This window comes from Oncorhynchus keta, chromosome 5 (genome assembly GCF_023373465.1).
Source record: "Oncorhynchus keta strain PuntledgeMale-10-30-2019 chromosome 5, Oket_V2, whole genome shotgun sequence".
NCBI classification, from domain to species: domain Eukaryota; kingdom Metazoa; phylum Chordata; class Actinopteri; order Salmoniformes; family Salmonidae; genus Oncorhynchus; species Oncorhynchus keta.
In genome coordinates this window covers 22236783-22289427 of record NC_068425.1, presented here as the reverse complement: position 1 = coordinate 22289427, position 52645 = coordinate 22236783, and the positions used below count along the sequence as shown (strand labels likewise).

Sequence of the window (52645 nt, the reverse complement as noted above, 5' to 3'; positions counted from 1 at the left end):
AAGATGTCATGTACAGACAACCAGAATTTCATCTGTGCTGGGTTGAAGTGGGACATGAACTCTAAAGCACTTGTGTCCATCCTTAAAGACTGCATCAGCACATATATTTAACTCCTTTTATAGTATATGTGTAAATTTGTTAAGATAAATGTTTATTTTTTTATGTTTTATCCTCAAACATATTATCATAAAGAGAGGCTTCAAAATCTGACCGACTCAACATTTTGAATGACTCATTGACTCATGAAGTGCTTCGAGAGACTAGTCAAGGATCATATCACCTCCACCTTACCGGCCACCCTAGACCCACTTCAGTTTGCATACCGCCCCAACATGTCCACAGACGACGCAATTGTCATCACACTGCACACTGCCCTATCCCATCTGGACAAAAGGAATACCTATGTAAGAATGCTGTTCAACTACAGCTTAGCATTCAACACCATAGTACCCTCCAAGCTCATCATCAAGCTGGAGGCCCTGGGTCTCAACCCAGCCCTGTGCAATTGGGTCCTGGACTTTCTGATGGCCGCCCCCAGATGGTGAAGGTAGGAAACAACATTCCCACTTCACTGACCCTCAACACTGGGGCCCCACAAGGGTGCGTGCTCAGACCCCTCCTGTACTTCCTGTTCACCCACGACTGCGTGGCCATGCACGCCTCCAACTCAATCATCAAGTTTGCAGACGACACAACAGTAGTGGGCTTGATTACCAACAATGACGAGACAGCCTACAGGGAGGAGGTGAGGGCACTCTGAGTGTGGTGTCAGGAAAACAACCTCTCACTCAACGTCAACAAAACAAAGGAGATGATCGTGGACTTCAGGAAACAGCAGAGGGAGCACCCCCCTATCCACATCGAAGGGACAGCAGCGGAGAAGGTGGAAAGTTTTAAGTTCCTTTGCATACACATCACAGACAAACTGAAATGGTCCACTCACAGACAGTGTGGTGAAGAAGGCACAACAGTGCTTCTTCAACCTCAGGAGGCTGAAGCTATTTGGCTTGTCACCAAAAACCTGACAAACCTTTACAGATAAACAATCGAGAGCATCTTGTCGGGCTGTATCACAGCCTGGTACGGCAACTGCACTGCCATCAACCGCAAGCCTCTCCAGAGGGTGGTGTGGTCTGCACAATGCATCACTGGGGGTAAACTACCTGCCTTCCATGACACCTACAGCACCCAATGTCACAGGAAGGCCAAAAAGATCATCAAGGACATCCACCACCCGAGCCACTGCCTGTTCACACCACTACCATCCAGAAGGCGAGGTCAATACAAGGGCATCAAAGCTGGGACCGAGAGACTGAAAAACAGCTTCTATCTCAAGGCCGTCAGACTGCTAAACAGCAATCATTAACTCAGAGAGGCTGCTGCCTACATTGAGACTCACTCACTGGCCACTTTAATAAATGGATCACTAGTCACTTTATACAATGCACTCTAAATAATGCCACTTTGATAATGTTTACATATCTTACATTACTCATATCACATGTATATACTGTATTTTATTCCATCTACTGCTACTTGTCTATGCCACTCGGCCATCGCTCATCCATATACTTACATGTACATATTCTCTTCACCCCTTTAGATTTGTGTGTATTAGGTAGTTGTTGGGGAATTGTTAGATTACTTGTTAGATATTACTGCACTGTCAGAACTAGAAGCACAAGCATTTCACTACACTCACATTAACATCTGCTAACCATGTGTATGTGACAAATAACATTTGATTTGATTTTTATTTGATTTATTTGAAGAAAATGAGTGCTAAATGTACACCCTCCTACATATTTATTCATTGAAGTTAATACTTTTAGTTTGGCTTTATACTACAGCTTTTTGGATCAAATGTTTTATATGAGGAGACAGTATAGAATGTCATATTTTATTTGAGGATATTTTCATGCATAACTGTTTGACCATTTAGTAAATGAAAGCACTTTATGTATCTAGTTACCCCATTTGAAGGTTTCATAACTATTTGGACAAATCCACATGAATGTAAAAGTGTTTAAAAAACATATTATATTCTTATTTACAATGAAAGTGACTCCAAAATGACACAATACAATACATTACTTACCATTAATTTCTATAAGTCAATAAGTCAAGGGTAGACAACTAGATCTATAAGTCAAGGGTAGACAACTAGATTCAGCCGCAGGACAATTTTGGTCGGTCGGGGGGGGGGATTTCCTACTTTAAACACGTTTTTTTTTTACAAAAAACTTTGGGGGGCAAAATAAATCACTTGTGGGCCGGTTTTGGCACATGGGCCACCTGTTGCTATACATTTATTTGTCCAAGTACTAATGTCAACTCCTAATGGGGGACTAGACACATAAAGTGTTTTCATTTCTAATCGGTAAAACAGATATGTATGAAGATACACTAAGATAAAAGGTGACATTTTCTGTCGCCTCATATAAAACATTTGATCTCTAATCCAAAATGTTGGAGTATAGAATCAAATGAATAGTTTTAGCTTCACTGTCTAAATAAATACATACGGGAGTGTATTAGTAGTGAGGCTGCCTGAAACTAGTCTAACTAGCAATGTAGGATCTGCTTTAGGATGTGACAGTAGACGCACCCAACCAAGAGACAAACAAAAAGAGTAAACATCATTCTCCAGCAATGACTAAGGATTTCTAAAAGGACGGCGACAGAGACAAGTCTAGCTGAATAAAGCAGGGAGACTACAGAATCGTTTGACTGACATATCAACCCTAGTGTGCACTGTTTTTAGTGACATAAAATTATATTTATGTGACATGACAGAGAACACAAAATAGTGTTATAGTCAAACTTATTACCTCAAAATTATACTGAACAAAAATATAAACACAACATGGAACATTTCAACGGTTTTACTGAGTCACAGTTCATATAAGGAAATCAGTCAATTGAAATAATTTCATTAGGCCCTAATCTATGAATTTCATATGACTGGGCAGGGGTGCAGTCATGGGTGGGCCTGGGAGGGCATAGGCCCACTCACTGGGGAGCCAAGCCAAGCCAATCAGAAAGAGTTTTATTACATACAGAAATACTCCTCAGTTTCATCAACTGTCTGGGTGGCTGATCTCAGACAATCCCACAGGGGGAGAAGCTGGAATGGAGGTCCTGGGCTGGAGTGGTTAAATGTGGTTGTGAGGCCGGTTGGACGTTCTGCTAAATTCTCAAAAACTACTTTGTAGGCGGCTTATGGTAGAGAATTGAACATTAAATTATCTGGGAATAGCTCTGGTGGACATTCTTGCAGTCAGCATGCCAATTGCACGCTCCCTCAAAACTTGATACATCTTTGGCCTACTGATCATGCTGTTTAATCAGCTTCACACCTGTCAGGTGGATGGATTATCTTGGCAAAGGAGGAATGCTCACTAATAGGGATATAAACAAATGTGTGCACAAACTTTGAGCGAAATAAGCTTGTTGTGCACATGGAACATTTCTGGGATCTTTTATTTCAGCTCATGAAACATGGAAGGTACATGTTGCGTTTATATTTTTGTTCAGTATAGTAGCATCTATTGTAAGTACAGAATATTGCGCAACAGACGGTATACAAACATTCAGAATATTGATTCAGTCAAACTCAAACAAGTAACAATTAAATGTGTGTTTGTGTTAGTTGCTGTATGTGTGTATACAATGTGTGTTCCCTTTATTCACTCTGAGTTGAAGTTTGACTAAGGAGAGGAAGTTTTCATTGTGCCTATCCTCTGCTTCTCGCCCCCTGGGATTCCCCTTGCCCTAATCAGCACTCTGGGCAGCATTATCTCCCTCTGACGCCCTCATGGAGAGTATTATTAATGAGTCCATTTGGCTGTGGCCCCGGCCAGAGGAAATGGAGGAGAGGCATTTGAGCAGCTTCTCCCCAGGAGCAGTGGTATGGAAACCACGCTGCTCAGAGCCTCGCGGGACCCTGGATTTCCTGCTAATGCTCGGTTTCAGGTTGTCATGGTGGCGTGAGTCATAAACATCAGTAGCACATTATCACTTCACACTCCAGTGGCAGAATATTATAAGGCCTTGACATGTTGGAGAGGTGAGGCCTGTTTTACACATTGTTTACAATTATGGGCTTGTACATCAACCTACCACAAATATATATTGTAGCATATTCTCACACAGGTGAGGCAGTCTTAATAAACCTGCGTATCACTCTTTGGTATACAAGCAGTTTGTATACAAATAAGTACAATCTGTTACATAAGAACCATAACAAAACAGAATAATCCTTTTACAAATATTCGCTCTTGTACCATGAAATATCAAATAATTTTGATTGTATGATTGCCAAATCTATTGAAAGGGTCACTGCTTACTGTATGTTGCCAGCATGTAAGAGATCCATATAGGAAAAATAAACGTGTTGTAATGATCAACATTGTTCATACTGTATGGTTCATATGGCTTCTGACTCAAACACAAACAGTTCAAATGGAGAGTGCACGTCACATTCTATGTCCTGCTAAAACAAACTGGTTTTAGCGAAACACTAGCTGATGCAATACTATCGTGTTTTTCATGTTACAAAAACAGTAACATAAGTCTTCAAAGCATTTCATGTTCATAAATAATGTTATGAAATGACTGAACATGATTTATCAAATCAGTTATTATGCCAGGATATGCATTATTCCTGTAAACCTCTGGTACAGTTTACCAGCATTCTGCTGCGGTTCTCCCATCTTGTGAATATTGTTAAGGAAGGTGCATGCCTCCCTCCAGTGGTAGCTGGATATTCATATAGTTTATTGGTGCATGCATCTCGAAAGAATAGTTTCTGTGGTGGTCTGTCCAGAAACAACCACTCACCCCTACCCCTTGGCACTTGTGTAGCTCTTAAAGAATTTAGGCATTTGTAAAATAACAGACTTTCTCTGCATCTTGGAAAAACAGAATCCATCGGAGTAAAGATTTCAAGGTTCCCTGGTTTAAGTGTCAAAGGGGGCTACTCGTGGTCTGCTACCATGGGTGTGAATTGGAGAGGTACCTGACTGGTGATACTATAGCACTGAAAGCTTTAACAAAGATAAACCAAAAAAGTTAATTCCTAGCTCAGACCTAAAAAGGACTTTATAGTGACTCTGGCATGTACAGTGTCACCTTAATTATGCATGCACATAATGGTTCACCAGCATCCAGAAACATCTAAAGAATAAGCTACAGACCAGCCAAAACAAGCATGTAAGAATTGTTCTTAACCCAGAGCCTCTGATATTGATTGTTTAAAACGTAAGAGTCTATACGTAAGAATACCTTTTTATATATGGAGCTGTGGAGCGGAACAAACTACCACAAAAACTTAAAGCCATACCGACCGTAACTTCATTTAAAAAGAATCTCAAAGCTGGCTGATGATTGAACAATAGAACTATCTTATTGTCTGTACCTATGTAATAATGTATTTATGTCTGTACCTATGTAATAATGTATTTATGTCTGTACCTATGTAATAATGTATTTATGTCTGTACCTATGTAATAATGTATTTATGTCTGTACCTGTTGTATGTAATAATGTATTTATGTCTGTACCTGTTGTATGTAATAATGTATTTATGTCTGTACCTATGTAATAATGTATTTATGTCTGTACCTGTTGTATGTAATAATGTATTTATGTCTGTACCTGTTGTATGTAATAATGTATTTATGTCTGTACCTGTTGTATGTAATAATGTATTTATGTCTGTGCCTATTGTATGTAATAATGTATTTATGTCTGTACCTATGTAATAATGTATTTATGTCTGTACCTGTTGTATGTAATAATGTATTTATGTCTGTACCTGTTGTATGTAATAATGTATTTATGTCTGTACCTGTTGTATGTAATAATGTATTTATGTCTGTACCTGTTGTATGTAATAATGTATTTATGTCTGTACCTGCTGTATGTAATAATGTATTTATGTCTGTATCTATTGTATGTAATAATGTATTTATGTCTGTACCTATTGTATGCAATAATGTATTTATGTCTGTACCTATTGTATGTAATAATGTATTTATGTCTGTATCTATTGTATGTAATAATGTATTTATGTCTGTACCTGTTGTATGTAATAATGTATTTATGTCTGTACCTATGTAATAATGTATTTATGTCTGTACCTGTTGTATGTAATAATGTATTTATGTCTGTACCTGTTGTATGTAATAATGTATTTATGTCTGTACCTGTTGTATGTAATAATGTATTTATGTCTGTACCTATGTAATAATGTATTTATGTCTGTACCTATGTAATAATGTATTTATGTCTGTACCTTTTGTATGTAATAATGTATTTATGTCTGTACCTGTTGTATGTAATAATGTATTTATGTCTGTACCTGCTGTATGTAATAATGTATTTATGTCTGTATCTATTGTATGTAATAATGTATTTATGTCTGTACCTATTGTATGCAATAATGTATTTATGTCTGTACCTATTGTATGTAATAATGTATTTATGTCTGTATCTATTGTATGTAATAATGTATTTATGTCTGTATCTATTGTATGTAAGAATGTTTCTATGTCTGTATCTATTGTATGTAAGAATGTATTTATGTCTGTACCTATTGTATGTAAGAATGTTTCTATGTCTGTATCTATTGTATGTAAGAATGTTTCTATGTCTGTATCTATTGTATGTAAGAATGTATTTATGTCTGTACCTATTGTATGTAAGAATGTTTCTATGTCTGTATCTATTGTATGTAAGAATGTTTCTATGTCTGTATCTATTGTATGTAAGAATGTTTCTATGTCTGTATCTATTGTATGTAAGAATGTTTCTATGTCTGTATCTATTGTATGTAAGAATGTTTGTATGTCTGTATCTATTGTATGTAATGTTTTTGCACCATGCACTTTAGGGACCTCAATGGAAATAAGTCATTGACTTGTTTATTTTATTTAACCTTTTTTTAACCAGGCAAGTCAGTTAAGAACAAATTATGTGCCTAAGGTATGGGGCTAGGGATTGCTTTTGGACCAGACCTAAGCCTTATTCCTCACCTTTAGCAGAGAGGAAGAGGCAAATTATATTTGCCTTTAGAGCATTGACCTTGAAGAACCGCAGGGGAAAGCAAATCCCCTGGGTGGGTCTCTGCCATATTGCTTCCACTTATCCTATATTCTGAACAAGTGATGACCCGTCACTCAGGGCAGGTCACCTGTTTTGAGCCCCACCTGTTTAGCTGAAAATATATATTTAAAACATTTTAAAAATTTAGTTAATAAAGCCGCATTCAAACACTGTCTCTTTTTTGCTTTCTTGAGTAAGGCAGCTCCAAAATGCAGGTGTTTCAGCCTAACTCAGTGCTTCTGTGGTGACAGTCAGCAGAAAATACATGGCGCAGGGGTTGGTAATGTTCTCTAGTTGTGCCGTGATTGGCTCAGTCTTCTGTCACTTATGGAGACACTACGTAACCACAAAATCTACGGGGAGAGCTTGAAAATTCAAGCCCATTGTGTGCTGCCATAGAGTTACATATGATAAGTGCTCATCCAAGTAGGCTCAAGGTCATTGGCCACAGATAAAATTACGTCAAATCACGTTATATGTACCGTAGCTTTGATTGGACTTGATCATTTGTCACGCCCTGATCTGTTTCACCTGTCCTTGTGATTGTCTCCAACCCCCTCCAGGTGTCACCCGTCTTCTCCATTATCCCCTGTGTATTTATATCTGTGTTTTCTGTCTGTCTGTTGCCAGTTTGTCAAGCTTACCAGCGTTTGTCCTGTCAGCGCCTGTCTTTTTCACTGCTTCTTGACCTCCTGGTTTTTGACCTGTGCTTGTCCTGACCTTGTACTCGCCAGCCTGACCACTCTGCCTGTCCCTGAGCCTGCCTGCCGTCCTGCATCTTTGTCCCACCTCTGGATTATTGACCTCTGCCTGCCGTCCGGTACCTTTTCTCCACCTCTGGATTACTAAACTCTGTCTGACCCTGAGTCGGCCTGCCTTGACCTGTCATTGGCTGCCCCTGGTGTTACAATAAACATTGTTACTTCACACGGTCTGCACTTGGGTCTTACCATGATTCCTGATATCATGTCAACATCATACTTGCTAGCAAGCTATACAAGCAGTCATCATCATGAATCACGTTTACAATCTACCGGCAAATCCTTTTCAATCCTTGTTATATGAAGAGAAAGTATATATAAAATGTATTGGTGCTAATCGGCCATTGGACATAAACATTACACAACAAAAATATGTGGTTTGGAAGGAATCAGTTGTCACGCCTTGGTCTTGGTATTTTGTGTTTTCTTTAATTATTTGTTCAGGCCAGGGTGTGACATGGGTTTATTGTATTGTCGTATTGGGGATTTGTAGGCATTGGGATTGTGGTTGATTAGGGGTGTGTCTAGTATAGGCTTGGCTGCCTGAGGCGGTTCTCAATCAGAGTCAGGTGATTCTTGTTGTCTCTGATGGGGAACCGTATTTAGGTAGCCGGGGTTTCACTGTGTATTTCGTGGGTGATTGTTCCTGTCTCTGTGTAGTTTCACCAGATAGACTGTAATTAGGTTTCACGTTCCGTTTGTTGTTTTGCATTTGTAGAAGTTATTTCATGTATCACGATTGTTTCATTAAAGACATGAGTAACCACCACGCTGCATTTCGGTCCGACTCTCTTTCTACAAACGAAGAACGCCGTTACATCAGTGGCTAACTGCAAGCCCTGCAAAGCAATTAATAGCCTGCTATTTAGTGGAGCGGGTGAGTGGTCCAAGTATGGGTTTAAGGGCCTCGTTTCCAAGCTTAAAAGGATAAACATTGAACACCATGGGCCAGATAAGTTTGAATACATTGGCCATGTTGTCAATCCTGTCGCGTTCAAAATTGGAAACTCAGAACTGGGTAATCTCAGACTTCAGTGAGTTCAAGACAACTGGTAACTCTGGGGGGAACAAGCTCCGACTGGGAAAATAAGTTTTGAACGGCCATCCAACACAAAATTCCAAGTCGGGAACTCTGGCCTCTTTCTCGAGCTCTGACCTGAAGATCACTGACGTCATGATTCGACTTTGTTTTTTGTCAGTGTTCTCAGTTGTCTTGAAATCACCATAGATCCAGAGAATTCCTGTACGAAAGACGAAATATTAGTAGGACATAGGAGAATTGTAGCTCCGCCCACCAGTAATGTGGAGCAGAGTATGCTGGGCAATCTCTAACAAAGGAGAAGGAAGTAACTAGAGAAAGTACACAAGCCAAGTGATAAGTTCCAGCCATTTCCTCTGATTGCCTTTAGTGAGCATTCTTTGTTTTAGCCAAGGCCATTGTGTGTCTTTCAGAAATAACCACACACACACTTGGTTAACACAATTGTCAAGCCATACACTGTGCTGTGCCGTTCCTGCTCTATGTGAATCAGTGTCATTAAACTACCTCAACTGGAAGTTGGAAGTTGATGTCATCTGTGCCCTTACAAGCACCTGCCATAGTGCTAAGAAAACACTAAGAATAAACAGTCCAACAGGTCCTCCACTACAATGCCAGAATTTGATGACAAAATTTTCCCACAAGGACTGCAGCGCCACCTTCCTGTTCAAGTGAGCACAGCACAACAAGGTGAGTCCAAAAATGTATTGTATGCTGCTGCATAAATATGTTGTGTTGTAAGATGTTAGTAGCCCATGTGCCTCACTGTCATAATTTGGTCCCTTTCCCCCTCATAACTTAGCCTACGGTTCTGACTTGGTGTACAGGGAGAATACTGTAAGCACAGCCCATGTTCTGAATTCTGTCGCTGTACATTTCAAAAGTACTGAACAAATAGTACTTTTATATTATATTGACTACATCCACTCTAGCTCGCTCATTCATGTCTTAATCGAAATTAAGGATTGCCTCTTATCAACTCGTCGTCCCTTTGTTTGTATATATTAATTGTCAGTAGAAAGCACATTTGCTTAAGAAAGTCAGCCATATCAGCTATGTCTTTAAAAATGGCAGTAAATGAGGCTGAATGAACTGTTTTGCTGCCAGACAAGTCTCTGCTGATAGCCAGGTGTAGCAGTGGTAAGGATTCACCCCATGGTGCTGAAAAGAAAACAGTTTGTGGGAACCGTTTGTCACCGTTATAATGCAATTAATGTATTGTTTAGTGTAGTGTTGTGTAGTGGCTTTGCTGGCCTGTATCTAAAAACACATTTGGGAGTTTGCCCCACCAAGATTTACATGCTAAAATCGACACTGTTTTAAACAAGGAGAGGAGGGATAAGGAAAGCCACTATAGGATACTCCGATAGACCCCAGGAATGGTGTTCCAAGGTGATCATGTAACATGCCCGTTTAGAAAGATATATGTTACACAAGGTATAATTCAGTATAAAGCAGGGGTGGGCAATAATTTTGGCTCCAGGGCCACAATGGGAATTCAAAATTCAACGGAGGACCGCACATATTTTTTTTTTTACCCAATTTGTTTGTCAAAAGCAATTCGGGGGCCAGAAAAAAAGGCAGTTAGGCCTATTTGAAAATATATAAATCCATTACAATTCCTACATACTTTCTATCTAGTTTTACATGTTCTAGAGTGTGCAGGAGTGTTTAAAAAATATATATAAACAAATTATTATCCCCCTCCACTAATTTGTACAAAGAGCCAAGAAATTGTGTGTAGGGTTGTCTGACAAATCAAACATTATTTCTGATGTAAGCTGATGCTTCTTGAAAAATATATTTGTCTCTCGTTTGGACTGGTGAAGGACAAGGTAGATATGCAATCCAAAGCCACACTGGCATACCCTGTTCAAATTAATGCCACTAGAGGTGTGATCATGGTCTTCTTGCAAAGAGGTGTTGATGTCTTCACCCTCCCCTCCACCACCATCCTGTTTACAAACAACCCTGGACTGGGAGGGGCATTGATTCCAATTGGTGACGTCATCGTGAAACGCACATGTTTCCATGCTGCAAGGCCACAGCGAGTCCCAAAAGACGTTGGTTATTGCAGTAAAATAAACGAGTATTCGGTTCAGTCTCCGTACCTGGTGGTTGGGTCGAAATTATACATTGTCTTTTCGTAATTAATGTTTCTAAAATGATGTTAAAGCTCTTAAGACTACTATGGCCTCTATAATTTATGAGAGGGGTCTCAGGGCATTCTGGGTACCATAACACAAACCGGAAAGCTGCTGCAAACGGTGTCCTATCCAATACCAGGCATGGAATCCGTAGTAGTCCTGGTGGTGGATCATCATGTATAGGCGTTGGATGGTGACTATTGTGGAAATTGACTCAAGTCTTTATTCTCGGCCTATACCAGCCATTCTTCCGATTGGCAATGTGTTCATCGAAAATGTCAAGCTTGTTCATCATGTCGGTTATATGGGACATGTTGCTTTGAATATGTAAACATGCAGTGCAAAATCACAACGTCATCATCAACATAAATGTTTTACGAATAATACAATTCTATGGTAACAAAAATAACAAATCGTTGTCATCTTGGCAATGGCATCGTTTTATTTATTTTATTTTTTAAACGATAGTGCGGGGACTTACATCTCGCCATAATACGGGTCGTCACTACATACCACAGCCACAAAGTCATAAGCCCCGCCCATTTCAACAATTATCTTTTTTTAAATGTGATTTTAAACCTAACCACACTGTTAACCGTATGCCTAATCGTAACCTTAAATTAGGACCAAAAATCTAATTTTCTTTTTCATGATTTTTTAAGATATAGCCAATTTTGACTTTCTGTATGTGGTAAATATTGACAACACGATGCCCTTACGCTACAGTTCAACCAACCTTGAGTCAATAATCAGCTGTTTCTTGTGCCTGATTGGTCTTCTCTTTGAAGCGACAACTGCCTGTTCATTTTTTATTGGGTTATTGGATTGTCAATCGTGGTATATCCACATGTTGTGTAGTTTGGTTGGAGCCTTCTCCTATCCTTTCTCTCTGTGTCGCGGCGTTGGGTTGGAGCCGCTATCCCTGGTCTGGCACGTTCCCTTAATTTTTTTGTGTTAAATTTGATGCCCCCCTTTTTTTTTTAGATTCGACCATTTGCGACGGCATTTAAAATACATACACGGGCATCTCCGTACCGGTGTTTCTTTTTTATAAGCATTTGTCAAATATACCATTTATCCTGTAAAATGGCGGTGTTAAGCGGGTCGTCTGGGCCGGTTGCCCGGCTTGAGGGCCGTGAATTCGAATACTTGATGAAAAAGCGCTCGGTGACTATCGGTAGGAACTCGTCTCAGGGCTCCGTGGATGTGAGCATGGGTCATTCCAGTTTTATTTCTCGAAGACATCTCGAAATATTCACTGTTAGTGACGATAGCACTGGTGGTGGAGACTTCTACTTGCGATGCCTCGGCAAAAATGGGGTGTTCGTGGATGGAGTGTTCCTCAGACGGGGTGCCCCTCCTCTACAACTACCACGAATGTAAGTTCAACATGTATCTGTGTTTAGAATAAGAAGCTAGCTATCTTATCTTTGTTTTGAATTACCACAAAGCTTTCGCAGCAAGACTAAGGGGTGGTGTTTGCCATGTAGGTTAATCTTTGCTAGCTAATTAACGCCAGCTAGACAGTGTTTGTCAGATACTAGTAGCTACATGTTATGAACTGCCCTCCCATTGTCATAAAATATCTTCTGAATTAAGACAGACAAATGTAGATTCTTGATTCTACAGCACACTGTCTGTCGGACAGCTTTCAGTTGAATTGCTATCACATAGTGGGTTATTATTTTAACTAGCTGGCTGTGTACTTGGTCATACAGGTAAACAATGTCATATAGTTCTGTGCAAGTGTTTTGTTAGTCAGGTGGATATGATCGATGTTTTGTTTATATTTAAGTTTGTGAATGGCTACGTTGCGTGTAGGCCTGTATCTTTATAACGTGTGATGTGCATCATTAGGCCATCACTCAATTGAACATTTCTGATACGGGTCAGCTTTGCACAACTCGGAAGATAATGTTTTGGTTCAGTTTGCTCCATTCACAAAATTATAATGGCAGGTCACAAAGGCCAATGCTAACGTTACAATGTCAAAATATTCACTGACCATTATTGTCCTCTTGCCATCACGGCAACATTACTCTATTCTCCGATTTGAATTCCATAATACTAAAATGAGATTCTATTTATATGCCAAATTCCCGGTATGCATAGGTTGTTTTGTCAGATTTGCCTAATTTTATTCTAAAGAAACTTGCAAGAAACTTGCAACATACACTCTAATCCAACTCAACCATTATATCTGAAGACAACCCTGTATTTAATTAGGAAAAGTCACTATTGTGCCATAATCCACTTTTGAATGTTAATATTTGATGTATAATTCACAACAAAATTTAGTGGGCTGCTGGTGCTCATTCATTGATTGGTCAGTTGCCTCAGTGACAAACAAACACAAAGCCGCATTATTAAAGCAGCAGTCAGCAGTAGAAACAATAATAAAGCGGCCTCCCCAACCCTGTTTCGGTAAAAAGCTAAAGGATGGTGCTGGAGAAATGTAACCACCCTCAAATTCATATATAGAGCTATGGATGTAAGGACCATCCAAAATTATAGTTTTAAACATGTTTTGAGGCTATGGGTGTGTTCGTATGGAGTGCCAGAGTGCGCACAAGTTCAGAGCGTTGTCAGCGCACACTGGACGCTCTGCCCGAGGAGTAGGGTTGGTGACCGCAACCGCTGCTGGCAACAATTTAAATATTTTAAAATGACATGTTTACTGACATGTCATTTTCAACTGGTGTTGCACTGTTTGTAAATTCATTAGTTATTCTGCACTCTGTTACACTCAGATGAGCGTGCAAAACATGTTTATATTTTGGGTTGTGATGGGGTACGACATGAGACAAGTTATATTATTCAAGAATCAGTGAGGTACATATCATTAATTTATATGTCCAGAAATCGATGTAGCAACTGCTCATTGCCCCTATAACTGACCACCCAGTCTTCTTACCCATTCATTCACTGTATCACAGCACTTCAAATCAAATTTATTTGTCACATTACATGGTTAGCAGATGTTAATGCGAGTGTAGCGAAATTCTTGTACTTCTAGTTCCGACAATGCAGTACTAAAAACAAAATACTCCATAGTTTCCTAGGAACGCGAAGCGAGGCGGCCATCTCTGTCGGTGCCGGAAGTATGTTTAGACTGAAGGGATGTTGATTCCTAACTAAGAAACAGTGGGCTCAAATTCCCTTATCGATTAGGTTGACGTGACTAAAGAGATTTAAATCAGGGGTGTATTTTTATACGCTCACATCTACAGCTTCAAGAAAACCTTGTGATATCCTTATTTTCGAATTGAGCTTTAGCTTTACCCTACCTAAGGCAAAGAATGATCAGGGAAGTGGACAGACAGTCTTGGCTTGGAGAGCTCTGGACTGGGGTTCTTTATGTCTCCTTGATTCCAACAGAATGACACAAGTTGCCAGAATGAAGCAGTCACTGCTGCCCAGCCCTCCATGTTGTTGCTCTCACACGCCCATATAATTACTCCATGGCATAGTCTTGTCATGACTGCTTACATCCTAACTGAATCAGTGTAAAGCAGTTATATTAGTTTGATGCTAATTGTTTTGTGTCATTGGGATGTTGTGTTTTTAGGATAATCTGCAGGGATGATTATTTTGGGCAAAAAAAGTTAAATTAATGGAGAAGACTTCTTGTCTCTGCTGCCCTGAGCTTGGATACTTTTTGATATTTTGAGGGTCCATTGTGTTCTACCTCCTGGCATAACATAGCAACTGTGCATTTGCTTTAAAAAAAATGTTTGGTCTCATTGAGCGAAGGAGGGAAATTGGCAAAGGAGCCTGAATGTTAAAATGCATTGAGGCTGTGGGAAAACCCAGCTCTTTGCAAAATGATTTGGGATTTCCATACAAGCTTATCCTCTTAACCAAGCTTCTTTTTGTTGTTGAAAACATTTAAGTATGAATTGATTGAAGCAGATGGTAGACTATATAATAACATTAATTGTCTGGTAGGGGGGTGGGTTTTGTGGTCTAGTGGAATTCTTTACCTCAGGTAGTAGAGATTGGGGGTCTGGTGGCAAAATACATTCTGTTTGTTTGTGCCTGACTGACAGGATCAGTGAGCCCCCAACACACACACACACACACACACACACACACCCAACGTTGTAAAAGTAATGTGTGTTGCCTTTGGTCACACACAGCTCTCTGTGAGGAATGTGATGTCTCAGAGCTCAGCATTCCTGTGTCGAAGACACCCTGATGGTTGCCATGTGAGTGTGCTGCTGAGTACAATGTTGATGGTGCTGTTCTTGCTATTAGGTGATTTTTCCCCTCAATAGCAGGAACAACACCATCAGTGGTCAGAACCAAGTAATATCAGGATGTAAGATGGCACATAAACCCAACAACTTCAATGACTCAATTTCTCTGAACTAGAGGTCTGTATTTTATTGAAAGTGTGGCAACCCTAAGTCTAAATATTACTGTTACATTGCACAACCTTCAATGTATGTCATAATTATGTACAATTCTGGCAAAGTAATTACTGTCTTTGTTAGGAATAAATGGACTTTCAACAGTTCGCAAAGAACCAGCCTGCCCATACTGCTGCATATACTCTGACTCGCTTGCAGTGAACGCAAGAGAAGTGACACTTTCCCTAGTTAATATTGCCTGCTAAACATGAATTTATTTGAACTATATATGCAAGTTTAAAAAATATATATAAATACTTGTGTATTGATTTTAAGAAAGGCATTGATGGTTAGGTACGTTATTGCAACGATTGTGCTTTTTTCCGCGAATGCACTTTTGTTACATTATCAAGTTGAAGTAGGCTGTGATTTGATGATAAATTTACAGGCACCGCATTGATTATATGCAACGCAGAGCAAGCTAGTTAACTACACATGGTTGATTATATTACTAGGTTAACTAGTGATAGTGAAGATTGATTGTTTTTTTTAATAAGATAAGTTTAATGCTAGCTAGAAACTTAACTTGGATCCTTGCAGCCACAAGGTCCTTTTGATGCTGCGCTCGCATAACAGGTGGTTAGCCTGCCACGCATCCTCTTGGATTGCAATGTAATCAGCACCCAAAGGCCAATAGGATGAAGAAACAATATGCCGATCCTCAGCCCCTTACTCCACGGAGAAGGAATACTGTATAGTAGTTGTTGAGTGGGATCTGTGTGTGTGTGGGGGGGGGTCCTTGGTGGCTTTACACCATTTCTTTGGATTCCTCATGTCTAACTCATTGTTAGAAAAAAGTTTGATCCAAGTCAAATCTTCGGTGCTATATTTATTCAATATTATATGAATCCTCTCAATTAAAATGGCCAGTTGGGTTCAATCGATTATCTCAATGTTGCAGGAATGCTAATCTTATCTAACAGAAATGATTTCAGAACAATCTGAGATGGTGGGTGTCAAACCTCTTGTGCTTTTTAAGTTTGAATGATCCAAAGGCATCATTAGACCTATTGAATATTGCTACCTGCCTCTACCACCAGGGATGCAAACTAGTCACCTTTTGGCCCGTTTTTTGAATCCAAATTAGGTGACCTACGTGATTCGTATAGATCCAATGATAAATGTTTGGGGGATGTTGGATCACTACTGGCTGTAAGGGAACGAGTGATGCAAGTTTGGAGCAATACTGGCTGTATCAAAGCCTCAGCCAATCGTTTACATAACAGAATGCAGCGCAGCACGCGACTGAAGAAAGAACCAACTTACTAGTTACAGTATCAGCGAGCGCTCTGGAAAGGGAGCTTGCCTGTTACAGCAGCGCATCCCCTGAACGATAACAAAGAGGTAACATTAGATGAGAAGCCTGACCATGGAAACGGGTGAGAAGGTCATGAAGTGTACTTTATGAGCTGTAACCGAAAAACTAATGGCATTTGGAAAGTTTGTGGTGAGGGAGAACGTGTGGAACTGGTATTAGCATTGTTAAATATCTTGCTAGCTGGATTGAATTCTCAGTTAGCTAGCCAGAGAAATGTTGAGCAACATTAGCCAATTTATCTGATCAAATAATTGAGTTTACGGTGTGAAAATTAGCTTGCTAATAAAGTAGGCAGCTAACGTTACAATATCAAATGAGCTAACGTTAGTAACCTAACAAATTCTCTATAATATTAACTGGTGTATGACTCCTTGCCGTTCCTCAAGTTATAACGCGTTAGTTGCTTACTGGACCCTGGCAATCTGTAAAATGTTAACTAGCTAAAGAACTAACCACGATCTGTTAACTAATGTTTTCCCTCTACAGTATGTGGTTAATTTTCAGAATGAGAGAATTAGGTGAAAATTAGGCGTTGCTTGTTAAACAAGTACATTCAGGTTGTGGAGCTGGGCCTGGCTTAAGCTGGATACCACTGTAGAGGTGAAAGGAACACCACACACTTTCCCTCTTTCTCACTTTTGCTGGCACATTGTAGAACAGATGTCCACAGGCAGTGTACAATGTAATAATGTGCAGTGCAGCCCAAATATATTGTTTTTGTTGTGTTGAACTTGACAGCAACACGTGTGAGGGGGATAATAACTTAACTCAGTGAATGTTATTTTTGGACACATGTAGCCTTGTGCACTTGATCGATGTCTATAGTGACCACTATAATAGAGCAAAAATAGAATGCCTGTTTGTTTCATTCGATTTAACCACTTTATTTTATACTGAGACTGATCATGTAGATCATATTCTTTGTTTAATTAGTTAAAACCTGCATTTTCCCCTAGCAGGGATCTTTTGCATATTTCAGTGCAAAAAAAAAGTGTCACCTTTTTGGGCCCTCACCAGTTTGCATCCCTGTATCATGCTGGTAACTAGTTTTGAAAAAACATGTTTTCCCACTAGACACTAGCTACATGTGGTCTGCATAATGAGGTCATCAACATCCCCCTATTTCATCAAATCATTTAGTTTCCCATGCTCTTTGTTGATAGGGGTGTTACATTGGTCCTGAAAGGGTGTTGGAGTGCATATGCATAATTGAAGTGTCTGTCTTCACAAGGCTGGTTCCCAGCAGTTTTTCACCCTCTGAGTAGCAATGCTAATTTGAGACTTGGGTGTCAGGGACACTGTTCTCTCTGAATGTGCTCTATGCCAGCTCTGTTGGGGCTTGACAACAAGTGCTGCAGCACCTGGCATCCGGACCAAAAAGAAGCAGTGCTGTCATAACAATCTGGGCCTCCATCTCTCTTTGGGGTGTGGTGATGGATCCTGATCCTGCACTGATTGAAACTTGGTGTATATGGACATCTCCTCCATTCTAGGAATTCACACTGAATTTAGCCTGAGCCTCTGGAAGCAACGTCAGCACAAGAACTGTTTGTCAGGAGCTTCATAAAATGTGTTTCCAGGACCGAGCAGCCTTACACAAGCCTAAGATCACCATTCCCAATGCCAAGTGTCGGCTGGAGTGAAGCTCGCCGCCATTGTACTCTGGAGCAGTGGAAACTTGTTCTCTGGAGTGATGAATCACACTTCACCATCTGGCAGTCCGACGGACAAATCTGGGTTTGGTTGATGCCAGGAGAACACTACCCGTCCTAATGCATAGTGACAACTTTAAACTTTGGTGGAGGAATAATGGTCTTGGGCTGTTATTCATGGTTCGGGCTAGGCCCCTTAGTTCCAGTGAAGGGAGATCTTAACGTTGCAGCATACAATGACATTCTAGACTTCTGTGCTTCCATCTTTGTGGCAAGACTTTGAGGAAGGCCCTTTCCTGTTTCAGCATGACAATGCTCCCATGCACAATGCAAGGTCCATATAGAAATTATTTGTCGATCGATGTGGAAGAACTTGACTGGCCTTTACAGAACCCTGACCTCAACTCCATCAATCACCTTTGGGATGAATTGAAACGACGACTGCGAGCCAGGCTAATAGGAAGCCCAACATCAGTGCCCGACCTCAGTAATGTTTTTGTGGCTCAATAGAAGCAAGTCCCCGCAGCAATGTTCCAACATCAATGGGAAGGCTTTCCACGAAGAGTGGAGGCTGTTATCTTCTTAACCTCTTGCGCTGAGCCATGCCGGATCCGGTAGCGTAATCATAGCCTCAAGCTCATTACCATAACGCAACGTTAACTATTCATGAAAATCGCAAATTAAATGAAATTAATATGCTAACTCTCAAGCTTAGCCTTTTGTTAAAATATGCTTCTCAAGCATAGCAAACTAGCATTTGTGTAACAGTACTGATAACTAGTGTAGCATTAGCATCAGCAGGAAACATTTTCACAAAAACCAGCAAAAACATTAAAATAAATATTTTACCTTTGAAGAACTTCGGATGTTTTAAATGAGGAGACTCTCAGTTAGATAGCAATGTTCAGTTTTTCCTGAAAGATTTTTTTGTGCAGGAGAAATCTGTCCGTTTGGTGGCGTCACGTTTGGCTACAAAAAAAAAACGAAAATTCAGTTATCCAAACGCCGGACTTTTTTCCAAATTAACTCCATAATATCGACTGAAACATGGCAGACGTTGTTTAGAACCATTTCTCAAGGTGTTTTTCACATATCTCTTCAATGATGCACACTTCCAGGAACGACACCTCGCTGTCTGTATCACATGGTAAAAGTTTTGCCGCTGAGAGTTACGCACCAACGTGGACAAAGGACACCAGACGGGACCCTGGCAAATGTAGTCTCTTATGGCCAATCTTCCAATGATATGCCTACAAATACGTCACAATGCTGCAGACATCTTGGAGGAACGGCAAAGCTCGTTCACAGCATATTCACAGCCATATAAGGAGCGAATGGGAAACAGAGCCTCAAAAATCCTGCTCATTTCCTGGTTGAAGTTGCATCTTGGTTTCGCCTTTATGATCAGTTCTGGGGCACCCAAAGATAATATCTTTGCAGCTTTGAAAACGTCAGTGTTTTCTTTCCAAAGCTGGCAATTATATGCATAGTCGAGCATCTTTTCGTGACAAAATATTGCGCTTAAAACGGGCACATTTTCTTTTATCCATTAAATGAAATAGCGCCCCCCCCTAGCTTCAACTGGTTAAGGCTAGCTAGCGGAACCCCTCGACATCATCCGCTAAAATGGCAGAGAGTGAAATTCAAAAATATATATTTGAGAAAAATGTAACTTTCATACATTCACAAGTGCAATATACCAAATTAAAGCTTAACTTGTTAATCTAGCCACCGTGTCCGATTTCAAAAATGCTTTACAGGGAAAGCACACCATACGATTGTTAGGTCAGCGCCTAGTCACAAAAAAACACAGCCATTTTCCAGCCAAAGAGAGGAGTCACAAAAAGCACAAATAGAGAGAAAATGAATCACTAACCTTCGCTCTTCACCATAGGACTTAATGTTACACAATACATGTATGTTTTGTTTGATAAAGTTCATATTTATATCCAAAAATCTGTTTACATTGGCGCATTATCTTCATTAATGTTGTGCCTCAAACATCTGTCGAATTTGCAGAGAGCCGCAGCAATTTACAGAAATACTCATCATAAACTTTAATAAAACATACAAGTGTTATGCATAGAATTAAAGATGTACGTCTTGGTGACGGGGCAGTATTTTCACGTCCGGATGAAATGCATGCTCAAATTCAACTGCCTGCTACTCATCCCCAGAAGATAAGATATGCATATTATTAGTAGATTTGGATAGAAAACACTGAAGTTTCTGAAACTATTTGAATCATGTCTGTGTATAACAGAACTTAATTAGCAGGCGGAACCCCGAGGACAAACCATTCAGATTTCGTTTTTTGAGGTCACTCTCTTCAATGGGTTTTCATTGGGAATCCATATTTATAAGGGACCTTCTTGCAGTTCCTATTGCTTCCACTGGATGTCGACAGTCTTTAGAAATTGGTTGAGGTTATTCCTTTGTGTAATGAAGAAGTATGGCCATCTAGAACGAGGGTCACTTGAAGTGTACTGTTGGAGTCGCATGACCAGAAAGCATGCTTCAGTTTGTTTTCTTCCTGTATTGAACACAGATCATCCCGTCTTCAATCTTATCCATTATTTATGTAAAAAAAATCCCTAAAGTTGTGTTACAAAAGTTGTTTGAAATGTTTTGGAAAAGTTTACAGCTAACTTTTGAGATATTGTGTAGTCACATTGAGCAAGTTGGAACCGGGGATTTTTCTGGATCAAACGTGGCAAATAAATGGACATTTTGGATATATATCGACGGAATTAATTGAACAAAAGGACCATTTGTGATGTTTATGGGACATATTGGAGTGCCAACAAAAGCGCGTCAAAGGTAAGGCATGGATTATATTTTTTATTTCTGTGTTTTGTGCTATCCTCACATAATAGAATCGTTTGCTTTCGCCAAAAATACTTTTTGAAATCTAACATGTTGGCTGGATTCACAACAAGTGTAGCTTTAATTTGCTATCTTGCATGTGTGATTTAATGTAAGTTTGATTTTTATAGTAATTTATTTGAATTTGGCGCTCTGCATTTTCCCTGACTTTTGGCCAGGTGGGATGCTAGCGTCCCACATATCCTAGGGAGGTTGATGCAACCGCTGTGTCAGATTTCAAAAAGGTTTACGGAAAAAGCACACCATGCAAGGACAGTGCTCGGCCACAAAAACAAGCCATACAGATACCTGCAGTGTTGTGGAGGCAGAAATAGTGTTATAAATATTCACTTACCTTTGATCTTCATCAGAATGCACTCCCAGTTCCACAATAAACGTTTGTTTTATTTGATAAAGTTCATCTTTATGTCCAAATACCTCCCTTTTTTGCGTGTTTAGTTCACCAATCGAAATTCACAAGGTGCGGCAAGTCCAGACAAAGTCAAAACGGTTATTACAGTTCGTAGAAACAATTCAAGCGATGTATAGAATCAATCTTTAGGATGTTTTTATGATAAATCTGCAATAATATTCCAACCGGACAATTCCTAGAAATTAAAACGAACACAGCTCACTCTCACGGCCACGCGCGTGACGTAGCTCAAGGCATTCTGCCACACACCTGATTCAAACAGCTCTTATTCGCTCCCCCTTCATAGTAGAAGCCTGAAACAAGGTTCTAGGAAGGATTGCACTTTCTGTTCGAAAGGCAATGACTTGAAATACTACAAACCTCAGATTTCCCACTTTCTGGTCGGATTTTTCTCAGGTTTTCGCCTGCCTTGTGAGTTATGTTATTCTCACAGACATCATTCAAACAGTTTCAGTGTTTTCTATCCAAATCTACTAATAATATTAGCTTATGGGCCTGAGTAGCATTTTACTCTGGGCACGGTTTTCATCCGAACGTAAAAATACTGCCCCCTATCCCAAACAGGTTATAGCAGCAAAAGGGGAACCAACTCTATATTAATGTCCATGATTTTGGAATAAGATGTTCGATGTGCAGGTGTCCATATAATGTAGTGTATAACGAAAAAGGGATTACATACCAAATGTTTTTTACAGTTTACATACATTTAAAAACATTAACATGAAGTGTGTGGATGCTCAGAGGCCAGACTGGAAGGTTGCATTACATTGTGTGGTAGGTGAATTTGAACATTTTGTCTCTTTCTCTGCAGGTGCACTTTCAGGTTTCCCAGCACAAATATCAAGATCACATTCACAGCCCTGTCCAGTGGAAAGAGGGAGAAGCGTGAGGCGCCTGAGTCTCCAGTAAAACCAGTCCACATCTCTCCACTCACCATAAACATTCCAGACAACATCGCCCACCTCATAAGCCCCCTGCCCTCACCCACCGGCACCATCAGGTACAGTAACAGTAGGCCTGGGCCTCAGTTAACCTTGAGATAACTTATTATCATACTGGCCTGGCGGCTAATGCTTAGTTTATTGAACTCTAGGGGAAGCTGTGAACCAGGCTCAGCTTGCAGCTTAGGTCACCTCCTAACCCACACAATCTGTCCAACACAGCTGTGTGTACTTGTTAAGCCTAGTCTGTGTGTAGCCATTGGCAGTCTTCACTTAGCTGCTGTGTGCGTGTTGACTGAAAATACATGGCTCCTAGCAATGTTAATTTTGACAGCTGTTTTAGTTTTAACACCTTTTATTCTCAGTCACATTTTTAGTAATTTCACCCTTTGTTAGTTATTATTAGTCGACTAAAACTCTGGGCAGTTTGTCTATTTTAAGTCACAGCCATTTAGGTCACATAGTAAGTGCATTTTTTCCCCCCGTTTTTAAATTATGAATATTTAGGCTACCTCTAACTTCCATCATGTGCATAGTCCTTAAAGGGGGGAAATTGAGCTTTACAAAAATGCTAATATTCAACAAATAGCATTTGTTTTTTCCATAGGAAAGGTTAGTTACAAGTCAAGTGTCCTGTAGGCTTAGGTGGTATTTGGAAGAAGCCACGGGAGGATTTTTCAAAACATTATTTTACGTGATGAAGCTTACCGTAGTTCCCCAGAACAGTTGAGCCAGTCATGTGTTTGTTTGGAAGTAGCACAATTGGAGAAAGCCATGTGGTGAGTCCACAGCATTCTATATCGATTGGCGAGTCTCTGTTGTGCGGCGCACATGAGGTGATGAAGCCATCAGATATCTTATAATGGCTTTCTGACAGAAGTCAGAACGCTAGATGAGGTCTGTACAGCTGCCATTTTCCCCCTGTGTTTTCTACTAGTGTTTTTTTTCTTTTTCCCATCTGGTCCATGTACACATGCTTCTCTTCCTTTGGAAAGCAAGCATCCCAACTTTGTTCATTTGCACAGTTTCTCTCGTTCGCTTTCACTTGTAAATGTCCATACAGATCAAAAATGACATTCGGTAGCTACTTTTGTTTAACTTTATGAGCTGTATTTGCTGGTCTTTGTAATTAGTTTGTTTTGCTCATTGGCATTTCGCAATTAGTTTGCAAATTTTTGTTAGCATTCTGGTAAGAAGCCCAGTTGAATTTTCTTGTTTGTAGCACCTGTGCTATGCTGGTAATACCGTAAATCTTAGAATGAGAAAAGGACTGTATGACAATGAAAATCTGTATACCGCACAAGCCTACTGTCCTGGCTTCGCATCAGTTTAAAAGATTGAACGAGTGGCTGAAGTGACCACCTGGAAACTGTGTGGGAGAGCCTGGCAGATCAACTCAATCAGACCGTGCAGCTCAAATATGTAATGAGAGGATTGAATTAAATATTCTACACATTCTTCATGTCAAATGAAATGTGAGAAGAATGGATGTGGAATTCTCCTCTTCACATTTTCGTAGACTAAAATGAAAATTAATTTGTTATAGTTTTTTCCAGTGCATTTCATTATCGTAGTAGTTTTAGACAGGAAAAATAGGTTGTTAATTTAGCCAACAATAACTAAATCAACACTAGGGGTGTGAACGTTTAAATGAAAAATTGGGATCCTTAATGTTAGGAAACATTTTTAAATTCACATTGCAGTTATCACACAACGTATTTTGTGTTTTCGGCCAAACTAGACGATAGGCTATATAGGCCTGGGGAAAGTTGTGTAAAGGTTCACTCAACGATATGACTTAGCTGCAGAAAGTAAACTGCATAGTGGGTAAATATCCGCAACATTGAAGACTGTTGAAGTGTGTGCTTGGCTCAACTTCTCAGCTGTTTTTTCCTCTTTCTGCCTGGTGGCTGACCTGCCTATACTGTGCTCCTCGCCTCTCTCTCTGTCCCTCGCTAACTCGCTATGAAAGATGCAAGTGATTCTGTTCTCTGAAGTATGGTAACTAATCCAGGGCTCTACATTGCGCATATGCATATGATTAGTATGTGTGGATAGAAAACACTCAGACGTTTATACAACTGGTTAAATCACGGCTGTGACTATAACAGAACTTGCGTTTCATCGAAAAGCGCAGGAAAATCTGAAAACCCATTGTTATAGGCGAACGACATTAAATGGGGCTGAGGTTGCAGTACCTACAGCTTCCACACGATGTCAACAGTCTTGTCATTTGCCTAGTCTTTGTTTCTTGGTCAAACGAACAAGAGACAGGCTTTTTCTTCAGGTCTCCAACCGGATATTTTGGTTGAGATTTCACCGGACAGTATTTCCAGACGGACCCCTATAGAATACACTTCGTCTCGTGATTAATTTGATCGCTTATTAACGTTTACTAATACCTGAAGTTGCATTACAAAAGTATTTCGAAGTGTTTTGTGAAAGTTTATCGTCGACTTTTTTAATTTAAAAAAATGACGTTACGTTATAAGACTCTATTTTTTTCCGTTTATCACAGTCTTCATAGATCGATATCTAGGCTATATATGGACCGATTTAATCGGAAAAAAGACCCAATAGTGATTATGGGACATCTAGGAGTGCCAACAAAGAAGATGGTCAAAGGTAATGAATGTTTTACATTTTATTTGTTGCAGTTTGTGTAGCGACGACTATGATAATTATTTTGTTTACGTCCCCTGCGGGTCTTTTGGGGTGTTACATGCTATCAGATAATAGCTTCTCATGCTTTCGCCGAAAAGCATTTTAAAAATCTGACTTGTTGCCTGGATTCACAACGAGTGTAGCTTTAATTCAATACCCTGAATGTGTATTTTAATGAACGTTTGAGTTTTAACTAGCGCTACGCTAAATGCTAATAGTACATTTGCATTTCCAGATCTCTAGATGGGACGCCTGCGTGCCAGGTAGGATCAAGAGGTTAAACATTAAGAACTTTTCCCCCCCATGCGTCCCAAACTGCTGCATATACCCTGACTCTGCTTCCACTGAACGCAAGAGAAGTGACACAGTTTCAGGCACCGCATTGATTATATGTAACACAGGACAAGCTTGTTAAACTAGTAATGTCATCAACCATGTGTAGTTAACTAGTGATTATGTTAAAAAAAAAATGTAAGATAAGTTTAATGCTAGCTAGCAACTTTACCATGGATCCTTGCTGCCTGCACTCGCGTAACAGGTGGTCAGCCTGCCATGCAGTCTCCTCGTGGATTGCAATATAATTGGCGTCCAAAAATGCCGATTACCGATTTTATTATGAACACTTGAAATCGGCCCCAATTAATTTGCCATTACGATTACTTGGTCGACCTCTAGTGCGAATCACTCATGAATTCCTACTAGCACATCTGCCAATCAGCTACGGCGCGTTGCACCGATGATGGAACTGCTCCAGATACAGTGAAAAATTGAAAAAATAATATTGATGTTTTCATTTGATTCTAACCAATCATCAGTGTGTATCTCCAGATTAGGTCATGTTTGCTTCAGCTAATGACAAATCCTTAAGCTTTTTCTGCTGTTTTAACTCAAGTCAATGCCTCATGAAACGGTTTTGCTCTCCTTTCAATATGGGTTAGATAATGTGAGTATTTGCATAGGTGGTGTGTACCAGTCTGACTGCAGGCTACTGCAGGAAAGGGTACAGATAAGCTGAGCCAAGATATTTATTTTAGTGGGGCCCCCTATTCCTCAGAATAGCTTGGCTAATTGTAAACCTTTGCTTGATTTCTAAAAAAGCAACTGAGGTCATCAGTGGATCAATTATGCAGTTTTGTTTGTAGCCTAAAAGTATTGCATTATTCTTAGTCAGATAATTTGATATGTACTGTGTTTGTCATCATGCTGACAGAGACTTGGTGACTAACAGCCTGGTCCTCTTCTTCCCCACAGTGCTGCCAACTCGTGCCCCTCCAGTCCCAGGGGAGCGGGCTTTTCCGGCTACAGGATGGGTCGCATCGTCAGCTCTGCGGAGCTACAGCTCATAAACGACAACTCCCAGTCAGAGAACGACAAGGAGGCCTCGGGAGGGGACAGCCCCAAGGTGAGCACCACATACAGAGCATCTCCATTGAACATGCTTTTAGTCTAGGCTAGGCTTAAATTCATCTGTGTCTGAAACTGGCATTTTTAATTTAGTGGCAATCAGCAGTTGAAAACATAAAATGTCATCCCTGCCACTGTTTTGGTAAAAAGCTGAGGGATGGAGCTGGAGAAATGTAACCACTCTCAAATGTATAGATGGAGCGATGGATGCAAGAATTGACCAACCATGATATCAATATAGCTTTAATGTTATGAGGGTGTACAGTGTTTGTTTACATTTACTTTTTTAGTGCTGAGTAGGGTTGCACATTTTGGGGAATATTCAGAGGTGGAAACTTTCTGTGGGAATTAACGGAACTATATGGTAATTAACGGATATCTATGCAAATTAATATTAATGCCATTTAAATGTTGTTTTTTTGCTTTGGATACATTTACCATATCATATGGAGACAGAAACATAAACCCTTTATCATAAGTAGACATAATAGCAAATGTTTAAATCCTTCCAATAGAGAATTTTATGCAATAAATTGAACTTTAAATGACTTTTCACATGGGATGATTTCACTGAACAACAAAAGAAAGGGAATATTGAATGATCCCCAATGATCCATCGTATCTCCCAAACAACTTTTTCATCATACATCTGTAAAATGATAGTCTAGAAACTAAAGCTTTGGTTGTCTTCCTCTCAGGCTTCTCTGTCTTCTCCCTGGATCTCCTCAATGTCCACCTCTTGAACATCAGAATCTGAGGCCTCATCTTCACTGTCACTTTCCAACCTTGTTGAGGATGACTTGTTGTCAGGCTCAAGAAGCCTCAAATTTGCCTGGATGGTCACCAATTTTTTTTCAACCCTTGTATTGGTCAGCCTGTTGTGTGCTTGGGTGTGTGTTTCCAAACAAGGACCAGTTGCGCTCTGAGGCGGCTGATGTTGGTGGGATTTGGAGGATGATGGAGGCAACAGGGGAAAGAGCCTCATATCCACAAAGTCCTTTCCACCAGGTGGCTGATGAGATATGTTGGCATGACTGCTTCTCCATGCCAAAGCCCTTGCTTGGAAGTTTAGCTCGCTAGACTGCAAATAACCTTGCCCTCATCAAGGCCAAGGGGGCGAGACACGGTAGTGATGACACCATAGGCCGTGTTGATCTCTGCACCCGACAGGATGCTCTTGCCGGCATACTTGGGGTCCGATTTGGTTCTATTATTAAAAAATAATCACTTTATATTTACTTTATAAATATTTAAAATAGTTCAGTTGTTGGGTATATTACATTTTGTTTTATTTGATTACTTTTTTTATTCCAAGTCATCTCTATAGAGCTGCTGTTTGACAAAATGTATTTTAAAAGTTCTTGAGTAAATAAGGCATACTTTTACAAGTTCTGAATATCAACTATCAATCACTTAGAGCATGTATTTTCAGGTAGAGATACCTCCCAAAGCAACTGCTCCCTATTCTTCTCACTCACATGTCTTCTGTCTCTTCTCTCCCTCTGTGTGCCCCACACAGACTGGACAAGTAGGCGTGAAATAGTTTATGGTCATGTTGGTTAATTACTGCGCTAATATATGTAGAATATTGTCCTGTTGGAAACTACAACTACCATATCACACAGTTTGGACTTGATCTGATATCTCTATTGGTAAAAAAAAAAAGTATCTGTTTCGGTTAATTGCTCAACACTACTTTGTTTACAAACATTGGAGTTAAACAAGTTTGTTTGGATGGGGTATGCCAGTTGAACTAAGCTCGAGGCATTTATAAGTTATATTCTTCAAGAATCAATGGGTACTACAACTGCAGATTGCCCTTTTTAAATAAGTGCACACTTGAATTAATTGGAGAGGAAAGGTCGTCATGTGTCTGCCTGTTTTGGCATTTTAACTGATGCATGTGACAAAACAAACCCATGGTTGTCATCAAATGTAATTTGTCACATGCTTCGTAGACTAACAGTGAAATGCTTACTTATGGATTATTTTCCAACAATGCAGAGTTAAAGATGAGAGGAAAAATAATATACAAAATTGAGAGACACGAAGAATAAAAACCCAGTGAATTAGAAATAGCATGGCTATACATATAGGGAGTACCCGTACCGAGTCGTACCAGGGTACAAGGTAATTGAGGTAGCTATGTAATGTACACACCGGTAGGGATAAAGTGACTTGGCAACAGGATAGATAATGGGCAGCAGCAGATGTGCAAAACAAAGTTGGTGACTAAGTGCAAAAAAGGGTGAATGCAGTTAGTCCTGGTAGCTATTTAGCAGTCTTGTTTAGATGTCTTATGTCTCGGGGGTAGAAAGGTCCTGTTGATGTCAGACTTGGTGCATCGGTACTGCTTGCCGTGCAGTAGCAGAGAGAACAAGTCTGGCTTGGGTGGGTGGCTGTCTTTGACAATGCTTTGGGCCTTCCTCTGACACAGCCTGGTAGAGAGGCCCCAAGTGAGTCAAGATGCTGTTGATGGTGCAGCTGTAGAACTTTTAGAGGATCTGAGGGCCCATGCCAAATCTTTTCGTCCTCCTGAGGGTTAAGAGGCGTCGTGCCCTCTTCACGACTGTTGGTGTGTTTGGACGATGATAGATCCTTTGTGATGTGGACACAGATGAACTTGAACCTCTCGGTCCACTCCACTACAGCCCTGGCGATGTGAATGGGAGTGTGCTCACCTCTACGTTTCCTCTAGTCCAAGATCAACTCATTTGTCTTAGATGTTGAGGGAAAGGTTGTTGTCCTTGTCCTGTGAATTGGAGTGTCCAGGGTTTCTGAGATGATGTTGATGTGAGTCTTGACCAGCCTTTCAACGCTACAGATGTGAGTGCTACTGGGCCCTCGTCATCTAGACAGGTTACCTTGGCATTCTTGGGCACAGGGACTATGCTTATGCTGCCCTACCAAGCAAAAAGGCAGTAACTGCTCATAGCGTGGAACTGAGAAATGTTTTTTATTTACATTGGTTTCACAGTAACTTTATGCAGTTACTGCTAACATGACCCACATTTTCTCCAAAACACAATAGAGGCAGGATACTTGTCCACATGATTAAGCATATATTTAAAGTAGCAAAAAATGACTGCCGTAATTGCTGGACTATTAAGCGCACCTGAATATAAACCGCACCCACTGAATTATTACAAAATATGTATTTTGTACATAAAGAAGCCGCACATGTCTATAAGCCGCAGGTGCCTACCGGTACATTGAAACAAATTAACTTTACACAGCCTTTAAACGAAACACGGCTTGTAACAAAAATTAAACAGTGGACTACCAAGAAAGTCATTGGTCACTATCTTCCTCCTCCTGTGCACTGAAACCACTGAAGCCATCTCCTTCGGTGTCTGAGTTGAATAGCCTCAGAATTGCTTCATCCGATGTTGGATCGTTTTCATTGTCGATCTCGTCACTTTCATCCGGAGGCAAATACACCGCTGAGCTCATGCTGCCCCTTCAACACGCAGCAGTCCAGCCTTTCGAAACCCGTTGATGATAGTGGATTTTTTGACAATGCTCCACGCTGTCAGGACCCACTGGCAGACTTTACCATAAGTTGCTCTTCGCATGCGGCCCGTTTTAGTGAAGGATTTCTCCCCACTTGTCATCCAAGCCTCCCATTGAACAAGGAGCGCCACCTTAAATGCACGATTTACACTGATGTCGAGTGGCTGCAAATACTTTGGGCCATCTGCTTTTCTTCCCTCTGAAAGCCTTTGTTGTCTTTCTGCACTGAGTCAGTTCCTCACGCTGCTGTTTCCAACGTCTTATCATCGACTCATTAAGGCCAAGCTCCCGTGCAGCAGCTCTATTTCCTTTTCCAACAGCCAGATCGATCGCCTTCAACTTGAAAGCTGCATCATATGCATTTCTCTGTGTCTTTGCCATGATGAGGGTGACAAAATTACTACCGTAATCAGAATGATGGGAAGTTTGAGCTCGCTCGATTTACGTCACATTATGTGACGGTGCTCAGTTTTTTTTGGCGGCATGAATCTTGTGAAAGCGGGAAAAATCCATAAATTAGCCGCGTCATTGTATAAACCGCGAGGTTCAGTGCGTGGGAATAAAGTAGCGGCTTATAGTCCGGAAATTACGGTAACTCATTTGACCAAATGAGCAGTTACTACCTTTTTGATTGGTAGGGCAGAATTGTGGTCTTCTTGAAACATGCATGTATTACAGGGAGAGGTTGAACATATCAGTGAAGACCTTTTCCTGCTTGGCAGCTCATACTCTGAGGACGTGTCCTGGTAATCTGTCTGGCCTTGTGAATGTTTACCTGTTTAAAGGTCTTACTCACATTGGCTATGGAGTGTGATCACACAGTCATTTGGAACAGATGGTTCAGTGCATCTTGCCTCAAAGCAAGCATAGAAAGCATTTAGCTTGTCTGGTAGGCTCATATCACTGGGCAGCTCATGGCTAGATTTCCCTTCGTAACCTGTGATAGTTTGTACGCCCTACCACATCCGACGTTTGTCAGAGCTGGTGTAGTACGATTTGATCTTAGTTCTGTATTGACGCTTTGCTTGTTTGATGGTTTATCGGAGGGTTTAGTGAAATTCCTTACAAGCATTTGGGTTTGTGTCCCACTCCCTGAAGCAGCAACTCTCGCCTTTAGCTCAGTGCTGATGTTGCCAGTAATCCATGTCTTCTGGTTGGGATTTTTACGTACGGTCACTGTGGGCAAGTCGTTTTGAGTTTGTTTTATTTTTACAGGGACAGTGCTCATTAATCAACGTTTCAGTCAAAGTGCCGGTTTTAGCCAGTCGGCAAATTTTCAACCGCAGTCCCTGGGAAGATTGTCGATGCACTTATTAATGATGCCAGTGACTGATGCCATCGGCTGAATCATGGTACATATTCCAGTCTGTGCCTTCAAAACAATCCTGTAGCTTAGCATCTGCTTCGCGGACCACTTCTGGTCACTTGAGTGCGCTTTTGCTTGTAAGCAGGAATCAAGAGGATAGAGGTATGGTCAGCTAAATGGAGAGAGGGATATACAGTGCCTTGCGAAAGTATTCGGCCCCCTTGAACTTTGACCTTTTGCCACATTTCAGGCTTCAAACATAAATATATAAAACTGTATTTTTTTTGTGAAGAATCAACAACAAGTGGGACACAATCATGAAGTGGAACGACATTTATTGGATATTTCAAACTTTTTTAACAAATCAAAAACTGAAAAATTGGGCAAAAGGTCGCAAAGTTCAAGGGGGCCGAATACTTTGGGCAAGGCACTGTATATGCATTTCTGTGTTTGGAGTAAAGGTGATCTAGAGTTTATTGTTTTTTTCACCTCTAGTTGTACAGGTGATATGCTGGTACAAATTAGGTAAAACGTATTTCAGTTTCCTGCATTAAAATCACGGCCATAGGAATGCCACCTCTGGCTGAGCATTTTCTTGTTTGCTTATGGTTGGTCTTATACAGCTCATTGAGTCCAGTCTTATTGCCAGCATCGGTTTATGGTGGTAGAAAAATATAATGATAACTCTCTTGGTAAATAGTATGGTCTACAGCTTATCATAAGGTATTCTAACGTGAGCAGAACCTCAGACGTTCACCCCCTCCCCCGAGCTTTCCAGATGCCGCCGTTCTGTCATGCCGATGCATAGAAAAACCAGCTAGATTAATATTTTCCTTGTTCCACCACGACTTCAGAGAAACACAGGATATTCGTTTTTCAGATCACGTTGATGGGATAGTCTCAAAGAGAGCTCGTCCAGTGATTGCATGTTAGCCAGTAGCGCCACCTACTTCTTCGTGTCAGAGATTTGGGCCTGGTCTGGGATAATCAATATGTCCTTCGACTCATTGCACTAAAAGTCCTCATCCAAATCGAGTTTGGTGATGGATTTTCTGGTTTCCAGAAGCTCTTTTCAGTCATAGGAAACGATGGTGTAAACTTTATGGACAAAAAAGTTAAGATCAACACCCAAAACACAAAATAGTTCAATTGGCCAGGAGCCTGTGAAACGGCTACTATTCCCTCCAGTGCCATTGCTCACAATATGTGCTATGCTACCAAGTAAATGACACCCTTTCTTCCATCCTCTTCTTCCCTTTAGGATGATTCCAAACCGCCATACTCGTATGCACAACTGATTGTCCAAGCCATTACAATGGCACAGGACAAGCAGCTCACGCTAAACGGAATATACACTCACATCACCAAAAACTACCCCTACTACAGGACTGCAGACAAAGGCTGGCAGGTGAGAAATGGCGTCTTTCAATACAAATAATTTCATTGAAAATGGTGCATGTGAGGGAAAAGATCTGAACCTGTTTTGAATAGCATTAGGATTCCACCACATCGTTTTATTTGAAATATCTCAAAAACCAGAACATAGCCCCTTGATTTTTTCCCTCATTTTCTTGTTTCAACATGGATCAACATTGTAGTTACTCCACAATAATAACTGAATTGACAGAGGGAAAAGATGTCTGTACAGAATAAAAAATATACCAGAACATGCATCCTGTTTTCAAATAGCTACTAAAGTAATACTTGCCAAAGCAATTCACTTTTTGTCCTGAATACAAAGTGTTTGGGGCAAATCCAATACGCCACATTACTGAGTACCACACTCTATATTTTCAAGCATAGTGTTGGCTGCATCATATTATGGGTTTGATTGTAATTGTTAAGAACTGGGGAATAAATGGAATGGAGCTAAACACAGGCATAATCCTAGAGCAGGGGTACTCTACCTCTTACCTTATGAGTTCCAGAGCCTCCTGGTTTACAGTTCTACCTGATAATTAATTGCCCAGGTCTAAATCAGTTCCTGATTAGAGGGGAACGATGGAAAAAATGCAGTGGAACTGGTTTTGAGGTCGAGGGTCTTTGAGGAAAACCTGTTTCTCTCCGACACTGGGAGATGAATTCACCTTTTCAGTAATCTAAAACAAGGCCAAATCTTCACTGGAGTTGCTTTTTTGAAAAGAATAATGGGTAAGTGTTGCACAATCCAGGTGTGGATAGTTAGACGTACCCAGAAAGACTCAAAGCCTTAATTGCTGCCAAAGTATTAACTCGGTTGTGAATAATTATGTAAATTTGATTACTATTTAATTTTCAATCTGTTAATAAATATTTCTAAAAACCGGTTTATTGTGTGTAGATGGGTGAGACTTTTCAAATACATTTTGAATTCAAGCTGTAACACAACAAAATGTGGAATAAGTAAAGGGGTATGAATACTTTCTGAGGGCATTGTATATTAAGATGTGCTTTGACTAATATGCAACCTTGTAAACGTACACATTCACTTTTGCTTCAAACTGAAGGGCGGAACATGGCTTATCCCATCTGTTTCCTTGTTGTTTTTGAGCATGTGCCATTGAACTGTGACGTGAATAACAGCCTTGGCTGCAGTGTGTTCGTACTAACACAACGGCGTATTCTGTTGTAGAACTCGATCCGTCACAATCTGTCACTGAACCGCTACTTTATTAAAGTAGCCAGATCGCAGGAGGAACCAGGCAAGGGCTCGTTCTGGAGGATAGACCCGTCCTCAGAGGGCAAGCTCATGGAGCAGGCCTTCAGAAAACGAAGGCCGCGGGGTGTGCCCTGCTTCAGGACCCCCCTCGGACCCCTCTCCTCCAGGTATGGACCTACTCACTCTCTCAGGTTTCAGTCACACGATGAGCTCGCTGCATGCTTTACTGCAGGGGTCTCCATCCGGTCGCTCGCAGCCCATCTATCCACATTGACATTATCCCATCCCTAGTTAGTTCCAGTTGGCCTAAAAAAGCCAAATGTAACACTCTCTGACAATTAATTTCCAGCAATAGTTCCCCTTTATGTCTGTGTAGTGCACACATTTCTCTTCCATTCACTTTGTGTAGCCAGTAAGACAGAATGATAACTTTCTTCAGGGTAGATGGTAGATTTGGGCGGCATACCGTATACCGGGGTATTTGGAAACAGCCACGGCATGGTTTTTCAATACCATTGAAACTTTCTTTTAAGTTTTTCAATATGTTTTTTATATTTTGTTACACAAACTGACTGCAGGTATTTACTTAAAGTAATATGTTAGGAGATGAAGCATATTGTGTTCTTAATTTCACCTGTCACATTATTTTACATTATGAAGCATAGTTCCCAGAACAGTTAAGCCAGTCATGTGGGGGCGGCAGGTAGGTGATTAGAGTTGGGCAAGTAACCGAAAGGTTGCAAGATCGAATCCCTGAGCTGCCAAGGTAAAAATCTGTTCTGCTCCTGAACAAGGCAGGTACCAACTGTTCTTAACCTGTTACGACGAGCAATCCCGTATCCGGGAGCGTAATTATAGCCTCAAGCTCATTACCATAACGCAACGTTAACTATTCATGAAAATCGCAAATGTAATAAATATATTGGCTCATAAGCTTAGCCTTTTGTTAACAACACTGTCATCTCAGATTTTCAAAAAATGTTTTTCAACCATAGCTACACAAGCATTTGTGTAAGAGTATTGATAGCTAGCGTAGCATTAAGCCTAGCATTCAGCAGGCAACATTTTCACAAAAACAAGAAAACCATTCAAATAAAATAATTTACCTTTGAAGAACTTCGGATGTTTTCAATGAGGAGACTCAGTTAGATGGCAAATGTTCAGTTTTTCCAAAAAGATTATTTGTGTAGGAGAAATCGCTCCGTTTTGTTCATCACGTTTGGCTAAGAAAAAACTCAGAAAATTCAGTCATTACAACGGCAAACTCTTTTCCAAATGAACTCCATAATATCGACAAACATGGCAAACGTTGTTTAGAACCAATCCTCAAGGTGTTTTTCACATATCTATTGATGATAAATCACTCGTGGCAGTTTGGTTTCTCCTCAGAACAAAATGGAAAAATGCACGCACCTGGAGATTACGCAATAGTTTCGACGGAGGACACCGAGCGGACACCTGGTAAATGTAGTCTCTTATGGTCTATTTTCCAATGATATGCCTACAAATACGTCACAATGCTGCAGACACCTTAGGGAAACGACAGAATGTGTAGGCTCATTCCTTGCGCATTCACAGCCATATAAGGAGACATTGGAACACGGCGCATTCCAAATCTGGCTCACTTCCTGTATGAAATGTCATCTTGGTTTTGCCTGTAGCATTAGTTCTGTGGCAATCACAGACAATATCTTTGCAGTTTTGGAAATGTCAGTGTTTTATTTCCAAAGCTGTCAATTATATGCATATTCTAGCATCTTTTCGTGACAAAATATCTTGTTTAAAACGGGAACGTTTTTCATCCAAAAATGAAATACTGCCCCCAGAGGTTCAAGAGGTTATTTAGCCATCATTGTAAATAAAAATTTGTTCTCAACTTCTTACGGCTGAAATCCCGTTAACCTGTTACTCCTACCCCCTACTTTTTCCGAACAGTCTGTTAAAAATCGCGCAACATTTCAGCGCCCTGCTGCTCATGCCAGGAATATAGTATATGCATATGATTAGTATGTATGGATAGAAAACACTCAGACCTTTATACAACTGGTTAAATCACGGCTGTGACTATAACAGAACGTGCGTTTCATCGAAAAGCGCAGGAAAATCTGATCACTGAAAATGGAAATATATCCATCCGCCACTTCAACCCATTGATAAAGGCGAACCACAATAAATGGGGCTGAGGTTGCAATACCTACAGCTTCCACACGATGTCAACAGTCTTGTCATTTGCCTAGGCTTTGTTTCTTGGTCAAACGAAGAAGAGACAAGCCATTTGTTCAGGTCTCCGACCGGATATTTTGGTTGAGATTTACCTGGACATTATTTCCAAACTGACAGCTAAAGAATATACATCGCCTCGTGATCAATTTGATTGCTTATTAACGTGTACTAATACCTAAAGTTGCATTACAAAAGTATTTCGAAGTGTTTTGTGAAAGTTTATCGTCGACTTTTTTAATTTAAAAAATGACGTTACGTTATAAGACTCTATTTTTTTTTGTTTATCACACAGTCTTCATAGATCGATATCTAGGCTATATATGGACCGATTTTAATCGGAAAAAAGACCCAATAGTGATTATGGGACATCTAGGAGTGCCAACAAAGAAGATGGTCAAATGTAATGAATGTTTTATATTTTATTTGTGCGGTTTGTGTAGCGACGACTATGCTAATTATTTTGTTTACGTCCCCTGCGGGTCTTTTGGGGTGTTACATGCTATCAGATAATAGCTTCTCATGCTTTCGCCGAAAAGCATTTTAAAAATCTGACTTGTTGCCTGGATTCACAACGAGTGTAGCTTTAATTCAATACCCTGAATGTGTATTTTAATGAACGTTTGAGTTTTAACTAGTACTATTAGCATTTAGCGTAGCGCATTTGCATTTCCAGATGTCAAGATGGGACGCCTGCGTGTCAGGTAGGAGCAAGAAGTTAACGGGATCGATTTGACAACAGCCAATGAAAGTGCAGGGCGCCAAATTCAAACAGAAATCTCATAATTAAAATACCTCAAACATACAAGTATTATACCACATTTTAAAGAAACTTGTTATTAATCCCACCACAGTGTCCGATTTCAAAAAGGCTTTACGACGAAAGTATATGTTAGGTCAAAGAGAGGAGTCACAAAAAGCAGAAATGGAGATGAAAATTAATCACAAATCTTTGATCTTCATCAGATGGCACTCATAGGACTTCATGTTACACAACACATGTATGTTTTGTTTGAAAAAGTTCATATTTATATCCCAAAATCTCAGTTTACATTGGCATGTTATGTTCAGTAATGTTTTGCCTCCAAAACATCCGGGTGATTTTGCAGAGCCACATTAATTTACAGGAATACTCATCATAAACGTTGATTTAAAGATACAAGTGTTATGCATAGATTTAAAGATATTCTTCTCCTTAATGCAACCACTGTGTCAGATTTCAAAAAAGCTTTATGGAAAAAGCACACCATGCGATAATCTGAGTATAGCGCTCAGCTACCATACAGATACCCACCATGTTGTGGAGTCAACAAAAGTCAGAAATAGCATTATAATATAAATATTCACTTACCTTTTCATTGGAATGAACTCCCAGGAATCCCAATTCCACAATAAATGTTTGATTAAGTCATCATTTATGTCCAAACGCCTCCTTTTTGTTTGTGCGTTTAGTCCAGTAATCCAAATGCACAACGCGTGCTCAACATCAGTCAGTGCACTAAGTCCAGACGAAAAGTCAAAAAAAGTTATATTACAGTTCGTAGAATCATGTCAAACGATGTACAGAATCAATCTTTAGGATGTTTTTATCAGATATCTTCAATAATGTTTCAACAATTCCTTTGTCTATAGAAATGAAAAGGAACAGAGCTCGTGCTCATGGCTGTGCGCGTGACTAAACTAAAGGCTTTCAACCAGACCACTGGTTCAAACAGCTCTCATTATCTCCCCCTTCAGAGTAGAAGCCTGAAACAAAGTTCTAAAGACTGTTGACATCTAGCTGAAGTCTTAGGAAGTGCAATCGGATCAAATTTACACTGTTTATTGGATAGGCAATAACTTGGAAACTACAAACCTCAGATTTCCCACTTCCTTGTTGGATTTTTCTCAGTTTTTTGCCTGCCATATGGGTTCTGTTATACTCAGACATCATTCAAACAGTTTTAGAAACTTCAGTGTTTTCTATCCAAATCTGCTAATAGCTTCTGGGCCTGAGTAGCAGGCAGTTTACTCTGGGCGCGCTTTTCATCTGAATGTGGAAACAGCACCTCCCAGCCATAAGAAGTTAACCAACTTGCCTAGTCAAATAAATGTTAAATGACATTTTTAAAAATGTGTTTATTTGTAAATAGCACAATGGGAGAAAGCGTGAGCAGTTGTGTATTGACAGGGGTCGTGTTTTATATTGCCAGTCAAGTGTTTGTTTGTTTTTTCCAATAGAGGGATCAGGGACGTGCAACTATAGTTTTCCTTCACAGAAAACACATTCAGCAGAAAATAGCTTCATTTTCATCAGATGACAACCAAAGTGCAGTGCTATTTAGCAAGTAAATGGGCAATGAAAAAGCAAGGTATTTTTTGCAAAATAAAGCTGCTACATTTCCTAATGTTTTACTTAAAGTTAGTTAATCTTGCATTTTACTGGAGAAAAGGAGTCTGGCTACACTAAGTAAAGTACTGGAGAAAAGTAGCTCAACATCAGTCAGTGCTGTATGCTGATAGTTTTTCTATGAATTCTCATCCGAGTGGAGAAATGCAACTGAAGCACAAAATGTGTGATGCTGAGCAGAAATTACAATAAGAAGCATATTACATCTGCGTTTACAAAATGCAGCAAGATAACACATTTTTTTTTCCAGTGTAAGAAAAAGCAGAATTCTGCGTTAAAGCACAATAAATACTATGTTTAATTTGCTAGTTATCAAAGTATGTGGCTGAATTAATAGGGTGACTGGGCATCATATAGTGTTAGCTTTCTCCTGTGTTTGAGAACTCAACTCAAAGCCCTTTGGATAAGATATTTGTACAGCTGCCACTATCTTGATTTCCCTGTGCCTTTTCTCCTCTCCATTCTTGGGCCGTCTTCTCCTCCCCAGGCCCGTTGCCCTAGTGACTCCAGACTCCACACAGACACAGCATGTACACATGCTGCACCAGAGCCAGTACTGTTTGTTCTTCAGACAAGCATGTTTCAAAACTTTCTTCATTTGCATTTCTCATTTACATTTGCTTTTAAATGTCCAAACTCACCAAAAATGCCATTCAGTAGCTCCTATCTAGGAAATCCAGCTCATAAAGTTATACGTGCACGTCTTTGCAATTCGTTTATATTAGTTTGCACTCTTTAGCGTATTTAGTTGGCATCCTCCATGGAAATGTTCTATTACTTGTGCAAATTTTGTTAGCATTCTATTAATAGACGGCCAATAGTTGTTTTTTGCGGCCTTGTTTACTAAGCCGGTAATACCGTATATCCCGGGATGCAATCAAGACGGTATGACAATGTGAGAGTATGCATACCGCCCAACTCTAGGAGACAAAAAAATACTTTCCCCAAAACCTTCTCAATTAAATGTTAACAGCAAAACAGGCTTACCTGGCAGAGTTCTATCATGATTATTTGATCAATCGGATGGGCTTTTTTTTTCGCGCAAAATTCTCAATTAAAGTGGTATTGCATGCAAATCAAAATAAATAAAAATCCAGTGCCCAAAAATGGTCTTCAAATGTGATTTTTAGTATTGGTGTGGACTCAGAACATCACATTTAGTTGTTTCTCTAAGAATAATTGTAATTTTGAGTGAAAAATGATAAATCTCAAACCGGGAAAAATATAACGGGACTGAATTCGGGAAAATACTGTATTTGAAGCTAGGAATTTTTGTATTTCGCGATACGTTTCATAATTTAAAGTAGCTCACATGATATAAAAGGTTGGACACCTCAGCTTTACTGTTAGATTGGCATGTTTGTGCCATCGCCTTGTGGCCATATGTGGTCGCTATAATATTCCCATTGGGAAAGTGTGATTCGGGTGGTAAATTTCAATGCATATGTAAATCTAGAGCATTTTTAAAGCCTATCTGCTTTTCCCTTTCACAGGAGTGCCCCAGTCTCCCCTAATCACTCTGGGGTGCTCTCGGCCCACTCGAGTGGGGTGCAGACCCCTGACAGCCTATCCCGAGAGGGTTCCCCTGTCCCCATGGAACCAGAGCCCGCTCCGGCCCCGCCCCCTGGCACGGCAGTCCAGCCCAAACTAGCTGTCATCCAGGAGGCCCGCTTTGCACAGAGTACACCAGGTGAGAGAGACGCCCATTTTTGTCCAATCACATTGTTGGGAGTCTTCTCCAATCCTATGTACAAATGTGCAGTCGTCACATGTGGATCCTCCGTTAAAGAAAGCTATTGTTTTTCCAGGCTCCCCTCTCAACAGCCAGCCGGTGCTCATCACAGTTCAGCGTCAGTTACCACAGACCATAAAGCCGGTGACCTATGCCATGGCCACGCCTGTGACTACCAGCACCAACCAGAACCAGCAGCCCGTCATGCAGACGATGCACGTTGTCCATCAGATCCCTGCCATGTCTGTCACCAGCGTGGCCGGGCTCAGCACCGCCAACACCTACACAGTGGCCACCCCCACCATGGTCACCCTCCAGACTGAGCCCCAGGAGAATGGAGACTACTCAGAGGCCAAAGGTGAGGGGATGGTGTAGTGTGTGTGTGTGTGTGTGCGTGTGTAGATGGACAGATTGTGTTGACTTAAGGTAGTAGTGGTTTCAGCCAGGTTTACATAGGTCTGTTTTACCCTTGACCAAGGCACCTGTGTATATGTGTTGTCTTAGTAAATGTGAAATGTATCTCATGTTGATCAGTTATTGTAGTGCTTGCTTGGTGTTATGTTATTAGAGGTCATTGACATCTTATTTTCCCCTGTTTGTCTCTAGTAAAAGTGGAATCTGTTCCAACCGTCACCCACGCCTCTATAGGCGGTGGCAGTCGCATCATCCAGACGACCCAGTCGGCCACGCCCTTTAAGACGCTGACCTTAGTGCAGCAGCAGCCGGCCCTGGGCCAGCACCAGCTCCCCATAAAGACCATCGCTCAGAACGGCACCCACCTGATGCCAATGCAGGCAGCTGCAGGTGAGACACTGGCTTAGAATGGATCCGGTCAAAGCACTTTAACTGCTCTGGCCCCATCCGTAGCCTACCACTGCTCTGACCCCATCCGTAGCCTACCACTGCTCTGACCCCATCCGTAGCCTACCACTGCTCTGACCCCATCCGTAGCCTACCACTGCTCTGACCCCATCCGTAGCCTACCACTGCTCTGACCCCATCCGTAGCCTACCACTGCTCTGACCCCATCCGTAGCCTACCACTGCTCTGACCCCATCCGTAGCCTACCACTGCTCTGACCCCATCCGTAGCCTACCACTGCTCTGACCCCATCCGTAGTCTACCCCTCTCTGACCCCATCCGTAGTCTACCCCTCTCTGACCCCATCCGTAGTCTACCCCTCTCTGACCCCATCCGTAGTCTACCCCTCTCTGACCCCATCCGTAGCCTACCCCTGCTCTGGCCCCATCCGTAGCCTACCACTGCTCTGGCCCCATCCGTAGCCTACCACTGCTCTGGCCCCATCCGTAGCCTACCACTGCTCTGGCCCCATCCGTAGCCTACCACTGCTCTGGCCCCATCCGTAGCCTACCACTGCTCTGGCCCCATCCGTAGCCTACCACTGCTCTGGCCCCATCCGTAGCCTACCACTGCTCTGGCTCCATCCGTAGCCTACCACTGCTCTGACTCCATCCGTAGCCTACCACTGCTCTGACTCCATCCGTAGCCTACCACTGCTCTGACTCCATCCGTAGCCTACCACTGCTCTGACTCCATCCGTAGCCTACCACTGCTCTGACTCCATCCGTAGCCTACCACTGCTCTGACTCCATCCGTAGCCTACCACTGCTCTGACTCCATCCGTAGCCTACCACTGCTCTGACTCCATCCGTAGCCTACCACTGCTCTGACTCCATCCGTAGCCTACCACTGCTCTGACTCCATCCGTAGCCTACCACTGCTCTGACTCCATCCGTAGCCTACCACTGCTCTGACTCCATCCGTAGCCTACCACTGCTCTGACTCCATCCGTAGCCTACCACTGCTCTGACTCCATCCGTAGCCTACCACTGCTCTGACTCCATCCGTAGCCTACCACTGCTCTGACTCCATCCGTAGCCTACCACTGCTCTGACTCCATCCGTAGCCTACCACTGCTCTGACTCCATCCGTAGCCTACCACTGCTCTGACTCCATCCGTAGCCTACCACTGCTCTGACTCCATCCGTAGCCTACCACTGCTCTGACTCCATCCGTAGCCTACCACTGCTCTGACTCCATCCGTAGCCTACCACTGCTCTGACTCCATCCGTAGCCTACCACTGCTCTGACTCCATCCGTAGCCTACCACTGCTCTGACTCCATCCGTAGCCTACCACTGCTCTGACTCCATCCGTAGCCTACCACTGCTCTGACTCCATCCGTAGCCTACCACTGCTCTGACTCCATCCGTAGCCTACCACTGCTCTGACTCCATCCGTAGCCTACCACTGCTCTGACTCCATCCGTAGCCTACCACTGCTCTGACTCCATCCGTAGCCTACCACTGCTCTGACTCCATCCGTAGCCTACCACTGCTCTGACTCCATCCGTAGCCTACCACTGCTCTGACTGACTCCACTCCTGACTAGCCTACCACTGCTCTGACTCCATCCGTAGCCTACCACTGCTCTGACTCCATCCGTAGCCTACCACTGCTCTGACTCCATCCGTAGCCTACCACTGCTCTGACTCCATCCGTAGCCTACCACTGCTCTGACTCCATCCACTGCTCTGACTCCAGCCTACCACTGCTCTGACTCCATCCGTAGCCTACCACTGCTCTGACTCCATCCGTAGCCTACCACTGCTCTGACTCCATCCGTAGCCTACCACTGCCTCTGACTCCATCCGTAGCCTACCACTGCTCTGACTCCATCCGTAGCCTACCACTGCTCTGACTCCATCCGTAGCCTACCACTGCTCTGACTCCATCCGTAGCCTACCACTGCTCTGACTCCATCCGTAGCCTACCACTGCTCTGACTCCATCCGTAGCCTACCACTGCTCTGACTCCATCCGTAGCCTACCACTGCTCTGACTCCATCCGTAGCCTACCACTGCTCTGACTCCATCCGTAGCCTACCACTGCTCTGACTCCATCCGTAGCCTACCACTGCTCTGACTCCATCCGTAGCCTACCACTGCTCTGACTCCATCCGTAGCCTACCACTGCTCTGACCCCATCCGTAGCCTACCACTGCTCTGACTCCATCCGTAGCCTACCACTGCTCTGACCCCATCCGTAGCCTACCACTGCTCTGACCCCATCCGTAGCCTACCTACCTCTGCTCTGACCCCATCCGTAGCCTGCCTACCACTGCTCTGACCCCATCCGTAGTCTGCCTACCACTGCTCTGGCCCCATCCGTAGTCTGCCAACCACTGCTCTGGCCCCATCCGTAGTCTGCCAACCACTGCTCTGGCCCCATCCGTAGTCTGCCAACCACTGCTCTGGCCCCATCCGTAGTTTAGCACTGCTCTGGCCCCATCCGTAGTCTACCACTGCTCTGGCCCTATCCGTAGTTGGTCTACCACTGCTCTGGCCCCGTCCGCAGTTGGTCTACCACTGCTCTGACCCCATCCGTAGCCTACCACTTCTCTGGCCCCATCCGTAGCCTACCACTTCTCTGGCCCCATCCGTAGCCTACCACTTCTCTGGCCCAATCCGTAGCCTACCACTGTTCTGGCCCCATCCGTAGCCTACCACTGTTCTGGCCCCATCCGTAGCCTACCACTGTTCTGGCCCCATCCGCAGTTGGTCTACCACTGCTCTGGCCCCATCCGCAGTTGGTCTACCACTGCTCTGGCCCCATCCGCAGTTGGTCTACCACTGCTCTGGCCCCATCCGCAGTTGGTCTACCACTGCTCTGGCCCCATCCGCAGTTGGTCTACCACTGCTCTGGCCCCATCCGTAGTTGGTCTACCACTGCTCTGGCCCCATCCGTAGTTGGTCTACCACTGCTCTGGCCCCATCTTTAGTTGGTCTACCACTGCTCTGGCCCCATCTTTAGTTGGTCTACCACTGCTCTGGCCCCATCTTTAGTTGGTCTACCACTGCTCTTAATCCCATCTGTAGTCTACCACTGCTCTTAATCCCATCTGTAGTCTACCACTGCTCTTAATCCCATCTGTAGTCTACCACTGCTCTTAATCCCATCTGTAGTCTACCACTGCTCTTAACCCCATCTGTAGTCTACCACTGCTCTTAAGCCCATCTGTAGTCTACCACTGCTCTTAAGCCCATCTGTAGTCTACCACTGCTCTACCACTGCTCTGGCCCCATCTTTAGTTGGCCTACCACTGCTCTTAATCCCATCTGTAGTCTACCACTGCTCTTAAGCCCATCTGTAGTCTACCACTGCTCTTAATCCCATCTGTAGTCTACCACTGCTCTTAATCCCATCTGTAGTCTACCACTGCTCTTAATCCCATCTGTAGTCTACCACTGCTCTGATCCCATCTGTAGTCTACCACTGCTCTTAACCCATCTGTAGTCTACCACTGCTCTTAAGCCCATCTGTAGTCTACCACTGCTCTTAAGCCCATCTGTAGTCTACCACTGCTCTTAAGCCCATCTGTAGTCTACCACTGCTCTTAATCCCATCTGTAGTCTACCACTGCTCTTAATCCCATCTGTAGTCTACCACTGCTCTTAATCCCATCTGTAGTCTACCACTGCTCTGGCACCATCTGTAGTTGGTCTACCACTGCTCTGGCACCATCTGTAGTTGGTCTACCACTGCTCTGGCACCATCTGTAGTTGGTCTACCACTGCTCTGGCACCATCTGTAGTTGGTCTACCACTGCTCTGGCACCATCTGTAGTTGGTCTACCACTGCTCTGGCACCATCTGTAGTTGGTCTACCACTGCTCTGGCACCATCTGTAGTCTACCACTGCTCTGGCACCATCTGTAGTTGGTCTACCACTGCTCTGGCACCATCTGTAGTTGGTCTACCACTGCTCTGGCACCATCTGTAGTTGGTCTACCACTGCTCTGGCACCATCTGTAGTTGGTCTACCACTGCTCTGGCACCATCCGTAGTTGGTCTACCACTGCTCTGGCACCATCCGTAGTTGGTCTACCACTGCTCTGGCACCATCCGTAGTTGGTCTACCACTGTTCTGGCCCCATCCGTAGTTGGTCTACCACTGTTGTGAGTAGTCCCTGTTTGTTTAATTAACTAGAATTCATGCAGCATACTTGTCAGTCCTGCTCTGCAGTGTGTTTGTATCTCGAAGGGCCATATGAATCCCTGTCTGGCTGGAGTTTCCTACACTGTTTTGAAAAGTACACTTTTTTTTGGCATATGTTCTAAGACATTAGATTACTTAGCAGAGTATTCCATCAATTCCGGCACAGAAATATTTATATTTTTCTCCTCTTCTTGCTCCCTATGTTCAGCCACAGCTGTTGCGAGTCCTCTCCACTTGCTGGCCACTCACGCCTCCGCTTCAGCCTCCCTCCCGACCAAACGACAGAACGGAGCCCAGGCGGCCAGCGATCAGCCCAACGCTAAGCGCATCAAAACAGAGGGGGCCAGCGCCACCCCCACCGCAACACGCGTAGCAGATACGGACTCGTCGGCAGCCAATGACCAAGCCAGCCACCACAACTAGTCTTCTACAACAACACCACCATCTTGTTTTTTTCTCCTTTCCTACCATTTATTTCCCCCTTCTTCCATTGACTCCCAAGGTGCCAAAAGGAGAGGATTTTCAGTTGGTTTAACCATTGTAGAGGATTGGAAAATGACCACCCCTTTCAAAAAAAAAATGTAAAAGACTGAAGAGAATATTTAGTTGAGATTTGAAAAAAGGACCACTAGGACAAAGTAGAACTCTTAATTTGAAGGTACCCTTGTGAGACATCGCCACGGAGGAGGATGACGACTACTCCAAGACCACAGGAAGCCTTAACAACAATTAACCTTTAACATGATGAGCTGAACTTTGACCACCTGCAGCGAGCAGTTTGACTGAGGCCCATGTTAGCCCGGCGGTCGCACGGTACCTCTGTCTCAACTACCTCAGTGCAGATTGGGGGCCACGGTCAAGGACACCACTCAACGGACCCATGGGATGACTGGACGAAGTGACCAACTAGCAGCATGAGAAGCATTTGACCCAAACATGACAATTCCTGGACCTTTGGCAGCTAGCCTTTCATATACTGACCTAGCCTTACTGCTGCTGTAAGTAGAAATGCAGTATTTTGTTGTTCATATGTGTACCATAGGATCTGTTTTGGATGTATTTTCATTTATATAGGTAAAAAAGTGCTAATAATTGAAATAAAGAAAGCATTACAGCAGTGGGGTCTGACATTTCAATCACTCCACCTGAACTTCAACATTCTCGCTGTTACTTTGTATGTGGACTTTTTTTCTGTTCAGTGTCGTTTCTTTTTACAATTCTATCAATGGAGTGCCCCCCCCCCCTGTCAAATCCACGTTCTGTCATATCCAAATCAAATTGCTTTGTTACACTTACATATTTTCATACTTGCACAGATAACCAGTAAGATATAAACATATTAATTCCATGTGTAGTTGGTCAGATGCCTCCTCATCGAGCTTTCATGTAACAGACTACAGAAAAGTACCTGAGCCGTTAACGCTTGAATCCTTAGTTGAAACTGTACCAAAAGTGGTCACTCCGCCTGTGTTTGGTCAGAAGCTGAGGGATGGGCCTGGAGAAATGTAACCACTCTCAGATTGACATCAAGGACTGACTATCCATGATATCAGAATTGTGGTTTTAACCATGTTTTGAGACTATACCGTGCTTTACATTTACATTGTTTACAAACATTGGCGTAACGAAGTTTATATTTTGATGGGGTACGAGAGTTGAACTAAGCTCATTAGGCGTTTTAAGTTATTATTCAAGATTAGATGGGTATATATCATTCATTTAAGTCAGAAAATGGATGTAGCAACTAAGGATTCTAGCTTTAACTGTACATTTAACAGAAGAAAAGAGCTGCTTAAAACCAGACTACATCTGCAGTTGGTAAAATGTTTTTTGTTTTTTTTCTCGTTATCCTTGGCTGTGGTGACTTCGGTGTGTGGACAGACCCTTTGCTTGATTATTTAATTCTGTTCCAACAACCTGACGAGTCTGTCTTCAGATGGTATATGTTCCAAACTAAAGAAGATACAAGTGATGGATATTTGTTCCGCTTCAGTGGATAAATGCTTTTTTTTATTTTATATAAATTAATTTAAAACCTTTCACTCTCTATTTTACTTGTCCAAAGATTTCACCACAACAGTGATCAGATATTCTGCTCTCAATATGCATTTAATGCACAGATGTTTTATGAGACAACACGCTAGAGCAGCTGATGGCAGACTACTTAGAAGCAGCTCATGGCCATTCTATTTCCTCTGACCAGATTATCCTCCTCCAGTTATACATGTTGAATCGCTGCTGTTCATCAACACCTAGCAGGTGATTGCTAACAGATCATGCCACCCGTTCCTTTTAGCCCTTAATCTTTCTGGTGCCCCCTAACAATACAACTAGAGAATGACACACCATGGCCTCTTTTGCTGAGGATCTGCCATTTAGCACACCAGACATTCACTTGTGATTGAAGAGTTATTTTGTTCCCTTGACAGCTTCCTTAGGGAAATTCAACATCTGCAAAATTAGACATGCTTTCTTTTAAACCCCTTTTATTGTATTGGTCATTGTGTGAATAAGGATTTTGACAGTGCCCCTATTGACCACCGAGGGGTGGTATTGGCATGGTAAGCCAAACCTGTCTTCACATAACACAGTGTGCACAAAACAAGATCGCCTTCCTAATACTGCGTTGCGGAACCCCCTCCCAGCACTTTGCCCTCAGAACAGACTCAATTCATCAGGGCATGCACTCTACAAGGCATCGAAGGCGTTCCACAAGCATTTCGCTACACCCGCAATAACATCTGCTAAATTTGTATGTGACCAATACGATTTGATTTGGCCCATGTTGACTCCACAGTTGCTTCCCACAGTTGTGTCAAGTTGACTGGATGTCCTTTTGGGGGTGGACTATTCTTGATACACATGGGAAATTGAGTGTGAAAAACCAAGCAGCGTTGCAGTTCTTGACAAACTGGTAGCCAAACCTAGCACTTACTACCATAACCTGTTCAAAGGCACTAATTATTTTGTCTTGCCCATTCACCCTCAATGGCACACATACACAATCTGTGTCACAATTGATTCAAGGCTTAAAAAATATTCTTTAACCTGTCACCTCCCCTTAATCTACACTGATTTGAAGTCGATGACAAGTGACCTCAATTAATTAATTTTAGCTTTCAGCTGGATTCACCTGGTCAGTCTGTAATGGAAAGAGCAGATGTTCCTAAGGATATGTACACACTGTGTGACCTGGTGCCAAACATGTAAAACAAGCAACATTAGCATGCTAGACTAAAATGCTTCGCTCATTAGTATGATTCTGTCATACTCTATTTGGCATGACATTGTTGCATTGTCATAGCTGGGGTTTGTTAGAATTCCAGCTTGGTATTAGGTGTGTGTATGTTTGATTTCAATTTAGCTTTACTTTCTTTCTTACCATATGCCCCCAGAATGCTTGTGTCAGATTTGTATGACTTCACATGCAACAATTAATGCAGTCATGACACTCATGCTAAATGAAATCATCCTAATAGCAAAGCCAACTCAAACAGGAGTGCAAGTTGGAAATATAGGTTATCAAGCAGGTTCTAGATACTGTGCCTTCAAAGTATTCATGCCCCTTGACTTAGTCCACAGACTACCCCATAATGACAAAGCAAAAAAAAAAAAAAATTGAAATACCTTATTTACGTAAGTATTCAGACCCTTTGTCATAGCAATCTAAATTGAGCTCAGGTGTATACTGTTTCCATTGATAGTTCTTGATGTTTCTATGACTTGACTGGAGTCCACCTGCAGTAAATTCAATTGATGTGTCTTTCCAATTAATGTCCTGTCTATATAAGGTCCCACAGTTGACAGTGCATGTCAGAGCACAAACCGAGCCAAGAGGTCGAAGGAATTGGTCACCCGATGGTCACTTCCAGAGTTCCTCTGTGGAGATGGGAGAACCTTCCAGAGGACAACCATCTCTGCTGCACTTCACCAATCAGGTCTTTATGGTAGATTGGCCAGATGGAAGCCACTCTTCAGTAAAAGGCACATGACAGCCCACTTTGAGTTTGCCAAAAGAACCTCAAGCACTCTCGGACAATGAGAAACTCTGGTCTGATTGAACTCTTTGGTCTGAATGCCAAGCGTCACTTCTGGAGGAAACCTGTCACCATTCCTATGGTGAATCATGGTGTGGGGATGTTTTTCAGCGGCAGGGACTGGGAGACTAGTCAGGATCGAGAGAAAGATGAAAGGAGCAAAGTACAAAGAGATTCTTGATGAAAACCTGCTCAGGACCTCAGACTGGGGAGAAGGTTCACCAGGACAACTAAGGAGTGGCTTTGGGACGAGTCTGAATATCCTTGAGTGGCCCAGCCAGAGCCCGGACTTGAACCCGATCGAACATCTCTAGAGAGACCTGAAAATAGCTGTGCAGCGACACTCCCTATCCAACCTGACAAAGCTTGAGTGGATCTATAGAGAAGAATGGAAGAAACTCCCCAAATACAGGTGTGCGAAGTTTGTATCATCATACCCAAGAAGACTCGAGGCTGTAATTGCTGCCAAAGGTGCATTAACAAAGTACTGAGTAAAGAGTCTGAATACTTAAGTAAATGTGATATTTCATTTTTTGGGGGGGTTAATAGATTTGCAAAAATGTCAAACCTGTTTTTGCTTTGTCACTATGGGTATTGTGTGTAGATTAACGAGGGAAAATCAGTATTTAATACATTTTAGTATAAGGATGTAACGTAACAAAATGTATTAAAAAGTCCGGGGGTATGAATACTTTCTGAATGCACTGTAAGTGGCATTCCCACAGATCGGACGTCATGACTTGAGATGATGTTCCCTGTTTGTGCCTGATTTTGGTCTAGTACACCCCTCTGCCTGCAACACACCATCGCAACACAGGTACTATGTAAAAATGTTACTTATTAATGACCTCATGAGAAGACTGATTTGCATGATAAAACAGAGACATGGAGCTGAATCTATGAATGATTCCACATAGAACACCACAGGGATTCTAGAAGACTGTTGTCACGATAATTTCTATCCCAATGTTCTAACAACTATTTTATAGCTTTGACCAATTCCCAGAGGTTGTAAGGCTCTGGTTAATGAAGAATTAGACAGTCTCAGATTCTGCAATAGATAAATACTTTATTCAGAGAGCTCTCTGTCTTCAAAATGAGAACACAATCTTTTTATAGCACACACACACACACACAAATTAACTCACATCAGTAGAAACTCCACCTCTCTTTAGGTGGGCTATATTTTTCCAGAGCTCACATGCATTGTTTATCACCCTTCTGCCACGTTTCATCTTCTGCAAGCCATTTCTAACAGTTTTTTTTCTCCTCCCTAGGGTGGGGAGTTCTCTTTCCAGGTATTAGTTTCACAGTTATCACAAGTCGATAGTTCAGTTGTCCTTGAATGTCTCAACTATACCCAGCTCATATTGCGAAATAGTAACACAATGGCCTAGTCACACACATTATTGGATTATAACTTAACACATTTCATACAATTATATGGTTTCAGGGTGGAATACTTTAGTCATTATCTTAAACATACAAATTCTTCTATCAACTCTTACTGTTTACATGACACTACTATAGCCTGGGTGCCAGAGTTTTTGTGCTATCATGCCAACTCCCTGTTAATAATTGTCATGCAAAACTTTGGCTTTACAATTTCAGCAATGTAGTTGGTAAGAGCACAAATCTGACTGGCACTCAGGCTAACACTACTGAACTTATTTATGGTGAAACACACTGAAAGGAATAGTTGGTTCAGTGATGTGAGTGAACCTCTAGCTACTCACATTTTCATACAAATAGCACTACTAATCTCAAATGATTAGCTGTCTCAAAAAAAAGTGGTTTGTCTTGAAGATGCAGTGGTCAAAACAACATGAGGATATGGGCTTCATGTACATACTACCAACTGGTAAAAGCACTCATTGCTGTAAAAGGATTGTGACTGTGATCGTTTAGGCTGCTGGGACCGCGGTGTTTCCTTAGCTGTAACGCTTGTAATTTAATAGGCAGTGTTAACAGATGCTGTTTACAAACTAACAACCTCATGAAATGATAACGAGAAGAAAACAATGAGCTTAGATATGTCCTTGTGATGCAAAATGTTACTTTTGTATACATAGTCTACTGAGGGCTCAGAGAGAACAAAACAAGTCGGTTTGGTCTTTTTGGGACTCATAACCTTAAAGGTCACTGATAATTCAATGAAAAAGAGAACAAACTGCATTTCACTATCCTGGAATGTTGTCTTATCAAATGTGACCCAATGATTTTAGGAGGGTAATGGCTGTTGTGTTGGGAGTTGCACTTCTTGATTGTCCATGTGTCCGTCAGTGGTTTCATTTCACGTAAAACCAGGCCTGCCAGAATAGGCCTTTTTCAGGTTAGGCAGATAGAGCTGTGGTGTAAGTAACTAGGTGTGCACCCCAGGAACAATAACTGCTGCTTTGGCAAAAGACAATCGGCATCTGAATAAAACAAACTAACATTTTGAGAACTTCATAATATATATATTTTTTAAATTAGTATTATCTCTATTCAAGAAAGGATTGACACAAAGTTACTTGATCATTTTATGATGTCGGAACAAAAAATGAGCATGAGCACCAGACCAGAGATCACACCCTCTGGTTCTGCATCCTAAGGAAAGAGTTCACAAATATGTAGACCAAAATGTGGAGTGCAGTTATGAATGTCTTTGACACAGAGCTCCCCAGTAATTCAAATGAAATCAAATCAGGTGTAATAGTCTGTATATAATTGCCTATGGAGATAATCATCTAACTATTGTATAACTACCTCAATAAGCCTGACTAACAGGTGTCTGTAGCCTTGCTAATCTTTTTTCAAATGTCTTTTTACTGTTGTTTTATTCCTTTACTTACCTACACACACACACACCTTTTTTCCTCCATTGGTTAGAGCCTGTAAGTAAGCATTTCACTCTAAGGTTCAGCGCATGTGACAAATAAACGACTTTTTAATTAGCACTATAGGTTGGCGGTGTTTGTAAAATGTCAGTGCAGAGACGGGTGGGCACCAAGGGCATTCAAAGCAACAGAGTTACAGTTTAATGAACACATCTCTGTGCTTCAGCTGG

At 41.8% G+C, this 52645-nt stretch overlaps 1 protein-coding gene and 1 long non-coding RNA gene across 4 annotated transcripts in view; both read left to right on the top strand.

Annotated features, from left to right (window-relative positions):
- Positions 1-4410, top strand: part of LOC118365619 (uncharacterized) — a 7896-nt gene extending 3486 nt beyond the window's left edge. Inside the window, exon 3 of the long non-coding RNA XR_004821794.2 lies at positions 1-4410. This exon is cut by the window's left edge and continues 74 nt beyond it. This is a non-coding gene — a long non-coding RNA (uncharacterized LOC118365619).
- A 7503-nt stretch (positions 4411-11913) lies between these two features.
- Positions 11914-47599, top strand: LOC118365618 (forkhead box protein K2-like). Of its 3 annotated transcripts, none has more exons than XM_052519078.1 (10): positions 11914-12434; positions 22547-22735; positions 26592-26742; positions 32825-32971; positions 34175-34368; positions 35591-35662; positions 40304-40500; positions 40619-40900; positions 41149-41346; positions 45768-47599. In XM_052519078.1, the coding sequence occupies exons 1-10, from the start codon at positions 12142-12144 to the stop codon at positions 45980-45982; spliced, it is 1938 nt and encodes a 645-aa protein (XP_052375038.1). In that variant the 5' UTR covers positions 11914-12141; the 3' UTR covers positions 45983-47599. The 3 variants fall into 3 exon arrangements, with proteins under 3 accessions (XP_052375038.1, XP_035603875.1, XP_052375039.1); XM_052519079.1 differs by lacking the exon at positions 11914-12434 and adding an exon at positions 20675-21257; XM_035747982.2 differs by lacking the exon at positions 35591-35662 and having other exon boundaries at positions 11919-12434.
- Positions 47600-52645: the final 5046 nt, after the last annotated feature.

Bases quoted from the DNA above. Each gene is read 5' to 3' on its own strand.
- LOC118365618 (XM_052519078.1), top strand. From the start codon at position 12,142: ATGGCGGTGTTAAGCGGGTCGTCTGGGCCGGTTGCCCGGCTTGAGGGC. The intron at 12,435-22,546 runs GTAAGTTCAACA...CTTTCTCTGCAG, and splicing joins CCTCTACAACTACCACGAAT to GTGCACTTTCAGGTTTCCCA. The intron at 32,972-34,174 runs GTGAGAAATGGC...ATTCTGTTGTAG, and splicing joins CTGCAGACAAAGGCTGGCAG to AACTCGATCCGTCACAATCT.